Source organism: Gorilla gorilla, chromosome 4, assembly GCF_029281585.2.
Source record: "Gorilla gorilla gorilla isolate KB3781 chromosome 4, NHGRI_mGorGor1-v2.1_pri, whole genome shotgun sequence".
Taxonomy (NCBI): domain Eukaryota; kingdom Metazoa; phylum Chordata; class Mammalia; order Primates; family Hominidae; genus Gorilla; species Gorilla gorilla.
This window is the reverse complement of record NC_073228.2, coordinates 91,170,834-91,242,922: the sequence shown is the minus strand read 5'-3', so window position 1 is coordinate 91,242,922 and position 72,089 is coordinate 91,170,834. Positions and strand designations below refer to the sequence as shown.

The following is a 72,089-nucleotide window of genomic DNA, read 5'->3' as shown; positions in this document are numbered from 1 at the left end:
ACCCACCCCATGATTCAGTTATCTCCTACTGGGTCCTTCCCACAACACGTGGGAATTATGGGAGCTACAAGACGAAATTTGGGTGGGGACGTAGAGCCAAACCATATAAGCTAGTGTCCGTGTTGCCCACCCTTGCCCACCAAGCTCCACCCATGCTCCACTTCCCCACCTAGGATGTCTTTCCCAGCAGGGCCTCCCCTGTGGGGCTTCTCTGCACAACTTGGTGCCCTGCCCTATCCACACTCACCTGCATACTTTGTATCTTAGTCCCTGCCTTCTCAGTCATGTAAGTCAACTGATACTGAGTTTCTAGTAACTGGTATAGACCAAATATATACCCCTATTGAGAGCTTTGCTTAGTTCCCTAGAAATAGAAGATTGTAATTTGTGGAATATTTGAGAGAGGAGAGGGCTTCAGAAAAGCTGCTGTGTCTGATTGTGATCACTGTGTCGTTTGTTTATTGAACATAGGCTGTAAAATGACTTTCTTCTCTTCCCCACGCTTTTCCATGTTCCTCGCTTTCTCTCTTTTTTCTTTCCTATTTCTCACTTTCCCACGCTTGTGTCACTCACATTACATAAAATATAATATATAGTGAAGCCAACTTAAATACCACATCCTCCTCGAAACCACTCCTTCCCCTTCCACTTGAAAGAAATCTCCGTCCTCTGTACCTCTCTGGCCAGTCTTTCCAGTGTTGTCCACTTACTGGTTATCTTTCCCTCATTCCTCTGCATTCACAAACTTCATTCGAGATAAAACCCAAGTGGGAAGCTGGGAACTGAAGCCAGGTCAGGGCCTTTCAGAGGTCCAGCAAAACCTGGATCTCCCTACGCTTTCCTCTTCTCCCTTCTCTCCTTTCTTTTCTGGAACACTTTTTTTTTTTTTTTTTTTTTTTTTAAGCCCAAACCAGGTGTTAATATTATAACATAAGAAAGAGTACTTTTCGAGGTGGGTGGATCACGAGGTCAGGAGATAGAGAACATCCTGGCTAACATGGTGAAACCCCATCTTCACTAAAAATACAAAAAATTAGCTGGGCGCAGTGGCGGTCGCCTGTAGTCCCAGCTACTGGGGAGGCTGAGGCAGGAGAATGGCGTGAACCCGGGAGGCGGAGCTTGCAGTGAGCCGAGATTGCGTCACTGCACTCCAGCCTGGGCGACAGAGCGAGACTCCGTCTCAAAAAAAAACAAAAAAACAAAAAACAAAAACGAGTACTTTTAATACAGTAGTAACCTCTTAATATAGTGGGAACCTGCAGGCGATATGTTCTAAGACTCCCAGTGGATGCCTGAAATCAAAGATAGTACAAAGCTCAATATATATACTGGTTGTTGTTGTTGTTGTTGTTGTTGTTGTTGTTGTTGTTGTTGTTGTTGTTGTTTTTAGACGGAGTCTCGCTCTGTTGCCCAGGTTGGAGTGCAGTGGCGTGATCTCGGCTCACTGCAACCTCTGCCTCCCAGGTTCAAGCAATTATCCTGCCTCAGCCTCCCGAGTAGCTGGGACTACAGGCGTGGGCTACCATGTCCAACTAATTTTTATATTTTTAGTAGAGACAGGGTTTCACCATTTTGGCCAGGATGGTCTCGATCTCTTGACCTTGTGATCTGCCCGCCTCAGCCTCCCAAAGTGCTGGGATTACAGGCATAAGCCACCGAACCCGGCCCGTAGTTTTGATATAATAACCCAGATGGCTACTAAGTAACTAACAGGCAGGTAGCATATACAGTGTGGATACACTGGCTAATGGATGATTCATGTCCTGGGTTGGACAGAACAGGCCGGCATGCGATTTCATCACACTATTCAGAATGGTGTGCAATTTTAAATGTATTAATTGTTTATTTCCGGAATTTTCTATTTAAGACTCTTGGACTGTGATACTGAAACCATGGAAAGCAAAACCATGGCTAACAGAGGTCTATTGTACATAAATTACAATGCAATATAATTGTGTTATTTATAAGATTATATGGGGTTATATTTAAAAAGTAATTTATGATATGCAATACGGTATCTGATAATGAGCTATTAAAGTTTTATTATAAATAAGATCTTAAATGTATACCAGAGACTGCATGTGTAAATTAATATGGAGAGATTATTGGAAGTTTATTTTGCAGTCTATTGAGTAAGATCCAGGGTGAATGGTTCTTTGGCCCCCATTATACATCCTGTGTGGGCAGTAGTATCAGGTACAGATAAAAATCAGTAACCAAAACATTAGATGGATGAAAAATGAGGGTGATCACAGGAGGATGAGAAGCTACCAGGGTAGAATGCTGGAGAAAGACTGAGATGGTTTTCGGAGATGGTGTTCTTGTTAGCTCAAGGCCTGGGCACAAAGCTTGACTTCTTTGGGTTTCGCAGAATCAGGGAGGCAGAGAACCAAGAGACCTAGAAAGATCTTCCCACAGGAAGATTGAATTTTCACCGTGGCAAAGGAAAAGTATCAAAGGAGAGTCCTGCTAAGAACAAAGCAAAGAGATTTAAGAGCTTAACATCTTTGGACGACGTGCTTTGGACCATCCTTGCCCATAATCCTTTTCTTTGAGATCCTATTCCCTATGTAGCACTGGTAATGGGCAGCCCTATGTAACTGGTGACACTCTTACAAGAAAACTGGTCTGCAAAGAGAAGGAAGAGGAAAGAAAAACTGCAGAGAGAAGTAGAAGCTAGAAAGCACATGAATCTTGAGAGGTAACTGAGTTGTCTCAGTTCCTCAATGATTTCAGTTCCCATGACTCATGTTGGTACCGTGCTATGGTTTCTGTGGATCTCTAGCATTGTATGAAGCTTCCTCAGCTTATATCCTATAAGTGGGGTCACTGTTTTTTTTTTTTTTTTTTTTTTTTTTTTTTTTTTTTTTTTTTTTTGTCATGAAGAGAGTCCTGACTAGGACAATAACTGATATGTTGTTGAAAGTTGATGGCCTCTAGTTGTCTTGGGAACTTAAGCTTAGATACAGGGAGAACTATATTGGTTTTCTCACCCCAGTTAATATAGCCAGAGCTAGTTTTCCATTGCCAGTAGGGAGGAGTGTTTGGACACTTTCAGACAGTTGGGTTGGAGCTAAGATAAGGCGGAAGGAGATAATTTTTTTATGAGTCCTGGATAAATATTGGTGGATGTTTTGTTTAGGGTAAAAGCTAAGTTGCTGAAACAATGGGAACCTTTTAGTACAATGACTTAAATAAGATTAATATTTATGTATCTCTTTTGCTACAGACACAGTAATAGATGAGTTCTTCTCCTTAATGTCAGTTGCATCAGTTGTCCTTGTCTACACGGTCACTAGTACCATGATCATGTTCCAACCCATAGGAATGGGGTAAGGGGAATAGAGAGTGTCACCAAAATTGAAGTCCAAAGATTTGTCACACACTACTTACAGTCATATATCAAGGGCTGAAACTCACCATACCTAGCTGCATGGAATGTACTTTCTTAGATTTGTGGCCACACATGCTGCTAAACAACTTTTGGTGTTCGATTATTAAAATAAAGAGTTTCAGGGGACCATTAAGAGAATATCTGTAGCAAGCAGGAGCAGAACTAGAGCAGAGCTCCACAAAGCTTAACACAGTTTGTTTTCTCCTATTCCTCTAGCATTGACTGACTTTTGGGTTTTATCCATTTATTTGTTTACAATTTTAATTTACTTACTTGTTTTATTTGTAATGTGCGTTATTTGTGGTTGAACACTTTGTATTTATAATTCACTAAAAGGTAATCAAAATTTAAAATTAAATGTTTTACTTTTGTATGACCATTAATAGTTTTATTGGGTTTTAGAGCAGTGCCATAAAATTTCTAAAAAAAAAAAAAAAATAGGCCAGTTACTGCTGATCTCGCTCTCTGAATGCACTAGCAAAGAAAGTGTGTTTCACTCTGATAAGCCTCTGTGGACCAAAAATTTCTATTTCAAAGGAGAACGAAATGCCAACTAGTGGCTGCAGGTGGGGGATAAGTGTGGAATATGTGAAACAAATGTTTACAGCTTTTTTAATTCTTCAAAAACAGTTGTGTGATAACTCTGCAGGGGGTCATGCTAGGGCAGGCGTCTATGAAGCACAATAAAGGCAACTAGACAAATCAAAGCATAGGAAGGACTGAGCTGAAAATAATGGAGATATTCATTCCTTTATAAATAATGTGTCCAATAATACCTTAATACTGCATAAAAGCTAGGCATAGTGGCATGTGCCTGTAGTCCCAGCTACTGTGGAGGCTGAGGTAGGAGGATCACCTGAGCCAGGAAGTCAAGGCTGCAGTGAGCCATGATCACACCACTGCACTCCAGCCTGGAGGACAGAGTGAGACCCTGTCTCAAAAAACAAACAAACCAACTAACTAACTACTTAAAAAATAACCTGACTTTAAAACAGCAAAAATCCCTTGCTTTTCTACATTCGTTTTTTCTAGATTAGGTTTGTGAATAAGGAGCAGAAGAATAAAAATATCTCTGCCTCCAGGGGGTTACTGCCCCATTGTGGATATAAGAAGGCCATGGGATGTTCAGTGGCCTCTACTAGGATATGGCTTACATTAAATAGGACTCAGATAAGAAAGGTTCCTTGGGAGAGGTCAAAAGCGAAGATTTTGGGGGCAGATGGGAAAGAGTGAGGCTGCCGAAGTAAAGGAATGGGAGAATTACTTTAGATACACAGTGTCATTTTTCCTTTACACAAATCTGAAAGTTGACTTCTTGGAATTTCTCTGGATCCCCATTCTGTTGCTGCTCAAATATTCAGTACTTTCCTGCCTTCTTGGCCTTGTCTAAGTTGTTGGTTCTGAACTGTTGCTTTGACCTTGGTTTTGACCTTAGCATTTAGCATCAGTATTTTAAAAGTATTTCTTTTGTAGAAGGCTTCATTAGTTCCAGGCTTAACTCTGGCATTACCTGAACCTGAGCTATCACTGTGCCTGGCCCACTCACATGCCTGACCTTTATTTTCTGCCCAGCTTCACCTTAGATTTTCTAAGGCTGTCTTTCAATCTCTTTTTATGAACTGTTGTGTTCCACGTTTATTTAGCAGCACAAATGGTTATACACTCATTTCCATTGTGCAGAACAGACCTGAAAATGACACAGGAAGTCAAAATAGAAAGATCATTAGGAACTTAAGGTAAGGAATCAGGGTGGAGTGTAGTTCTGAGCAGAGCCTTAAAGGATGAGGTATGTTCAAGACTGAATGACACCTTTGTGATGCTATGGAGTGAAAGCAGTGGAACATGCTGGTGACCGACGGAAGCAGTGCTGGGTGAGGAGGAAGGGTTTGGCAGAATGTGTCGAGCTGCCCTAGGTCTGAACCCTGGTTCTTGTCTCCGGATACCTTTGTGAATTTCCTCATTCCAATTTTGGATACCTCCCAGGATGACAGCTTTTCAACTTCCTTGTTGACAGATTTTCAGGGTCTGTCTTGAGAATGATTAGCAGCTTTTAATATGTAGCCCCAAGTCTATTCTTCCATAGCCTGCACCCATCTTTTGCTCATAAAATATTTGGTATTGACTCTGTATTCCTTTGAGTTTCATTTTTGTTCAGTCTTAAGTAGGAATTACTTGGGTTCAAAGGGTGGGGAAGAAGACCTTCTTTCAGTAGAGAAGTCAAAGACAATCCAATACAGCATTCCCTCCTTATCCAAGAAGGGATATGTTCCAAGACCCCCAGTAAATGTCTAAAACTGAGAATAGTATCAAACCCTCTATATACTATGTTTTTTTCCTATACACACATACCCCATGATAAAGTTTAATTTATAATTAGAGTAAGAGATTAACAATAACTAGTAATATAATAGAACAATTATAACAATATGCCAGCATCACTACTCTTGTGGGTTGGGGCCACTATTAAGTAAAATAAGGGTTACATGAACACAAGCACCGTGATAGTGTAATAGTTGATTTGATAACAAAGATGGCTACTAAGTGACTAAGGGGCAAGTAGTATATATAGCATGGATACACTGGACAAAGGATGATTCACATCCCGGGTGAGACAGAGTGGGATGGCACAGGATTTAATCATGCTACTCAGAATGGCACACAATTTAAAACTTGGGAATCATTTATTTCTGGAATTTTCCGTTTAATATTTTCGGACTGTGGTTGACCACAGGTAACTGAAACCATGGAAACTGAAACCACAGATAAGAGGGAACTACTGTACTAAACTTGAAGGGGTCTGAATTCTCGTTGGATAAAGTAAAACAAACACTGAGAAAATAAACTTTAACTGTATAAGACAGCAAAAGAAAAGCAAAGTATGAACCATGAATTGCTTTAAAACACAAATAGCTTTACCATGTAACACCAACCCTCCTTTTCACATTGTGATTTAATTATTAACTAAATCCTGTTCTTTAGAAAGGTACCACACGTTATTTTCGAGCACAACATCCACGTTTTAACCACAGAAGAGCACTAACATGGAACTCTCTGGAAGATGAATATTCCCAAATGTTCAACACATGGCCTGTAAAAGCCAGTCCCATATTTATTTTTCATGTTACATTTGCTGATGGAAGTTATATCTGGAGTTAAAAAATATTTGGCAGATTCATAAGGATCCTTTTTAAACTAAAATTTGACAATGTCATTTTAGCATATAATGTCATTCTCACTGTGTGGAGATGTGGGAATGGAAAATATATCTGGGGAAAACACTGACACCTGGAAGGCTTCTGTCAACTTTCAACAAAAGCCTGCAAAAAACTGCAGATCAGATGATATGCAAATGTGTTTCAATTTCATGTACACCAAGTACACCGTATCCTGTTATTTTGACACACATTGGAAAATCATTTGATTACTTATCTTAGAATATTTCTTTCTACATGAATCTTCTCATTAAATTTTTCTGATAACCTTTTACAATTATCATTTATTAAAATAGCAGTTTAGCTCCGAGATTTCCTGCTCTCAATGTTAGTGCACTTTATGCCTCACTGGTGTTACTTGTCATTTTCAGCTTTATTTACCTTTTTGCTTACTCTCTCCTATTTGATTATGTACTCCTAAAAGACAAGTTTCATGTTCATTTCACTAATTTCCTGTATAAGGTCTTACTTAACATTGGTGCTCAAAGGACCAAATTGTTTTGTGACACAATATATTTTTATTTTGTACTGTGAGCTCCTAGAGGTCAGAAGAGAATATCTCATTCATAACCCCCAGCACCTATTACACTCCTGAGTCTGCAGAGTAACTCAATAAATGATTTTCCTATAAAACAATAGGAATTGCATCCAAATGCTACATTTTGTCTTACAAGCCTATTTGTTTTAGTGCAAGGAATTGTGTTCAGACAAATCATAGGAACCACATGGAATGGTCCCATTGGTTCTCTAATCCCAACAGAGGCAGCTGTATGATGTTGCTAAGGGATCATAAAGCTCCAGAGACAGATCTGGGACAGGTACACAATTTAAATGGAGGCACAGAGGTAGATACATTATACTGTTTCCACATTCATGTTTTGGAGAAAAGTGTGATAAAAACAATTTTGTTAACAATTTTTAACTGCAACTACCGCAATTAACTTTAAGTCCCTTCATCATTGTTAGGTAGGGCAGAAGGAAGAGAGTTAAAGGTAATTATTTTTGTGATATTTTGGAAACTGTATGCGGTGGGTTGAGGGTGCCAACTGCCACACAGTTGAATCCACAGATGAGTGAGAAAATTACGCCAATGAGTTGTTACCGATAGGTCAAATAGCCTAATATGGTGGAAAATTGCAGAAAAGATTGCCAAAAAAAAAAAAAAGTAAAAACAAACTAAAAAACTTTGATAATATAGAAGAAGCTGTTTGAAATAAATAAAGCAATGTAATTCTTAGTTTTGTGTTTAATCAAAACTCCTGCAAGGATCTTGTTGACTTACTACATATATCAAATAAACCTGTCCTGATTTGTGGGCAATTAATTGTTTGGGTCCTAGTTAGAGGTAGAATTAATAGCCATGTAACAGAACTTCTAAACATCTTTGTTAATGTTAAGAGAAAAAAGCACATGATTCTATTTTGCGTAAAACCAGTGGCTGATTTTTAAGAAAGAAGGAGGTGGCTTCTCGAAAATGAATCAGAGAAGTGAGATCTTTATATAAAAGTAAACTAAATTTGGTATAAAAAGAAGATAACTTGTAGAAACAGATGCATGATAAGAAGAGAGCATAATAAGGCATCCCAAGATTTCAAAAGGAAATTATTCTACTTAATTTGTTTTAAAATTAGCTTAAATTTGTTTCAGATTTTGGGGGAGTGGGAGGTTGAGTTAATTTTCAGGATATCTTTTTAAATAATCATAGGTGATTGTTTAGATTCTATGAAGAAACAGACTTTTTTTTTTGAGACGGAGTCTCACCCTGTTGCGCAGGCTGGAGTGCAATGGCACGATCTTGGCTCACTGCAACCTCTGCCTCCCAGGTTCAAACGATTCTCCTGCCTCAGCCTCCCAAGTAGCTGGGAATATGGGTGCCCGCCACCATGCCCAACTATTTTTTTGTATTTTTAGTAGAGACGTGGTTTCACCATGTTGGCCACGATGGTCTCAAACTCTTGACCTTGTGATCTGCCCGCCTCAGCCTCCCAAAGTGCTGGGATTACAAGTGTGAGCCACCATGCCTGGCTGAAGAAACAGTTTTAAAGTTCCATCTGAATTTTGATAGAAGTAATATCTATATTCTTGAGAAAATATCAACATTACATGGCAAAAGAGAGTCAGTAGTATATATAAAATGAGTGTGGTATGATTCTATAGGTGTGTAAGTGATGGCACCCTAATGTATTATCAGTGAGTGGCATACCTGGGTGTAGTGAACAGGTAAGGGTACCTGAACAGCTTCATGTAGAGAACTGCAGTAGGGTGAGGGAAAAGAGAGAGGAGAAGTAATTTTGCTTCTGTTCCTCATATTAGTGTTATAATTTCTTAGTATCTATATAATGTGTAACTATTTTGTGATAAGCTTTACTCCCCTTATTCTCTTTTTATCTTTTTTCAGTTCTGATAAAATATATGACAAAAATGTGAGTAATATTTTTGTGCCTCTATTGCTTAATAATGATGAACTACTAATTCGGTTAATTCTATATCTCATGCCAACTGTCCACTTACTTACTCAGAAGATCAGGAGGCTGGAGCCCTGTCATTGGAGAGTCTGATTCAATCAGGTATGAGTATGCCTATGGAATCCATTATTTGATAAGCTCCTCAGATGGGTGTGACAGCCAGCCAACATTTTGAGTACTAAACGTCTTTCTTTTTAATATCTCCATCACCCTTTCTCTGCAACTCATGCAGGAGGCACAGTAATCCTTCCCCTGAGATTAATTTATCATCTCAACAATGACCTAATCAATGTATTACCTCTTTCACTTTATATTTGAATTTTAAGATAGACTCCAAGGTGTTAAAATATAGCATCAGTTCTCTTTTGAGATCCCATCACTTCCAGAATTATCTAAGAATCCATGTGGAGTAATTCACTCAGTCCAAAAGGTTCAGTCCACTTCCCAAGGCCAGCTGGGGAGAATAGTGGAGAATTTAATCCATTTGCTTCCGGCAGACACTAGTAGTTGATGGATGCTTGCAGTTGTGCTCTTAGTGGCCAGATCCTTGCCTAGGGGCCAAACTTCACACTTAGACTTTCTGGTTAGAACTCCCTTTATTTCACAAGTTTGCCAAAACAATGATGGTCCGGAGGGATTCTAGACTAATTTTTTTGTGCATGTGTATGACATAATCAGTTTTTTCTCGAAAGTCTATAGATCCTTACAATAATCCTATCACTTCAGCTCAGACTACCCTTTCATTACGGTGAGTTGGGGTCCTCACTAGCCAGCACAATTCTCAAACTTTATCTTCCTATTAAAATCACCTGAAGGACGTATTAAACACAGGTTGCTGGGCTCCAACCTCTGAGTTTCTTACTCATAGTTGCTATGAACTGAACTGTGCCACCCACATATATATGTTGAAGTTCTAACCCCCGGTGCCTTAGAATGTATTTGGAGATAGGGCCTTTAAAGAGTAAGGTTAAATGAGGTTACAAGGGTGGTGCCCTAATCCTACATAACTGATGTCCTTATAAGAAGAGGAAGAGACACCACTAGATACATGCACACAGGGCAAAGGCCATGGGAGGACACAGCAGGGCAGAGACTCATCATCTGCAAGCCAAGGAGAAGTCGAATTTGCTGACACTTGATCTTGGGCTTTTAGCTTCCATAATTGTGAGACAATAAATTTATATTGTTTAAGCCAGCCAGTCTGTTGTATTTTGTTATGGCAACCTTAGCAGACTTATACAGTTGGATTGAGGTGGGCTCAAAAATTTTCCTTTCTAACAAGTCCCCAGATGATGCTGATATGGCTGGTCTGGGGAGCACCCTTTGTGAATTACTGGGCTGGGAAATCTTCGTCAGGCCCACTTTGTTTTGTTTTGCGCATGTATATGACAGAATCAGTTTTTTCTCAAAAGTCTATAGACACTTTGTTTCATCCGAAGACCCTTGATGATCAGGAGGTAGGATTTTTATCCTTACGTTGAACTACTCAAAGTTAAAAAAGGCTCGGTTATGCTAGTGTCCATGACCGGGGGTGCATATTCACCTTACATCTGGTAACTAAAAGGCACATTGGAATAACTGCTTCTTGTTTCCACATACACAGAGAAGTTCTGGAAGTAGATTTTCCTATATTTTTTTCTTTAAAGTTATATCTTATCAGCAACTACTTTATATTAAAATACGGGATAACAGAACTGAAATACAAAAAAGAAAAATAAATCTCAATAATCTGACAGTAAGTACAATTCAGTGTAATTCAACAAATTGAATTGCTAGCAGATAATAATAACTGAGTTAACATGTTTCCTCTTCCACTTTATATTGGCATCTTACACTAGACTCCAATGTGTTAAAATACAACAAACTTTATGAATCTTAAGAATCACATGATGTCTTTGTTAAAAATACGGAGTCCTGAGCTACATTCCTACAGATTTTGATTCATTAGTTCGAGTGAATTTGGGAATCTTTATTTGTTATAAGGGCATTTGGAGATTCTAATGCCGGTGGTCTGAATACCACCACTACATGACAAACATGGACTTTGAGGAATAAGTAATGTGGGGATATTAATTTTTTGTATAAACAAATTAGCTGGGCATGGTGGTGCCTGCCTGTAGTCCCAGTTACTCAGGAGGCTGAGGTCGGAGGATCGCTTGAGCCCAGGAGTTCGAGGCTGGAGTGCAGTGGTGCAATCACGGCACACTGCAGCCTCAAACTCCTCGGTTCAAGCAATCCTCCTGCCTCAGCCTCCTGAGTAGATTTTTTTTCCAAAAAAAAAAAAATAGAGGACATATTAGAAGATATGGCTTTAAGTCCTACCCACCAATTATGACAATGCTGAACTGGGACAGCTTCCCTAGGTAAGATTTAGGACATGGAAGTGCAGAACATATCTTTGTTCTCTGATTTCTATGCACATGCTTGCTTCTTGGAGTTTAGTATGAACAGTTATTCTTTCAAAATTTACTAATCAGAGAAATGTTTCCCAAGAGGTAGAGTAGAGTGAGTAGAACATGGAGAGAGGCCAGTACAGGGGATCTCTGGACCCTGAAAAAACCCTCAGTAATGGGCAGATAAGCTTCATCTTCCACTCCCCTCACCCTTTCAAGAAAGCGACCACATTTGCAAAGGTGAACCACCTACTCAGGTTCCCATAGCTGGAAAGGGGTGGAGCCAGGATGGAGCCTGGTCCTGAGTACCTCCAGAATCAACACTCCTGACAACTCTGCCAAAGACTTAGCTATATAGATGCAACCTTGTAGTGTGTGTGTGCGAATCCTTATACTGGCAATGAGGGAAACTAAGTCCAGGTTAAATGCTTGGACGTCAACCGTGATAATCTGCCATCACGGCAGCCACTTCCTTTGGGTATATTTAATTTTAAGGGAAAAAATATATTTCCTGCTTTTTTGATTCCTGAATCCATTTCATCCTGGTATGCCTGCAGATGCTTCAGAATTGCTTGGTATATTCCTGCCCTCAAAGAGTTGTAGTGGTCTTCGGTTTCTCATAAATATAAGACTGCTATATTACTGTATTAAAACTCAGAGTTACTGGGCTGAATAAGCACAGAAGCACATTGTTTCTCAGCATTTACAGTTCTTTTTAGTTAAATGCTACATTCTTTAGAGTTTTGGGAGAACTCATTCCCTTTAAATCTCACCACAACTGTGAATTTGGAAATTAGATGAAAAAAAAAAGCTTATGAAAGTAAAATTCATATTCACTTCATATTCACACATACACACACACAATGCTAGTAACAACAGATGCCTCTGCTTGCAGTAACAGATTTATCCTAAATCTGGATACAATGAACTCTTTTTATTTCCTCAGATAAGCAGATATTTGACCAGATTTGGTGGAATATTTCTCTCTTGTGAGTTAAAAAAATAATTTTAGCATACAATTATGTAAAATTATGAAAATTAAAATTTTCATCATTGTTTTTAGATAGTGTTTCTATATAGTATTCTCCAGTACCTAGCACAAGACTGGCATATAGACCCATTTATTTGGTTATTCTTTCATTAATCTTGGCTTGGTTCTTCAAAAAATATAATGTTTTAATATTTAGATCACCAAACATTTAGAGAATTTCAGGTTTCAAGACATTCATACATTACTATAGTAAGCATTATTGTTGGATAATTAGCTTACTGATCATACCATAGCTAATAAGAAGAGACTGTCACTTTATCCCCAACTATATGCCGATCAATACGTGATACTAGACAATGTTTATATGTATGAAAGGCCATGAGAGTAGGGTGAATGAGAAAAAAGTATATAATCTCATAGAAAACACTAGATCTTTGGCATATTTACATATCTTAAAAGTTCTTATTAAGTGAATTTTGGGTATAATTTGCAGAGACATGTTGAAAATAACTGACAATATCCTTTCCATTCTATATGTTATGCTAATTTGCTTCCACATTAAATCACACTGTTTAAAATGATAGCATTTTATATAAGGGTCTTAACAAGTACTTGATTATCGGATTGTTGGTTGTACTGTTTTCCCCCAGTAATAGCCAATACTTCCTATTACTGAAGAAGCCAGTTAGGCTTTTGTTTTGTTTAGTTTTGCTTTTTCTTTTCCAAATCTGCTCAAAGGTTTAATTTTTAAATGTTTCTATGTCTTTTTCTCAGTGATGTACTATTTTTCAGGAACCATTTCAACTCTTTTAACAATTATACCTTAAGGGAATAAAGTCAGTTTTCTGTTTAAACCTGCTTGCTGAATTTTTTTTTTTTTTTTTTTTTTTTTTAGATGGAGTTTCACTCTTGTTGCCCAGGCTGGAGTACAATGGTGCGATCTTGGCTCACTGCAACGTCTGCCTCTGGGGTTCAAGCGATTCTCCTACCACAACCTCCTGAGTAGCTGGGATTACAGGCATGTACCACCACGCCCGACTAATTTTTTGTATTTTTAGTAGGGATGGGGTTTGTCTATGTTGTTTAGTCTGGTCTTGACCTCCTGACCTCAGGTGATCTGCCCGCCTCGGCCTCCCAAAGTGCTGGGATTACAGGTGTGAGCGGTCACGCCCGGTCGAATATTCTAATATACTTTTTTAGTTATTGAAAGTTACCAATAACTGGAATTTATTCATTTTGATGAAATAAATAAATGAAATTACTGTTCATTCATTTGACAGTTATTGAGCACCTACTATATACAAAGCATTGATATAGCTGTCCTAGAAATTACAATGATATTATCACCAATTACTAACTTTCAGGTGGTCAAGGTGCATGACTAGTACCGTATCCCAGTTGGATCCTCAATACTTGCTATGATGCTTGGCATGTGGCAGTTTCTTTTTTTTTCTTTCTTTATTATTATTTTTTATTATTATACTTTAAGTACTAGGGTACATGTGCACAACGTGCAGGTTTGTTACATATGTATACATGTGCCATGTTGGTTTGCTGCACCCATTAACTCATCATTTACATTAGGTATATCTCCTAATGCTATCCCTCCCCCCTCCCCCCACCCCATGACAGGCCCTGGTGTGTGATATCCCCCTTCCTGTGTCCAAGTGTTCTCATTGTTCAATTCCCACCTGTGAGTGAGAACATGCAGTGTTTGGTTTTCTGTCCTTGTGATAAGTTTGCTCAGAATGATGGTTTCCAGCTTCATCCAGCCTACAAAGGACAAGAACTCATCCTTTTTTATGGCTGCATAGTATTCCATGGTGTATAGGCACATGGCAGATTCTTATGAACTACTTCCTGAAGAAATGAATATATGATATACGATAATTTAAAAGTTCATTTAGTGCTCCCTAAAACTTTTTATAATTAAAACAGATTTTTTTCCTGTTGTTTGGTATGTGTATTGATTACCCCATACATTTGTAAGGAGAAAATGCTATCCATAGTTATTAATGGTGCCTCCAGCACTACCTGTGTTTTCTTCATGCCTCCAGTTCCCACCTTCACTGTGGTTCCACTTCTTCCACTGCACTTCCATTCCACCTGTACTGTGATTCCAGCTTCTTCCAGATGACCCCAAGCCTTAGAAACTGGTAACATGACCTCCTTCCTTTGTTCCTCCAACCTAAGAGTAGTAAGGACATTCTGCTTTTGTTAATCTCTGGGAAGTTTCACTGTCCTAATTGACTTTTAAGCTCTTCCACTAATTCATTATCTTTGTTTCAAATACTTAGATGATTCCCTTGATTGTACATGGTCTAATATAATTTTATTACTGTCTTATTTTCTTTAGGATCTTTATCACTATCTGTAATTATTTTTATTACTGCCTGTACTATCTGTGTTGTGCTGTACTGCTACTGTTTTACCCGAGTAGAATGTAATATCCAAAAGGACAAGACTCGTTGTCTTATTTATGACTATATGCCCAGCTCTAGCACAGTATGTAGCACATGGTAGTTGCTTAATAAATGGTTTCTTAGTAAATATGTCTGGATAAATTTCTGAAGCTTTCAAATACATTAGTAGCAATGGCACACATGGTGTTCTCATACTAATTTGTTATTTTAACACTAAACCTAGTGAAAAGGCCATTATTTTTGTTTTTGTAATCCAGATGGAAATAGGGTATTTTAATTTCTTTTAGAAGAGGGTGAAAAAAAGCATCTAAGAAGTTTGATAATAAGATTCAGAGTTCTAAGCTGGATCAAGACTTACAAATTCAAATGGATTATTCTTATGAAGCTAAGGTGTCCCCATTCTTAACAAAATATTCTTTTATATATTGGTGTGTATATACTTTTAGATTGTAATCTTAATGCCACATGGATGTTCAATTATTTTGCCAATGCTGTGATTTCTTTCAGGTTACCTGCCATCAACCAAAAACGCAGAAAATTTCTTACTTTGCAGGCAAAACTGACATAGCATTTTGTGTCCTAAATGATGTCCTAATAAATATCAGAAATTTTTTTCCTTTGGTGGCACTATTTTTAATGATTTTACTATTCATGGTGTTTTCAGTTGCTAAAAACAATGCTGCTTTTAGAGTCTTGTATAGATTTTGTGGAACAATCAAGACCCAAATATCTTAAAATTAAAATGTACTTTTTGGTAAGTAGCTATAGAAAAGCAAATCTGGCATGTGATATTTATTAGCTCATTTAGGAATCTAGCCTTGCACTTTCCCCTTTTCTGCTTTTGTTTATAGTTTTCTTTTAGCCAGTGGGGATACATTCTTTTCCTTTCCTTTCAAATATTGAAATCCTAGTTACAGAAATTTCCCTTCCTTTATGAAATCTTCCTAAGGCTTCCCAAATCAATTAACTGCATTTTATTTATACTTCACTCTCACTAATTGAATCAAGTTTTTGCATTCATTTGCTTATTTTTTCTTTTGACAGTGACAATCATTGTGTTAATCTGAGTAACAGTGAGAAAAAGGAGAAAAGAAATGTGCCTTCTTGAACTTACCCTTAACTGGGGAAGACATATGAGACAAACTAATATGAAGTAAATGTATAATAACATATTGTGGCAATTGTTATGAAGAAAAACAAAAGTATAAGAGAAATGCTAACAAAGAAGATTCATTTAGATTTAGGAAGAGATGAGCCTTTCTGAAGAAGTAATATTTAACCTGAGAGCTGAAAGTTGCATATCATTTTATTGCAGTTATTTGCATACTTGGGTATTCCCCTGCTAAATCTAGGTTCCTGTCTACACATTCAATTGTATTGCCTCTGCAGGATCTGACATGGGACCTCGCCTGTTAGGCTGGTTCAGTATAAATGTTGCATGCACTGAAAAGGATTTGCACAGTTAGCAAAAATCAAACTTGATACATTCATTTTGGTTCTGAATAAATGTTTCAAACTCCCTTTTGTCTTGAACTAGACACTTTGAACTAAGTCCTTGACTGATTAGGAGGCACTGGGATGGGGGTCAGGGGAGAAGCAATGTTTGCGGCTGGCTGGGTCTTCATCAAAAGATGAAACTCATGAGATATGAACTTTAATTCTGCTTATTTTCATTTTCAGCCCCCAGGAAAACACTGGGAGGGAATTCCATGGGCAATCTTTGTCTTTATGAAGGTCTAGAGGATTCTACCATAAAATTAGGAAAGATAAGTTAGAAATGTTGAAACATAGAAATTATTATAACTAGAACGCATTTAATACTTGTATTTTTAATTTTTGAGACAGTCTCCCTCTGTCACCCAGGCTGGAGTGCAGTAGCACTATCTCTGCTCTCTGTAACCTCTGCCCCCCGAATTCTTGCCTCAGCCTCCCAAGTAGCTGGTATTACAGGTGCATACCACCATGCTGGCTAATTTTTGTATTTTTAGTAGATGGGGTTTCACCATTTTGCCCAGGCTGGTCTTGAACTCTTGACCTCAAGTGATCTGCCTGCCTTGGCCTCCCAAGGTGCTGGCATTACAGGTGTGAGTCACTGTGCCCAGCCCAATACTTGTATTTTTAAAAATGAGAATGGCCATATTTCAATTTATGTGCATGAGTTTTACTACTATTGCCCTGTGATAAATACACAAACTGTGCTATTTAGCAATCCTCACCAAAATTGATTTTCGAGTTAGATACCTTTGATGGGAGAATAAGGCTGTTTTCAAATTAGAATTGGTAAATCCTAAAGCATTGCATTTGAAAATGATTAAATAGAGAGATGTGAAGTGATTTGGCTACAACACTAACCCCTTGTTCATTTCCAGGGTATATTCAACTGGTCTGGCTGGTGAGGTAGATGTTACCATCCTTCTCATTTCTCTTTGCTTCAACTTAAATTTTACATTCAGGATAAGACATTTAGTGTGCCTCTTTTGGGACTGATGAAGATCCCAAACAAGCAATGTGGGGGTAAGAGTCTGAATCTAGACCCTTACAGCAGGAGTCTGTCTGTCGTATAGGACATGCAGGTTGGTGAGTCTAACTGGAGAAAATAGGATTTCTCCAGTTTCCCTCTCCTGCCCAAAGGAAATCAAACCCTCATTCTCCTTCCAAGCAGTGCAGGCCTCATGGCAGTTTTGGAAGAGTGGTTATGATTATATTTAAGTAACGGAGGCAATAAAATAATGTGTTAGAACTGAAGCCAGAGAACTGTATAACAAGAATCTTACTGCAATAGAGAAAGTTTCAGAGTGGCAGCATTTGTGCTACTGCTGGACTGGGGAAAGAAAAATTAAACACATTAACAAAGTACTTAATGGTTTGTTTGGACTGAATAGAAAATTAACATTGTTTTCTTTTATTCCTGTTGTCCAAAACCCATAAGTGGATACTCCATTGTTGCAACACATTGTGATCTTAAGACATTTTCCAATTAATGGTACTGCTTCCTTAGGTGTGAGCTCTACAATTTAAAAAGCAGCCTATGTTCAAAGATGTATTTCGTATTGTGTCACTTTATCAGAAGAGCAATCTGCCATTTTTTGACAGCCAGTGACTTGTGGCTGAATCAGTGATACTTTAAAAAAGAACTCATTATCAGTCTAGTGAACAAAATATGCATTATAAGATTGTGCAGGATTATAATTTTCAGTGTCAGTGAGTTTTGTCTGCATGGGTGTGATAAATTGGGAATCAGCTGAAGCGGTTTCAAATATTTGCTATTTCATGAGATTAGCAAATTTAGACAGCCAAGGATTCCCTCCATTCTTCTTGGCATGAACCAGCTTTTCTTTTCTTATAAATAGTGTCACTCTGAGGAAAAATAAAGAAAAAAATGTAAACCAAGTTTTTATGACTGAGAAGTTGCCTTTTGAAGAAGAAGGAATCATTAATGTAGACATCTTTTATAAATATTAACAGACTTCATTTGAGGATTAAGGATGAATGAAATATGGTCTGTGCTGTACGGTCTTAATTCTACAAAGTTCTTTACGGTTCTGTGACATTGCAGTCAAATTCACATCCTGTGAGAAGTGAGCAAATGACATAAAAACAAAAACCAGAATGGGAAGAGGTTAGAAGAACAGCATCCTGCTAGCTGACCTAAGGACATTTTTAGACAAACAATCCTAATCACTGACGGACTGTGGCAGATTATTTACACATCTCTAGTGTTGGTTATTATATGAATGCCTGAAATTATTGCAGCTATGGAAAGGTGAAATAGTGATGGTGTCAGGTTGAAACCTCATTTGAGAGAAGTCCACATTCCATAGTAACTAATGACTGGAAATTCAGACTTGATGAGGCAAGGGAAGAAGTGAGAACAAAATGAAATATCATTGGCACCAGCATATTTGTTATTTTTCAGAAGAGCCTTTTGAAACTGATCACTTACATTTAACCCCATCCAGGCATATCTAAGTCTCTGTTATGGGATTTTACACAATTGAGCTGGACATATACTATTTATAAGCCTCTAATGTCTCTATCACAAAGTGTTTGCACCCATAGTGAGTTGAGATTTTGGAAATACAGTGAGAAATTTTATGTTAAGATTTTGTCTTCATATAGAACATGCAAAAGTGAAAAAAGTGAATAAGGTGAAACTGTCCTCTCTGTTATTTATCACCAAAGTGCTTTTTCATAATTTTGATATATGGCAATGTCAGTGGTCTGGCATTGGCCGGCAATGCTGACTTATCTGTCAGGCTTTGGAGTCATAGAGGCTTGTGTTCAAATGTCACCTTTTCTACTTATTTGGCATCTGTTAAAATTTTAGGCCAGCCACAGTGTCTCATGCCTGCAATTCCAGCACTTTGGGAGCCTATCAGGAGGATTGTTTGAGCACAGGGGTTGGAGGTCACAGTGAGCTATGATTGTGCCACTGCATTCCAGCCTGGGCAGCAGAGTGAGACCCTGTTTCAAATAAAAAATCAAGCTTTAGTATGGGTAGTTATAAATATTATTATTGGTCGAGTGAGAAGCTTAGGTAGCATTCCCAACTCCTCTGCTTTTATACTTTTCAATCTGGTTGTTTACCAAGTCCTGTCCATCTGATCTCATAAGTATTTCCTAATAATTGCCCCCTTACCAACTATACTGTCATGGTTTCTGCTACTTCTATAGGTTTTGATCACTGTTTACTTGGATTTCTGAGATAAGCCACTTTGTACTAATTGTCTCCTGACTTATCCCTCTGTATTTCTTTCTGCACATTACTGAAAAGTAGAATCTTTCAAAAATGCAAATCTAATCATGTTGTAACATATATTAGAATACTTCATGGTTTTCTTTAAGTTCTGGCATAAAGTTTAAAGTCATAAAATTTTATATAAGACTCCTCCTTTTTCTCTCCTACAACACACTTGTGGGTACACCCTATGGGTCAGTCAGGCTGAAATGTGTTGTTTTCCATGCTTACCATGCCCAGAATTCCCCCCCTGCTGATCTCTTCCTTCTTATGCTTTCCCTGCACACTGCCACTCCCACTGAACAAATAGCTCTCCAGCTTTTATTTGTCCTGATCATTCAACTAAAATGAAAGTTCCTCTGGGAAATCTTCCTTTGCCCACCATAATGAATTTGATATGCCTTTCTTGTGCCTCAATAATACAAGCTAATGCTTCTTTCCAAGCACAGAGACTCTATTTTAATGTTAGCTTTTGAGAATAACTTTATTTTTATTGTATTAATATTTTTTTGAAGCAGGGTCTTGTTCTGTCACCCAGGCTGGAGTGCAGTGGCCAGAATACAGCTCACTGCAGCCTTAACCTCATGAGCTTAACCAATCCACCTGCCTTGGCCTCCCAAAGTGCTGGAATTACAGGTATAAGCCACTGTGTCCGGCCTGGGAATAACTTTATCACTGGAGTATAATCTCCTCAGGGCAGTGACTGTATCTTCTTTACTTTCAGATACATATCAGAGTGCCAGGCAACACAATAAACAAGCTATAAAAGTTTGTGGAAGGATGAATGTCTAAAGTTAAGTGCTACTAATTCAAAGGTCATTCATATTTTGAAGCAGATCAAAGACTAAAATTAAGAAAATGAGTCTCAAGTTGTGGAATTTCAGGCTTTGGCCAACTGATGAATGGGATATGTGTATATGGGTGGGTATATGTGCTGTGCTGTGTCAGTGTGTGTGTTAAGGGAATCCAGTAAGAATGTGGGGAGGTAGGAGTGCAGGTGATAGGAATGTCTCAAAACATTTAAAATAATATTATGTAGTTGGCTATTCTATTAGCTAAGAATATGACTATTGTTAGTCATAGTGACTTAAGCACATCAGGACTTATTTTTCTCCTGTAATGAGAAGTGTAGAGGTAGGTAGTTGCTTGTTCATGGCTTAAAAATGTTAGTGCAGAAGTTCCTGTGATTCTGTTCACCTTTTTCTTAAAGCTCCACAATGGCCACCAGAATTCTAGTCATCAGGACCACATTTCAGGCAAAAAGCCTTGGAAAACATGGAAATGCAAAAAAGGAGAGTGCCAAGGAAAATGCAGGTGAAGACCTACTCTGTCACATTCAGGAGCTGTGCAGAACAGTGGCCAAATCTGAGGTGGCTATGATACTGGCTGGATTAAAGAACTCTCCTTCATTATTCTTATCCTTATTAAGCTTATAGATGATGAGTTTATTGATCCCTTTGGAAGATCAGAAAATATAAGCAAATAAGATATATATAATATATATATATATATTTTTTTGAGACAGAGTTTCGCTCTTGTTGTCCAAGCTGAGTGCAGTGGTGCAATATCAGCTCACTGCAACCTCTGCTTCCTGGGTTCAAGGATTCTCCTGCCTTAACCTCCCAAGTAGCTGTGATTACAGGTGCCTGCCACCACGCCCGGCTAATTTTTGTATTTTTAGTAGAGACGCAGTTTCACCATGTTGGTCAGGCTGGTCTCGAACTCCTGACCTCAGGTGATCACCATCTGCCTCGGCCTTCCAAAGTGCTTGGATTACAGGTGTGAGCCACACGCCTGGTGGCAAATAAGTTATATTCTGAATTAAAACATATGATTTAACCTAATGATCCATTCAATTGTGTATAATTTTTATTCTTTCTACTCACTCCCATTAACAAAACCCTCATCTTGCCAGCATTATTTACCCAAATTTATTAATTAAGGACTTACTCTGTGCCAGGCACTATGCTTCTCTCTGGGCATACAGAATATAAGAACAGAATAACCTTCTGGTCCCCTAGAAGCTCATTAAGTAGTACAGGAAACAAAGAAACCAACAGGTAGTTCCTATAGTAGGTGATACATTCTATGAGCCAGGCAGGCCTTCAGAGCTTTGAACAGGTAGCATGTGGATTCACTCCAGACTCGGGAGAGGAAGACAAAACCCAAGGCCTCCAGAAGGAACTGGCAGCTCATCTATTATTGTAAAGGAAGAGAAGGAGTTGAGAAAATATGACAGTCCTTCTAAACAGATCAAAAATCAAATCAAAAGGCTGAAATTAGTTTCAGGAGGCTCAAATAGAGGAAGATGTGAGTGTATGGCCAAACTACAAGATTAATAAGCCCTCGATATATTTTCAAGAGTTATGTTTGTATCCTTGTATGAATCAATAAATTCTGAAATATTATTCTTGCATTATACTTTCCATTTCAAGCTGTTAATTCTTATAGCAGAGAACCACAAACTACATCATGATAAGAATGCTGGGTGATCACTGTGTCTTACTCACCCACTTTGTGACTGTTATCTGAACACCATAAGGAACATATAGAAGTGTGATGAGGTTGGGCTGAAATATGTACTTGAGACATGTGAGGAACATCTGAATGGAAACAGAAAGCAGGCAATGTGATAACTATCCTGGAGCTTAAAAGTAACATCTGGGATAAAAATATAGATGTAAAATTCCTTCACTCATTCCACAAATATATACTGATCACATAATATGTGCTAGATGCTAAAAATACAATGAGGGATAAGAAAAATTCCCTACCCTCAACATGTTTACATTCTAATGATAGAGACAGAGAACTAAAGGTTTTAACCTGCCTATAGTGGGCATTTACAACTAGGTTAGATAAGAACTGCAGAGAAAGTATTTAAAGTGAGAAGACATGGCTCATAATAAAATCTGGAGCATATTAAGTTTTAAAAAAAGAGTAGTGGTAGAAAAAGAGGGACTCACAACAGATTTTGAAAAGGAGCATCTGGAGAAATAGAAGGAAAATCGGAAAAGAACCATAGCACAGAAAGCAAGCAGGGTGAGGTTTGAAAAGTGAGTCAAAAGTCTTGAAGGCCGAAGTTGGGTTCAGGAGGCTAAAGACTGGAAGGCGTCCAATGGGTTGAGAAATTAGGAGGTTATTAGTGATTTTGACAGGAGCAGATTCAGTGAATTGAAGGGAGGCGAAACATTTCCATTTCAGTAGTAAATAGGAGGTGAAGAGGATAATGAATGTCACTTGCTCCTTTCACAAAGCTTGGCTATGGTGGGATGAAGAGAAACAGGGAAATGTAGAATTAAGAAAGATTTTAACATAATTATCAGACTAAGAAACAGCTTATAGACAGGCTGCGTTTAAATTCAGTAAATGAAGTGATAATTTATGGGAAGGCGTCCTCAAGGAATTCAGAGAAAAGTAGGATCTAGAGAGCATGTAGGAGGAATTAGCCTGCATTTGGGTAAGTCTTCACTGAATCCTGAGAGAAGATGGAGTTCCTGGATTCAGGTACAAGTTTTTCTGGGAGAGAGCAAGAGTTGAAAGAACACTTACCTAATACCCTCTATTTTTCTGTGAAGGGGGGCCTAAGAGTCTTTGAGGGTTTAGGATTAAGATCTTCAAGAGAATGGTGAAAGTTTAAAAGGCTGTTACATGGCATCGGAGATGGAGTTGCTTAGGAGCTCACCAAAAGATTGCCAGCTGATCTTCAGAACCTATCCAAAGTTAGAGACCAAGACCTTGTGTTGGTACCAGTCCCCCTTACCATGTGACTTTTCCCCATAATGCTCAAGAATTTATGTTGAAGAGCAGAAGAAATCCATAGTTGAATATGTTGCTCTAGCACTCAGGGCAGGTTGTTTGGGAGAATAAGGAGGCAAGGGAGTTGAGGGTCCTAGTAAAAAGTAGTTTAAGTCAGAGCTTCCCAAAATTTTCCTCCACAAAAACTCACAATGTCTTTTGTAGCTGTAGCACACTGAGATGCTGAGATAAAGCTCCTCTTAGCCCTCTAAGGGCTCAGCATGGCAAGAGGAGCCAGAACGCTCAGGCTAGTTACTTCCACTGGCATAAGTAGCCTTGAGCATTTAAAATATTAAAATAAAATGTTAAAATTAATTAAAATATTATTTTTTCTATCATGCTATGCAAATGATTCAAAAGCACTGGTTTAAGTGATTTATGAGGTCTATTTAGGTTACGGATAGCAGTGATGCATCAGGGAAGTTTAGACATTGAAGAAATAATTGTATCCATAAGGCAGAAACACTAGTGTAGGGAATGGCAGAGTTATCTGGAAAGGGTGCTGTGGCCAGAGAGAATGATAAGAAAAATAAAGACTTCTGAGATTTTGCCATTCCAGAAAATAAAAAAAGCTTGGTTGCAGCCTCAGGTGTGATTAGCTGGAATGGAGTGGAGAAGTGGAACAAGGAATTGAAAGTGGGGTTTGGGTTAGATTGTCCCCAGAGACATTTAAGATAGCCAGCAACAATGACAATCAAGATTGCCATGACCTCTCTCTTTTTCCTCATGTCATTTTTTTCTTCCACTATTCCGATGAGAATTTTAATTAGGGATTTTAAGGATGCACATGGTCTGAAACTGGAAGATTATCCAACAGTAAGGCAGCTCTAGAGATCAGAGCTAATCTTTTTCATTTGAATAAGTGGCTCCATGGCGAAAAACAAGTTTGAAGGTCATGTATCCTAGAAATAGATAAACAAAATACCCTTCAGGGAACTCTACATAAATTCTAGTTCTTTCAATTGACTTTCAAGCTGTTATAAACATTTTTTTAAAAAAATTTAAATCCTTTCTTACCACTTCATAAACTGCAAGTGCTAAGTCTTAAAAATCTGACTTTTCAGAGCATCTTTCTTGTAGATAATACTGTTGACTCTTAATGATACAGCTTTTCAATATGTTTTTCCTGTCCAAAATAACTGATATCAGCTAACTGGAATTTGCTTATCTTAAACCATCCTGAAGCGATACTGTCTTTCACAGATGTCTCTTAAGACCATTCCATGTCATCTATAGTGTATTTAATAAATGCTTTTTAATGTAATTGAGGCAGTTGGTGATTCTGCAATTGCTTATAGTTTACCTTCATGTGGCTTCTAGTTTTCACTTCATAGCATCAATATAAAAGATGTTTCTATGTAACAGAGTTTTGTTTCTTTGTTCTATGTTAACTCTGGAGACGCTTCAGTTGGAAATTCATTACTGTTCTTACATCGTTAAACCAGGAATGATTTATTTATTTATTTATTTCACTGTTATTTGCTTTTCTTCTTTCCTTTTCTTTTTTCGCTACAATTTCAGCTGATGTCATTAAAGCCACTTTAGGAGAAATTGTGGTCTTTAACTTACATACCAGAGGGCAAGGTGCTAGACTATGGCTAGTGTTATTCAAAATTTTAAAGATACTATCTAACGTTATTATTTCAGAAAACTTCAGCATTTTATGAAATGCTACATTTCATAGTTCCTGCAGAAGCAATGGGTATAATGTGTTACTAAATTGCCAGTAAAACAGAATTTTCAGATTATGTAATTTTTCAGGGTATATGCAAACATGTTTAGTTTTCCTGCTTGCTGTTCCAACAAATTGCAGTCATTCAAAGTGGAATGTAATAAACTTCTTTAAAGGATTTGTGGACATAATTTTCAAATCTGTATTTGTGATGGATGAACTGTTTAAATCTAAATATGGGAGATGAAACTTGGAAATCTGTTTATAGATATTTGGACTGAACTTCCCCAACAGGAGAGAAATAAAATTAACTTATTCAGATTGCGCTCCTGCTTAAGATAAGCGGAAAAAAGTGGTTTCTGCTATTAGATCTAGTGTTAAAGTACAACCACAAGAGGAGAAATAGTTTCAGAATGCTCTGTGAAAGTAGCAAGTATGAAAATCTAAATGTGTGATGAAAAGCGAACTATCTCTCAAGGGCAGAATTTTCAAATGGAACTTTCCCTAAAATCTCTTTAGATGTTCAATCTGTAGTATGAACGTTTAATTTTTTTGCTCGGCTTTGAAGTTGTACCCATTTAAATCTGCTTTGTGACATGTTAGAAAGGAATATATGTTTGAGAAGGTGTCTGCATCATCTCTCAAATTAATGCCAAGGGCAAGAGACTAGGCCTTTGAATTTACCTTTCTGGGACAAAATCAGAAGGTTTGGGAAGTTATAATTTTAGAGAGACAGGAAAATGCATAAGCACCAATCAGTTTCTGTATCTTACAGATTGTTTGAGAAAGATAATTTAGCCTTTATTTTTATTGTTAAGAACCTGAAATGATTGCTACATATATAAGTATTTTTAAACGACTTAATTCAGATTCAGAATTAAGATTCTGAATTAATATTGAGACTTTGAAAGATTCTCTCCCCCTCTCATCTAGAGGCATGAATTTTCAGAACCCTTCCTAATAATCTTGTGATAGGCTTGGATTCTACCCAAAGCATGAAGAAGGATGGAGCAAAAATTCCAAGGAGGAGGAAAGGTGAGAGGTAAAATATCATATTGCGATCAACTGAATGAAATTAATGTTTATGTAGAAACTATCCCTTTGCTCTCCCTTTGAAATAGTTGAGAATTGTCTTTTTCAACTTAGTGCCTCCTGGTTCTTCTTTGTCTTGGATATATTATATTAGTGTAGAAAATTAAATGTACATGAAAGCCTTTAAATTAACATTGGGGAAATAGTTAAAAATTGTTTTCAAAGGTAGATTTTTTTTCTTACTAAAGTGAATAAAGTTCATAAGCCTATAAGCTATTAAGCTAGGTGTTTGTGTGATCCTTTTCTGAACTAATGACACCTCAGCTAGGATAGTGGTTTGAGACTTATTTTAACAAGCCACCTCTTCATTTTTTTCTAGATTTTACTCACTGTATCTGAAACCTCTCAATAGTTCTCTCTACTCTCGAAGTAAAATCCATTTTCTTATTAATTTAATTCATCTAATTTTAGTATCTGTTGATTGTGTAAATATTCAGGAATTTACCCATCACTTTATTAAAATAAATCAAAAGAATATTGAACAACAAATCAAAGTAATGTGTAGCTTTGGGTGCTTGGGGTATTCATTAATGGCTAGCACATAACTCTTTCATTTGGATGGCTTGCAGTCTACCAGAGGGTGTGTGTTTGGAAATACCAATAAGACTAGAAGGAAAATAGTGTTTCAGGAGAAAAGGGGACTCTTATTTAAGGAACTTCAAAAGATGAAATTAGCTACATAGTGGTTTAGTATTTCATTTCCACTAACGTCTCCAACTTGCAACCAGGAATCCTTTCAAAGTGATTATTTCAGGAGTACAACTGGAGCTTGCTTAAAAGAGATTTTGTTTATTAAGTATCTTCTGAATAATTCTTGACTCCAGGCACCTTTGTGTATTTCTAGGTTTTTTTTTTTTTTTTTTGGCAAAGCAGACACATATATTTATTTCTAGCATAAGATGACAGGTTCTACAGTGACTTTATTTATTTTTATTTTTATTTTTTTGGAGACAGAGTTTCACTCTCGTCGCCCAGGCTGGAGTGCAGTGGCACCATCTTGACTCACTGCAACCTCTGCCTCCTGGGTTAAAGTGATTCTCCTGCCTCAACCTCCCCGAGTATCTGGGATTACAGGCACCCACCAACACCATGCCCAGCTAATTTTTGTATTTTTAGTAGAGATGGGGTTTTGCCATGTTGGCCAGGCTGGTCTCAAACTCCTGACCTCAGATGATCCACCAGCCTCAGCCTCCCAAAGTGCTGAGATTACAAGCGTGAGTCACCGCACCTGGCTCTACAGTGACTTTAGAAAGCCCACTGTCTCTGTAGGGGTTGTTAAGAGATAACATCAACAACAAGCAAAGGGTCTGGGGGAAGGAGAGACATAATTTATCTTGAGCCATCACTGTGAGATGCCACAGCCTGCTCCAGTCTTTTTATGTCTCCAAGCAAACACAAGTTATTTATGAAAAAGTACTTATGTATTCTTGGCCGGCTTCATATGCAGATCTTCTCACTCTCTGGAAATCTGATCTGCTAGCATGTCACAGTCTGAAATACTGAAACTGATAATAATGTCAATCCCTACACAAAGTTTGGGGATCAGTTAACTGTGATCTGTCAAAAACAATTGTCCTAGCAGTCAGGGCAGAGTAATTCTGATTTTAATTTTGATGTCAATCTCGACTTTAATTTTGTTATTTCATTACTATTCATACTGTATTAAAGACTAAAGATAGTGAATAAGAAAAAGAGAGAACATTCTAGAGGTTTGATGAGAACCCAATCTACAAAGTTCTATTTATTTTACTAATTAATTTAATTAACTTGATCCCTTTGGTGTGCCATTTTTTTTTATTATTATACTTTAAGTTTTAGGGTACATGTGCACATTGTGCAGGTTAGTTACATATGTATACATGTGCCATGCTGGTGCACTGCACCCACTAACTCGTCATCTAGCAATACAATGAACTCCAACAAATTTACAAGAAAAAAACAACCCCATCAAAAAGTGGGCGAAGGACATGAACAGACACTTTTCAAAAGAAGACATTTATGCAGCCAAAAAACACATGAAAAAATGCTCATCATCGCTGGCCATCAGAGAAATGCAAATCAAAACCACAATGAGATACCATCTCACACCAGTTAGAATGGCAATCATTAAAAAGTCAGGAAACAACAGGTGCTGGAGAGGATGTGGAGAAATAGGAACACGTTTACACTGTTGGTGGGACTGTAAACTAGTTCAACCATTGTGGAAGACAGTGTGGCGATCCCTCAAGGATCTAGAACTAGAAATACCATTTGACCCAGCTATCCCATTACTGGCTATATACCCAAAGGATTATAAATCATGCTGCTATAAAGACACATGCACACGTATGTTCATTGCAGCACTATTCACAATAGCAAATACTTGGAACCAACCCAAATGTCCAACAATGATAGAGTGGATTAAGAAAATGTGGCACATAGACACCATGGAATACTATGCAGCCATAAAAAATGATGAGTTCATGTCGTTTGTAGGGACATGGATGAAATTGGAAATCATCATTCTCAGTAAACTATCGCAAGAACAAAAAACCAAACACCGCATATTCTCACTCATAGGTGGGAATTGAACAATGAGATCACATGGACACAGGAAGGGGAACTTCACGCTCTGGGGACTGTTGTGGGGTGGGGGGAGGGGGGAGGGATAGCATTGGGAGATATATTTCTAGGTTTTGAAACCCGAATATTGTCCTGCTTCTTTTACAAGTCAGCCTCCTCTATTGTTTGGTGGAGGAGGAGTGAAAAGAGTTGTCTAGCTGTCTGTCCTGAATCTTCTTCAGGGACATGCATTATTTTCCAGCTGCTCTTAGCAGTTCTTTCATGGTTATCACACCGTGTTTATAATAATTTCAAAAGGGAATTATAAGGTAGAAGAGTAAATGTTTAAAACCATGTTAAATAGGACTTTTCCCAGAGAACCAGAGAAAATGTACCTAAGTAATTCACAAGGTAAATTTAATGAGAATTTCCCAAGTCCTAGTTGATTCTACTTGCCCTCTTTCCAGCATCTCCTTCAATTCTCTCTGTGATCATCTCCAACCACCTCTCTCATGAATTGCCATCCCACTCGCAGGAAGGCTCCTGTTCTGTGTCCAGTTCCTTCTTCCTACATTTGTGCAGTCTGAGAAGAGCACATCTGGAGAAGAGCTTCTAGGGTCCTTAGGATGGTCAGAGATAGTTGAAACCTAAGCCTATATTGTGGCCACCAGTTTTCTTATTCTTTGGTCCAAGGTGGATGCATTTTCCATGCTGAATTTTCTTCTTTTTTTTTTTTAATTATACTTTAAGTTCTAGGGTACATGTGCACAACGTGCTGGTTTGTTACACATGTATACATGTGCCATGTTGGTGTGCTGCACCCAATAACTCGTCATTTACATTAGGTACATCTCCTAATGCTATCCCTCCCTCTACCTCCACCACACAACAGGCCCCAGTGTGTGATGTTCCCTTTCCTGTGTCCAAGTGTTCTCATTGCTCAATTCCCACCTATGAGTGAGAACATGCAGCATTTGGTTTTTTGTCCTTGCGATAGTTTGCTGAGAATGACGGTTTCCAGCTTGATCCATGTCCCTGCAAAGGACAAGAACTCATCCTTTTTTATGGCTACATAGTATTCCATGGTGTATATGTGCCACATTTTCTTAATCCACTCTATCACTGATGGACATTTGGGTTGGTTCCAAGTCTTTGCTATTGTGAATAGTGCTGCAATGAACATACGTGTGCATGTGTCTTTATAGCAGCATGATTTATAGTCCTTTGGGTATATAGCCAGTAATGGGATGGCTGGGTCAAATGGTATTTCTAGTTCTAGATCCTTGAGGGATCGCCACACTGTCTTCCACAATGGTTGAACTAGTTTACAGTTCCACCAACAGTGTAAACGTGTTCCTATTTCTCCACATCCTCTCCAGCACCTGTTGTTTCCTGACTTTTTAATGATTGCCACTCTAACTGGTGTGAGATGGTATCTCATTGTGGTTTTGATTTGCTTTTCTCTGATGGCCAGCGATGACGAGCATTTTTTCATGTGTCTGTTGGCTGCACGAATGTCTTCTTTCAAGAAGTGTTTGTTCATATCCTTTGCCCACTTTCTGATGGGGTTGTTTGTTTTTTTCTTGTAAGCTTGTTTGAGTTCTTTGTAGATTTTGGATATTAGCCCTTTGTCAGATGACTAGATTGCAAAAATTTTCTCCCATTCTGTAGGCGGCCTGTTCACTCTGATGGTAGTTTCTTTTGCTGTGCAGAAGCTCTTTAGTTTAATTAGATCCCATTTGTCAATTTTGGCTTTTGTTGCCATTGCTTTTGGCATTTTAGATGTAAAGTTCTTGCCCATGCCTATGTCCTGAATGGTAATGCCTAAGTTTTCTTCTAGGGTTTTTATGGTTTTAGGTATGACATTTAAGTCTTTAATCCATCTTGAATTAATTTTTATATAAGGCATAAGGAAGGGATCCAGTTTCAGCTTTCTACATATGGCTAGCCAGTTTTCCCAGCACCATTTATTAAATAGGGAATCCTTTCCCCATTGCTTGTTTTTGTCAGGTTTGTCAAAGATCACATGGTTGTAGATGTGTGGTATTATTTCTGAGGGCTCTGTTCTGTTCCATTGGTCTATATCTCTGTTTTGGTACCAGTACCATGCTGGTTTTGTTACTGTAGCCTTGTAGTATAGTTTGAAGTCAGGTAGTATGATGCCTCCAGCTTTGTTCTTTTGGCTTAGGATCATCTTGGCAATGTCGGCTCTTTTTTGGTTCCATATGAACTTTAAAGTAGTTTTTTCCAATTCTGTGAAGAAAGTCATTGGTAGCTTGATGGGCATGGCATTGAATCTGTAAATTACCTTGGGCAGTATGGTCATTTTTCACAATATTGATTCTTCCTACCCACGAGCATGGAATGTTCTTCCATCTGCTTGTGTCCTCTTTTATTTCGTTGAGCAGTGGTTTGTAATTCTCCTTGAAGAGGTCCTTCATATCCCTTGTAAGTTGGATTCCTAGGTATTTTATTCACTTTGAAGCAATTGTGAATGGGAGTTCACTCATGATTTGGCTCTCTGTTTGTCTGTTATTGGTGTATAAGAATGCTTGTGATTTTTGCACATTGATTTTGTATCCTGAGACTTTGCTGAAGATGCTTATCAGCTTAAGGAGATTTTGGGCTGAGATGATGGGGTTTTCTAAATATACAATCATGTCATCTGCAAACAGGGACAATTTGACTTCCTCTTTTCCTAATTGAATACTCTTTATTTCTTTCTCCTGTCTGATTTCCCTGGCCAGAACTTCCAACACTATGTTAAATAGGAGTGGTGAGAGAGGGCATCCCTGTCTTGTGCCAGTTTTCAAAGGGAATGCTTCCAGTTTTTGCCCATTCAGTATGATATTGGCTGTGGGTTTGTCATAAATAGCTCTTATTATTCTGAGATATGTCCCATCAGTACCTAATTTATTGGGAGTTTTTAGCATGAAGGACTGCTGACTTTTGTCAAAGGCCTTTTCTGTATCTATTGAGATAATCATATGGTTTTTGTCTTTGGGTCTGTTTATATGCTGGATTACGTTTATTGATTTCCGTATGTTGAACCAGCCTCACATCCCAGGGATGAAGCCCACTTGATTCTGGTGGATAAGCTTTTTGATGTGCTGCTGGATTCAGTTTGCCAGTATTTCATTGAGGATTTTTGCATTGACGTTCATCAGGGATACTGGTCTAAAATTCTCTTTTTTTGTTGTGTCTCTGCCAGGCTTTCATATCAGGATGATGCTGGCCTCATAAAATGAGTTAGGGAGGATTCCTTCTTTTTCTATTTATTGGAATAGTTTCAGAAGGAATGGTACCAGCTCCTCCTTGTACCTCTGGTAGAATTCGGCTGTGAATCCATCTGGTCCTGGACTTGTTTTGGTTGGTAGGCTATTAATTATTGCCTCACTTTTAGAGCCTGTTATTGGTCTATTCAGGGATTCAACTTCTTCCTGGTTTAGTCTTGGGAGGGTGTATGTGTCCAGGAATTTATCAATTTCTTCTAGATTTTCTAGTTTATTTGCATAGACATGTTTATAGTATTCTCTGATGGTAGTTTGTATTTCTGTGGGATCAGTGGTGATATCCACTTTATCATTTTTTATTGCATCTATTTGATTCTTCTCTCTTTTCTTCTTTATTAGTCTTGCTCGCGGTCTATCAATTTTGTTCAAGTTTTCAAAAAACCAGCTCCTGGATTCATTGATTTTTTGAAGGGTTTTTTGTGTCTCTATCTCCTTCAGTTCTGCTCTGATCTTAGTTATTTCTTGTCTTCTGCTAGCTTTTGAATGTGTTTGCTCTTGCTTCTCTAGTTCTTTTAATTGTGATGTTAGAGTGTCAATTTTAGATCTTTCCTGCTTTCCCTTGTGGGCATTTAGTGCTATAAATTTCCCTCTACACACTGCTTTAAATGTGTCCCAGCGATTCTGGTATGTTGTGTCTTTGTTCTCACTGGTTTCAAAGAACATCTTTATTTCTGCCTTCATTTTGTTATGTACCCAGTAGTCATTCAGGAGCAGGTTGTTCAGTTTCCATGTAGTTGAGCAGTTTTGAGTGAGTTTCTTAATCCTGAGTTCTAGTTTGATTGCACTGTGGTCTGAGAGACAGTTTGTTATAATTTCTGTTCTTTTACATTAGCTGAGGAGTGCTTTACTTCCAACTATGTGATCAATTTTGGAATAAGTGTGATGTGGTGCTAAGAAGAATGTATATTTTGCTGATTTGGGGTGGAGAGTTCTGTAGATGTCTATTAGGTCCACTTGTTGCAGAGCTGAGTTCAATTCCCGGATATCCTTGTTAACTTTCTGTTTCGTTGATCTGTCTAATGTTGACAGTGGGGTGTTAAAGTCTCCCATTATTATTGTGTGGGAGTCTAAGTCTCTCTGTAGGTCTCTAAGGACTTGCTTTATGAATCTGGGTACTCCTGTATTGGGTGCATATATATTTAGGATAGTTAGCGCTTCTTGTTGAATTGATCCCTTTACCATTATGTAATGGCCTTCTTTGTCAATTTTGATCTTTGTTGGTTTAAAGTCTATTTTATCAGAGACTAGGATCGCAACCCCTGCCTTTTTTGGTTTCCATTTGCTTGGTAGATCTTCCTTCATCCATTTATTTTGAGCCTATGTGTGTCTCTCCACCTGAGATGGGTCTCCTGAATAGAGCACAGTGATGGCTCTTGACTCTTTATCCAATTTGCCAGTCTGTGTCTTTTAATTGGAGCATTTAGCCCATTTACATTTAAGGTTAATATTGTTATGTATGAATTTGATCCTGTCATGATGTTAGCTGGTTATTTTGCTCATTAGTTGATGCAGTTACTTCCTAGCATCGAAGATCTTTACAGTTTGGCATGTTTTTGCAGTGGCTGGTACCAGTTGTTCCTTTCCATGTTTAATGCTTTCTTCAGGAGCTCTTGCAGAGCAGGCCTGGTGGTGACAAAATCTTTCAGCATTTGCTTGTCTGTAAAGGATTTTATTTCTCCTTCACTTACGAAGCTTGGTTTGGCTGGATATGAAATTCTGGGTTGAAAATTCTTTTCTTTAAGCATGTTGAATATTGGCCACCACTCTCTTCTGGCTTGTAGAGTTTCTGCCGAGAGATCCACTGTTATTCTGATGGGCTTCCCTTTGTGGGTAACCCGACCTTTCTCTCTGACTGCCCTTAACACTTTTTCTTTCATTTCAACTTTGGTGAATCTGACAGTTATGTATCTTGGAGTTGCTCTTCTCGGGAATATCTTTGTGGCATTCTCTGTATTTCCTGAATTTGAATGTTGGCCTGCCTTGCTAGGCTGGGGAAGTACTCCTGGATAATATCCTGCAGAGTGTTTTCCAACTTGGTTCCATTCTCCCCGTCACTTTCAGGTACACCAATCAGATGTAGATTTGGTCTTTTCACATAGTCCTATATTTCTTGGAGGCTTTGCTCGTTTCTTTTTCCTCTTTTTTCTCTAAACTTCTCTTCTCACTTCATTTTATTCATTTGATCTTCAATCACTGATACCCTTTCTTCCAGTTGATCGAATCAGCTACTGAAGCTTGTGCATTCATCATGTAGTTCTCACGCCATGGTTTTCAGCTCCATCAGGTCATTTAAGGACTTCTCTACACTGGTTATTCTAGTTAGCCATTCATCTAATCTTTTTTCAAGGTTTTTAGCTTCTTTGTGATGCGTTCAAACTTCCTCCTTTAGCTCAGAGAAGTTTGATAGACTGAAGTCTTCTTCTCTCAACTCGTCAAAGTCATTCTCCATCCAGCTTTGTTCTGTTGCTGGTGAGGAGCTGCATTCCTTTGGAGGGGGAGAGGTGCTCTGATTTTTAGAATTTTCAGCTTTTCTGCTCTGTTTTTTCCCCATCTTTGTGGTTTTATCTACCTTTGGTCTTTGATGATGGTGACGTACAGATGGGGTTTTGGTGTGGATGTCCTTTTTGTTTGTTAGTTTTCCTTCTAACAATCAGGACCCTCAGCTGCAGATCTGTTGGAGTTTGCTGGAGGTCCACTCCAGACACTGTTTGCCTGGGTACCAGCAGTGGAGGCTGCAGAACAGCGAATATTGCTGAACATCAAATGTTGCTGCCTGATTGTTTCTCTGGAAGCTTCGTCTCAGAGGGGTACCCGGCCATGTGAGGTGTCAGTCTGCCCCAACTGGAGGGTGCCTCCCAGTTAAGCTACTTGGGGGTCAGGGACCCACTTGAGGAGGCAGTCTGACTGTTTTCAGATCTCAAACTCCGTGCTGGAAGAACCACTACTCTCCTCAAAGCTGTCAGACACAGACATTTAAGTCCGCAGAGGTTTCTGCTGCCTTTTGTTTGGCTATGCCCTGCCCCCAGAGGTGGAGTCTACTGAGGCAGGCAGTCCTCCTTGAGCTGTGGTGGGCTCCACCCAGTTCAAGCTTCCTGGACGCTTTGTTTACCTACTCAAGCCTCAGCAATGGTGGATGCCCCTCACCCAGCCTTGCTGCTGCCTTGCAGTTTGATATCAGACTGCTGTGCTAGCAATGAGTGAGGATCCGTGGGCATGGGACCCTCTGAGCCAGACGCAGGATATAATCTCCTGGTGTGCTGTTTGCTAAGACTGTTGGAAAAGTGCAATATTAGGGTGGGAGTGACCCGATTTTCCAGGTGCCATCTGTCACAGCTTCCCTTGGCTAGGAAAGGGAATTCCCTGACCCCTTGCACTTCCCAGGTGAGGTGATGCCTCGTCCTGCTTTGGCTCACGCTTGCTGGGCTGCACCCACTGTCCTACACCCACTGTCTGACAAGCCCCAGTGAGATGAACCCGGTACCTCAGTTGGAAATGCAGAAATCACACGTCTTCTGTGCTGCTCAGGCTGGGAGCTTTAGAGTGGAGCTGTTCCTATTTGGCCATCTTGGAACCTCCCTCTTCCATGCTGAATTTTCTTTTAGACAATTAAAGAAATGTGAACTACAGACACTTATTAAACTATAACATCCTGAGAGCAAACATATGTACCTCTCCCAAAGACAAATATTAATGATCAGGAGTAGCAAAGTTCAAACCCATATTGAAAAATAAATTTTCTTTAATAAACAAATCCCAGTTTCCTTCCTGTGGAGTCAGTGTACCAGTAGGCTTTTACTGAATTACAAAGTAAAACAAAACTTAGTGGCTTAAAACAGCTGTTTATTTAGCTTATAATTCTGTGTGTTGGTGATTTGGGCTGGGATTTTCTGGTCACTTTGCTCCTGATTGCAGCTTTTGGGTTCTCACTTCTGTGTCTGATGTCAGTTGTCAGCTTGATTGGGACACAGTTTCACATGTCAGGTAGTTAGCTCCTTGTTATGTGGGGTGATAGGACAGCCTAGGTGACATGTCTCTCATCAGCTAGCACAACTGTTCACATCCCATCCTCCAGCAAGCCTATTCTCAGCCTCCAGCATGCTTATTCAGAAGGACTTATATACATGGCAGCTGATGGGTTCCCAGAACAACCAGAAGGCAAGTCCCAAAGTGCAAGCACTTTTCAACCCTCTCCTTGCGTCACTTGCTGAAGTAAGTATCCTTGAGTAACGCAAGTCAAAAGGCCAACCTAGATTTAAGGGGTGGAGAAAAAGGCTACCTCTATTAATGGGAGGATCTACAAAGTTACGAGAAAAAAACATGGATGTGGGGAGAGGGAAAATTTGTGGCCATTTAAAAAAACAGCAAGACCTGTTTTTGTGCAGAGTAGAAAGTGTTTTCTCTTGCTTAGAATTTACCAGCATGAGAGAGGGAGAACATTATGCTTTAATGGGTGGTCCCTTTTATAGCCCTGGAAGGTGCCCAAGTTGACAGTTCTTTACTTCTCTACAAGTCTCCCTCCAACAACAGGGAAGGAATGAGACTGGGGAAAGAAAAGAATTGCCCAATTTTTCTCATTGCCATTGATATTGATGTAGCCAAGACAATAAAAATGTTAAGACCAAATAAAATAGTCTGATTTTGTCATGTTTTAAATTGTGGAGGGTCACAATTTATGACCCCCTTTATCAGAATGGGAGAGTTGAAGTGGCTGTTTAGCTGCGTAAAACAACCAATTGATTGTTTTTTCTTAACTCTTTTACCTGTATAAAAATACTTAGGCAAGCCATAGACTCATATCTAAAGCCAAATAGATATATCAGTAACAGAAAGCTGACACAGTTTGAAAGATTCCAAAATTTCTTGGGTTAAGAAATTATGCCCTAAAACACCAATTAAAAGACAAATGTATTTCTATAGAGTGAGTACTGAGGAAATTAAATACATAGATAAAAAACCCAATGATTTGATACAATGGAATCCAGTACAGAAAAAATTTTATGAAGAAGATAGAAGGAAAATATGATGATATATTACATTGATATGTCAATAAGAAGTCATGGGTTCTGAATATATATGGAATTTTAAGAAAGGGGAAAATTCAGACTATATACATAATTGACTTCCTATTTCTGCCTAGGCATGTATGTTCTCACATGATCAAATTTTGCATGTACATGTTCTCCTAATTTGGTACTTAAATTTCACCTTTCAAAAATAATTTGTGTGACAGTAATAGAGGAGTAAATAATGTCACCAAATAGTATTCAAACATGTAAGCATCACTAATGAAGACACATTTTGACCACATTTTTTTCTTGTATTTAAAGGATAATAGTACTTATTGCTTTTGACTCTTATATATTTGCAAAAAAAATTTTTAAATTCTATAGAAAAACTGATGGGACACACGCTGTTGGGTGATAATCTCATAAAACCTCTCAGTAAGAGTGAAGGATGGATGGCCAGAGTCTACCCTTTATGTATTTGTATATCCCTCTATTCTTGTCATTATATTAAAAACTACAGTACGTTTATTACATGAAGATACTGTTAGCAAATATACATGTTGAGCTAATGAGGCTTGTGCCCTATACCCTTGCAGTTTATAATATACCAGAGTCCATTGAATATATCCCACAGACGTATAATCAAGTAGATAACCAGTAAGTTGAATAAGTACAAAAATGAAGTTGGGAAGTTATACATGAGTAACAAACTGAATGTACTTTATGGGATTTCTGGTGAGAAGACCACATCCTACATGCATGTTTAGACCTCCTAGGATGGTAATAAATGACTACCTTTCTGAAAGAGTGAAGGGTTTATGGAAGAGATAGTATTTCATGAGTTCTTCCCATGAAAGGAGGGGAGGGTATGGTCCTCTGACAGAAACTCTAGGCTCTTTACTTTTCTGATACTGTGGTGGTTTAAGAGTAGCCTTTCATCTTAGTCTTGAATTCTTAAGTATCTTTATATTGACATTAAATTGAAAATGGGCATAACATTACATAATTGGAAAACACATAAATAGTTACAATTGAAAGTAGTTTTGAGTGCCTCTGTCCCTTCTGTCTGCTTCAATGCAAATACATACATGTTTCTGACTCCTTTCCTTCCATTTGTGACATTCTAAGTCAGAGAAAGCTCTTTTTACTGAAAACTGCCCAGACCACCCTGCCCCTGAGGAATTTTATGTTCTAGGATCTAGTTTCCTTGTACATATGTAGGCAGCTCTTGCTTTTATCTTCTCAGCTAAATTAGTTCCTGCATGTTGAAAAAGGGGAAGTGGTGAACCGCCCCCACGGAAGACTTTATTTGGTTTTTAAAAGCAGGTTTGTTACGATCCTGTTGTGGTTATTATAGAAGACAATTTTAGCACTTTGAGCTGTGTGTTTTCCAGAGGAAGTGTTTAAAGAATTTTGCAAAATGTTGGTTAACATTTCAGCCTTGAAAGTTGTTAAAGGTCAGGATATGTTTTGTTATTAAGTTTGAGAGAATAGTTGGGGAATTTAAGTGACAGGAATAAATAAGGAAATATATCACAGTTCATGCATTTCCACACTTTCTCATTCCTACATCTTACTATCCAATATATACTGAACATTCTTTGCATGTCATTTCTTTTCCAACGGAATTCTTTGTTGGATACAACTGAAAGGGTTTTTCAAACTGTTAGTGGCTGACAATTTTACATGCAAACAATAGCACAATGTTATACTGGTGAAAGGAAGCACTGATAAATGTCTCGATATTTCTTAAATTATGGATCTATGTGGCTTATATTTCCACATATGCGAAATTCCTTGATGCAATACAGTCTTACTGCTTAAGACACATATCACTGTAATAATCTATTTGTTGGTGCTATGATTTTATAACCTGAAATTCCATACATATTATTAAAAGAAATCTAAATAGGTAAATTTGTGTCTTGACAATGAAAGAGATAATAGTTTATCTCTTACAAAGTTTTATAGTTTTTAGTTGCATTCTTTAAACCATTCATTTTAATTTTAAATTAACTTTTTGGTTATTACCAAGGTATTTGTTGTTTTGGTACATGCAGAAAAATTATATGTAAAGCAATATTACTGCTTTAGTTCCTGGAATATGACAGGTGCTCAGTTAAACTTGTGGAATATATTATAGCCAAACAATTCATGGTTTGAAGGAAATGTTAAATCTCTATAAGGCCTAAAAAGTCTTTCTAAGGGATTGAAAGAGGAAATTAGAAAGAACCTCAAAATATCAGTGACTGGCATAGTTAAAATATGATACAAAAGGTTTTTAAAGTGGTCCACCTGTTTAGGGCACTTATCATGAACAGAGCTTGCAGGACTGCAAGTTGCTCTGGATGAGTCACTCCCTGAGTGAGTAGTGAGTGAATGGTGTGAGTGAGTGAGTGAGTGGTGAGTGAATGTGAAGGCCTAGGACATTATTGTACGCTACTGTAAACTTTATAAACAATGTACGTTTAGGTTACTCTAAATTTATTTAAAAAGTTTTCTTTCTTTAATAACCTTAGCTTACTGTAACTTTTTTAGTTTATAAACTTTTAAATGGTTTTAAACCTTTTGACTATTTCATAATAACACTTAAACACAAATACATTGTGCAGCTGTACAAAAATATTTTCTTTATATCCTTTATATCTTGACATCCCTATTCCATGTAACTTTTCTATTTTTAATTTTTTTATTTTAAAACTATTTTGCTAAAAATGAAGACACAAACACACATCTTGGCCTGGGCCTACGCTGGTGGAAAATACCACTGTTTACCACTTCTACCTGTTGTCCTGGGACATATTGCCCCTGAAGCCTTCCAGGACCTTCATGTTGTCCTGGAACATATTGCCCCTGAAGGCCTTCCGGGGGCAATAACCCCTTCATGTAGAAGGTCCTGGAAGGCCTTCAGGGGCAATAGCCCGCATGAAACTGTCATCTCCTATGTTATGACCCATAGATTTTTCTCCTATGACAAAATGCCTTTTCCTGGAAGGCATTCCTAAATAAATGCCTTTTTCTGGAAGGCATTCCTTCTGAAGGATCAGCCTGAGGCTGTTATCCACATAAACTTATTTTTTAATAAGTGGAAGAAATACACTCTAAAGTAATGATAAAAAGTTTAGCATAGTAAATATATAAACCAGTAACACAGTCATTTATTATCAGGTGTTATGTACTGTCCATACTGTATGTGCTATGCTATTACATGACTGGCAGCACAGTAGGTTTGTTTATACCAGCATCATGATGATCTCATGAGTAATGTGTTGTGCTACAACATTTTGACAGCTACAGGGTCACTAGGAGATAGGAATTTTTCAGATCTATAATCTTATGGGGCCACTGTTGTGTATGTAGTCTGTTATTGACTAAAATGTCATTACGCAGTACATGACTGTATGCATGTACACACACACACACGCACGCACGCACACACACACACATAAACACTCAATATTTTTCCCAAATGTCTATGACAAAAATATTTATTCCATAATTTAACTTTTAATTGTTTGTAAATATTCTATTTCTTTGCTTTACTCAACATTGATAGTATTGTCCTTAGTGTTTAGATTAGATGTAATTTTCTTATTGTCTAGGTATTATTAGGTGTTCAATAAGTATTCTGGTTTAAAATGCCATCATGGTCCTCATTATCAACAGTGGCCTCTCTGCATTTTGAGAATAGGAAAAATGTTTAACATCTGAAAGTTTGGGTTTATCCTTGCTAAGTGACAAGGAGAATCTGGGCAGAATGCTAAATCTTTAAGTTGCCTGTCATTTTTTTTTTTTCAGTTTCTAAAATAAATAGCACTGTTAGCAATTACTCATAGATTTCTTTGTTAATATAAGAAAACATTTTGTAAGATTAGACTCATTTTATTTTTAAAAAGAGCTTCAGTATATGAATATGTGATGTTTAATATAAGCTTAAAAGTAAGAAGGCCCTTCCCTTATTTTCTTAGAGTACAACTGTAGGCAATTAGAATACATTGAAGTGGGTTAAAAGGCAGAACCTAACTTGAACTTCCTTTTGACCACCTGTACAGTATATTCTCAACACTGGGGCCATTGGTTTTGTGGCTTTGTTTCCTGCTCACTGGACTGCCTGGAGGATGGGCTTAGGGTGTGACTTTGCTCATTTCCTTTTTGTCACCTCACAAAGCCCTGCTTTGTTTGTTTTATCTAAGACCTCTGTGCTACCTAGCTAAGTTTGGCTTCCTGTCCAATGCTGTTCACTCTGTCTCCATGGATCCAGCTCAATTGGAAGAAAAAGCAGATGAAGGCCTGAATGTCTACTGAGTTTTCAGTGACTTCCTCAAACTTCTCACTTACCTTTCAGTGCTGGCATCGTCCAGGTCATAGGAGAAAGTAGTAGGGGTGACTCAAATATTTAGTATTTGCACAGTAAAAATGTCCAGCTATGCCAGGTGGAGTGGCTCACACCTATAATCCCAGTGCTTTGGGAGGCTGAGCAGGAGGATGGCATGAGGCCAAGAGTATGAGACCAGCCTGGGCAACATAGTGAGACTCTGTGTCTACAAAAAGTTTTTTTTTAAAAAATTAGCTGGGCATGGTGGCATGTGTCTGTAGTTCTAGCTACTTGGGAGGCTGAGGTGGGAGGATCATTTGAGCCCAGGAGTTTGTGGCTGCAGTGAACTATGGTTGCACCACTGCACTCCAGCCTGGATGATAGAGGGAGACCCTGCTTGTAAAAAACAAGCCAAGCTCTTTACTGGCTGAAATTGCATGGAGTAAGGGAGGGAGTCGAAATTCCGGGGCAGAGAACTACCTTTTGTTGTTCATATGTGTTTGTCTTTAATAATGTTCCCCAGTATCTTATGTTAATGAGGAACATTAATGCTTTGACATCGTTTCATGGTGCCACTTCAGGGAATCACTCTTGCTTATTCTAAGGAGGATTTGGAGCTGTACCGAGCTAAAAGTCTGAATTTGGAGATGATAGTGGTGACCTTATAGGCAATATCAGGTACAGATGGAGCTTTAATAGTGAAAAAGTAGACTGCTCAGAGTAAGTATGGAGGATCATACTTCTGCATACACTGACTGTAGTTGTTTCTTTTCCACACAAGGACTCCTTACAAGAGAGGTTTCTTTAGAAAGAATTGGACCTGATGGAGGGTCATTCTATCAGAATGATTTTTTTAGGTTTCTTCCTTACAGTTAACATCTCTGAAAGGTACGGATACAAGTTATCTACAGGGTAACACCTGTAGATATGATGCAACAGGCTTATGCCATTGGAGAGTGAATAGTCAACCTTCTGAAAACAGTGTACACCACTGGAAGGGCAAGAAAAAACTGTGAGTAACCAGTGAGTCTGGGTGCCCTGATTGGGGTCACTTTCAAATAGTGATGTTTTTTATTTTTGCTTTGTCACCACATGGTTTGCATGTGTTGAAGGACAGTGTTATCCAGTAGGATTTGTCTTAGGTTTTTTTTTTTTTTTTTTTGAGACTGAGTCTTGCACTGTCACCCAGGCTGGAGTGCAGTGGCACGACCTCGGCTCACTGCAACCTCCACCTCCCAGGTTCAAGCAATTCTCCTGCCTCAACCTCCTGAGTAGCTGGGACTACAGGCGCCCGCCACCACGCCTGGCTAATTTTTTGTGTTTTGAGTAGAGACAGGGTTTCACCATGTTAGCCAGGATGGTCTTGATCTCTTGACCTCGTGATCCGCCCGCCTTGGCCTCCCAAAGTGTTGGGATTACAGGCGTGAGCCACTGCACCTGACCTTGTCTTAGGTTTTCTAGTGGAGGCTTGAGCCAAAGAAATTTTCATGCTGTACAGAAAGTCAACCTATTTCTTAACCATTTTAAAAAATGACACAAGGGTTAGATTTTTGAGGGGAGGGATCAGTTAAGCACATTGCATTTGCCTTTTCATCAATTTTAATGTTTTTCACTAGTGTAAAATACACAACTGCAGTTACTCATATTCATCCTGGAACTGCAGAGGACACAGAGATTTTCTGACCAAGGCAGTCATGGACAGGTTGCTATCTTACATTATACAAATGCTGTCTTACTTCCATTGCCAGTTATGAACTGCATATAAAGTTTGCACATAATTACTAAGGCTGAATAAAGGATCACTACTATTATTACTGTTGCAGATGTTGGTGCCATCTTCTAGAATATTGGAATTTTTATGTGAAGTTAGGTTTAATCTTTTGGTAGGGTACTGCTTTCATATCATTATTGGACTGAAAATGACTATCCTCTAGATTCATTAATGTGCTTAGTCTAATTTCCTAATTCGCCACCATCAGAAATGTAAATCAAAGCTCCAGAAGTATGGCTTTTCAAAATATGAATTTATTTTGTAGAAGAAAACTTATATTGTATGTTTGTTGGCAAAGTAGAGAGCATGTTCTTGTCTTCCATGAAGGCTGATGGCATTTTCAACTGTTAGATCAAGCTTTTCTGGTAAGAAATTTTACCGCTGCTAGTGTAATAATTCACCTATTTTATATAATTTTAAAATATTTTAAGGTTATTATAGATGTTTATCCTTCCAAAGCATAACCAGATTGCAACATGGATATTGTATTTTAGTTTTTGGCTGTTTTAAAGCATCCAGGCGAGATAATAATAGATAGGAAAATTGTTCGCTATAAATTTACTTTGAAAAATATACCAATATAACATGTGGACATTTTTGTATGATATGTGTGTGTGTGTGTGTGTGTGTGTGTGTGTGTGTGTGTGTGTAGAAAGAGACAGAGAGAGAATATTAAATATGTTACATATATTGCATTACCTCACACAAATGCACACAATTAAATTCCTACTGTAAAATGTAGAGACTAGGCTGGGCGCCCTGGCTCATGACTGTAATCTCAACACTTTGGGAGGCCAAGGAGGGTGGATTACTAGGTCAGGAGTTCAAGACCAGCCTGGCCAAGATGGTGAAACCCCGTCTCTACTAAAAATACAAAAATTAGCTGGGCGTGGTCATTGGCGCCTGTAATCCCAGCTACTCGGGAGGTTGAGGCAGAGAATTGCTTGAACTCGTGAGGCGGAGGTTGCAGTGAGCCAAGATCACACCACTGCACTCCAGTCTGGGCGACAGAGTGAGAAATATGTCTCAAAAAAAATAATAAAAATAAAAAATTGTAGAGACTAGCGTGGCCTGTATAGTATTAAGAAAAGATCAACAGAATTTACTCAGAGCCCTCTATCACAATGATGATCATTTTCATTATATGAGCCACTGTCACTATATATTAAAAGTAATATACTCAATATATGCAAACATTTTAGTCCCCAATTAAATATGTCTCTGAGGCAACGTACTATTATTATACAGTATTTCATATTATCTGAACTTCATGATAAACATATTTGAGATAATGATCTCGATCTCTGTTTTAACAATTTAGGAATGGAAGGAAAATGCCCAGAAATGGTGACGTTAATAGTTATTCTTAGAATTGTTGAAGTCTGACTTGATGACTTTGAGTGCCACGTTGAATGCAGGTTTTAAGACAACTTTCCATTATGCTCTCCTCAAAGGATGATATGGTAATTCCATTTCTCAAAGTAGGTACTAAACTTCCCAGGTGAAACAAATAAATTGAAAGGACTTCCACACATAGTGAGGTGCTAGTAGATCCACACGGTGCATACCAGACAGTTCCACATTTTTCACACAAGGAGTAAGCAGTCTCTAGCCCCTTTGTTTTTCATATATAAATTGACTAATTTTAAATTGATAAGAATATAAAATTAGATAATAAAGTGCAAAATTTTGAAGAGTTAAAGTGTAATATAAGATGAGCTCCTAGTTTTTGAAAAAGGTATTTATGGTCCAGGTGTGATGGCTCACACTTGTAATCCCAGCCCTTTGGGAGGCTAAGGTTGGTAGATAACTTGAGCCCGGAAGTTCGACCAGCCTGGGCAACATGGGGAAACCATGTCTCTACAAAAAAAAAACAAAAATTAGCTGGATGGTTATGCATGCCTGTAGTACCAGCTACTCAGGAGGCTGAGGAAGGAGGACCATCTGAGCCTGGGAGGCAGAGGCTACAGTGAGCCGTGATTGTGCCACTGCACCCCAGCCTGGGCGATGGAGTGAGAGACCCTGTCTCAAAAAAAAAAAAAAAAAAAAGGAAAAAAAAAGAAATGTTTAAACAGTGTGAATTCAATCTTCAAATAAAACTTAGAAGTCATTATTTCAGTCGGCTTCTGGCATCAGTTCAGTATTTTCAATAAGAAAGTTATTCAAAAGCAAAATGACACATGGTAGCTAAAACATAAAAATATATATTTTTTCAAAATGATGTTTTACAGCTAGAAAATAATACATAGTAAGCTTAAGTTTTTCAAAATAACTTCTCTTTCAAATTGGGCCCTTCAGAAACACTGATGGCTCATTAATTTCTCAAAAATTTAAAAAATAATTTCAGAAAAATGTTTACCTGAAATACATCAGTAGGCATAGGGCCAGGGTTAGCTGATTTAGTTCCATAATTGAACAAATATTTATAACTGGCTCTTTGAAGGGGAAATTTTCTTATAGAAACATCTTTGTGTTTGAGAGTATGAATTCTGGAGCGGACTCTGTAGGTTCAAGTCCTACCTCTGACATTTGCCAGCTGTGCCACGTGGGGCAAGCTATAGACTTGTTTGTGCCTCAGTTTACTCATCTTAAATATGGGGATAAAAAGGTCTTATTTCAAGTGGTTATTAGGAGTTTGAAATGAGGTTATATATATAAAATACTTAGAACAACCCCTGGTGCATAGGGAGTTTTGCATAAGGGTTACCTGTTACTACTATTAAAGCACACAGGTTGCAAACTAGCTACCCTCAGGCTGTGAACAACTTTTAAAAAACATTTAAATATCAAGAATATATGAGATATAGATTTTTAACTTCTCTTCATGAATAAAAAATATCTGACCATATGGTAGCAGGGTTAGTGGTCATAACCCTTTCCCATTGCTGGGCCTGTTTCTCTTGTTCTGCCCAAAGTTGACATCCATCCTTGCAGCCCTGGGTGGAGCCACAGACCTTTCAAGGCCAAAAACCTTTGTGGAGCAGGACCTGTGCTGAGGGAGACACCAGGAGTTTGGCATTCCTGCTCTTCCCTCACCTGCTGAAATTAAATAGTTAAAAAAAAGTGTAAAAATGCCAAAGTTTAAGGAAAAGTCAATAAAGACTAAATGGCATTACTTCCACAGGATCTGTAGTAAAATGTCTTGAGAAAGTCCCTTTCCTTTTTTCCCTTTATAGTAAGTTTTTCAGCTCATTGAGTTTCAACTGTCTTCGCCTTTGGCCCCATCCTGTGGTCATTCCTTCTTGTACACCAAGTATGTGCTTCTATGAGAACAATATTTAGTTCTTCAACTTTAAGAGTTAGTTTCAGGTGAACTAACGAACACAAGAATGTTCCTGAGTGACATCCCTCCCCACCCCTCTATCCATTTTGAATGCTCCCTTTGTTTCTCTACCTTTGCTGTGCTTAATTACAGTGACAGTTATTTTTTTCAGGTTCTTTTTCCACAGACAAGAATCATAAGCCAGCTAGTCCAACAGAAAAAGAATAACTGTAAAAATAAGTCCTCTCTGGGAAATGAATCTTTTTGATGTTGAAGTATTTCATTTCCACACCATTACAAATGTTGTTTTAGCCCATGATACACTGAACATCTAGATTCTATAATGATAAGCACATCATTCATTGATCTGACATCATTTAATTTACCTGAACAAATAAGACAATTTTCAGGCACCTTTCTTGTCATCTGATATAATGGAAGAAATAGTTCTAATACTTGTGGTTACATATGCATTAACACCCTGATGTTAAGGTGATAACAAAATTCTCAAATTTGTCTAACCTTATTCTGTGCGTTTCTTTATTATATATATATTATAAGATCTTAACAGAGACAGGATTTTCCTTTAAATCTGTGACAAAATGTCACTCAGCCTTATAAGGCTGACTCATTTTAAAACTTGCTTTAGAAATGTGTTACAGTGTTATGCGTTAAATTACAGATTTGGAAGATATCCTTTATGGTTTTTCTGAATTGCAAGAAATAGATGTGATAATAAAATGTTATGCATTTCACTATATTCTGCTTCATGTTGTCGGTTGATCATTTAGTGGTAAAGTTGTTTTCTTCCCTTTATATGTGATCTTCAGACTAATTTGAAGTTGACATTTTTGTATTGCATGGAATATCTTCACTGCTTCAGCTTACCATAAATTGTTTCATCCCTTTATAGTATCCTTTAGAAAAAACATTTTGAATTTATAATTCCTGTCCTGAAACATCATAGGAAACTTAATTTGTTTTGACACATAAAAATAGCATCATACTAGAACTTTAATCAGAAGACCACCTCTCCACTGAATCTCTACAATTTTTCAAACTCTGAGACAGGGAGAAAGATAGCCAAAGGTATCACCTTTATTGTTTGGCTTCTATTTTTTGAACTAAATTAATATTATTGAGTTTAGTTGTTTTAAAATAAATTAATTTTTAAATTAAATCAATTGAATAGGCAATACAATGTTTCAGATTTTTTTTTTTTTTTTGAGACAGAGTCTTGCTCTGTTGCCCAGGTTGGAGTGCAGTGGCATGATCTCGACTCACTTCAAGCTCTGCCTCCCGGGTTCAGGCCATTCTCCTGCCTCAGTCTCCCAAGTAGCTGGGACTACAGGCACCCACCACCACGCCTGACTAATGTTTTGTATTTTCAGTAGAGATGGAGTTTCACCGTGTTAGCCAGGGTGGTCTTGATCTTGTGACCTCATGATCCGCCCGCCTCAGCTTCCCAAAGTGCTGGGATTACAGGTGTGAGCCACCACGCCCGGCCTAAAAAATTTTTAAAAATGTAAATATGTGTAGTCTGCAAAGTCTCCCATTCCTTGTTCTCTTTTTCCTCATTTACCTCCTGTCCCTTTTTCACACATTGGTAACCACTGTAATTAGCTCATTTTGAGTTCTCCAAGTGTTTCTTCAGGCAAATACAAACCAATAAATGATATATTCTTTCCCTGCCTAGCACAAAACTCTGTCTCCTACCCATTTCTTCCACAAGTTGCTTTGTTAAATTAACAATACAGGTCCCATATACAATATTATTATTAACTAGAGCCATCATGCTGTATAGTAGGCCTTCAGAATATATTCATCCTATACAACTGAAACTTTGTGCCCCTTGACAAGGGCCTCCCCATTCCCCCCACTTCTCCATCCCTGGTAACCACCATTCAACTCTCTGTTTCTATAAATTCAACTTTTTAAGATTCCACCTATAAGTGAGATCATGCAGCATTTTTTTGTGTGGGCTTATTTCACTTAGCGTAATATTCCACAGGTTCATCCACATTGTTGCAAATGGCAGGCTATCTTTCTTTTTTAAGGCTGAATAATATTCCACGTGTGTGTGTGTATAATAATTTATTCATATCTTGGTAATCGTGAATAATGCTGCAGTGCACAACATAATAGTTACTACTGTATTGTACACTTGAAATTTGCTAACAGAGTAGATCTTAAGTGTTCTTACCACTCTCCCACACACAGAGAAAAGACAACTATACTAAAAGATGGATATATTAATTAGCTTGACTGTAGTAATCAGCTCAGTATGTATATCAAAACACCACACTGTACATCTTAATTTTCATTCAAAAACCCCAAACAAAAAACATACAATGCATTTCACAGATCTTTATGTATCAGTATATGGAAAGCTTCCTCATTCTTTTTTTACAGCAGCATAGGATGCTGTTGTACAGATATAATTTTTCTAATCGGACCCCTGTTGATAATTTAAAATAGTCCAATTTTTTGCTCTCACAGTGCTGCAATGCATATTGTTTATTTTCATATATGTAAGTTTAATATACATTGTCAGAAATAGAACTGCTGAATAAACAGTTGTATATATTTGTAATTTAGAAAAAGTTTTCAAATTGCCTTCCATAGGCCTCGTGCCAATTTATATTCTCATCAGCAATAATTGAAAGTATCTGTTTTTCCATTGCCTTGTCAATGGGCTGTTGTCAAAATTTAAGGGTTTTTGTTAATCTATTAGGTGAAACATAGCTTATTCTAAATTAGTATTTCTTCTATTATCCAATTAAAGTTTTTTGTATTTCATTTTCTATCAACAGTTCTATCATTATCAACTGATAATGTATTTTGACAATTGTCTTTTGTGTTGCTATATATTCTTGTGGCTTTCCAGTATTGTTTTTATATTATAAAGATTGGGGCTGGGAAAGGTGGCTCACGCCTGTAATCCCAGCCCTTTGGGAGGCTGAGGCTGGTGGATGACCTAAGGTCAAGAGTTCGAGATCAGCCTGGCCAACATGGTGAAATCCTGTCTCTACTAAAAATACAGAAATCAGCCAGGTGTGGTAGCACCTACAATCCCAGCTACTTAGGAGGTTGAGACAGGAGAATGGCTTAACAGCTACAGTGAGCCAACATCGCACCAGCCTGGGCAACAAGAGGGAAACTCTGTCTCAAAAAAAAAAAAAAAAAAAGATTGGCCTGTGATATACATTACAGATATCATCCTTAGTTTGTCATTTGCCTTTTATTTTTCTTATATGCTTTGCTATACTATAGGAATCAAATATATACTATAAAAATTAAATATTTTCTTTTCCTTTCTCTTTCTCCTCTCTGTTTCCTTCTCATTCTTTGTAGACAATACAGAACATCTTTCTGACCTTGAGGTCAGGAAGTCCTCCTCGACAAGACACAAAAAAGAAAAATCACAAAGGAAAAGAATGACAACTTGACTCCATCAAAATTAAAAACAGGTGCACATCAGAATATACCATATATACAATTAAAAGATAAGTAATGATAAAGAAGAAACTAATTGCCTCACACAAAGCAAACTTGGACTGCTTTCTAGAAAGTAAAAAGGAATCCTAAAATAATCAATATGAAAAAGACAAACAACCAAATAAAACCAAATAAAAAAGCAGACAAAGATTCAAACAGGCAAATTCACAAAAGAGGGAATTCAAATGGTCAATAAACACATTAAAATATATTTAAACTGCAGTAACCAGAGAAATGCAAATGTAAAACAAGGTGTCATATTTCTACTCATTTGATTTGCAATTATTAAAAGTGTTGAAAATATCAATTGCTGGGGCATCAAATATCCTCATAGATGGCCAATGATGGAAGTATGTACACGTTATTAAGTTTTGTTTCTAGCAGTGTTTGGTAAGAATTGAAACTTTTGCTCTATTTGAAATTTATCTTGGTATATGGTGTGAAGTATGGATTTGATGTAAACATTTTTTGGATGTTTTCCTAGCTGCTTTAACACCATTTATTAAACAGTACCTCTTTTTCATGCTGACTTGAGATGACATCTTTGCCATATACTAAATTCACATATGTCTTTGGGTCAGCTTCTGAATTTACTAATCTGTTCATCTATCTGTCTACTCGTGTCACTACCTCCTGTTTTAATTATTACAGCTTCACAATATGATTTAATGAATGTATTATTGTTTGATTTTTTTTCTCCTTAGTCACATTTTTCTGCTGTGTTCTTTTTGTTTTTGATATCTTTTCTTTATATTGCCTTGTACTGATTTTGTACAGACATGCCTCATTTTATTGTGCTTTGCTTTACTGTGCTTTGCAGATATTGCATTTTTTTCCAGATTGAAGGTTTGTGGCAACCCTGCATCAAGCAAGTCTATAGGCATCATTTTTCCAACAGTATGTGCTCACTTATTGTCTGGGTGACATTTTAGTAATTTGCACAATATTTCAAGCTTTTTCATTATTTGTATATCTGTTATGGTGATCTGTGATCAGTAATCTTTAATATTACTATTATATTTCAAATGTTTTGGGACACCATGAACTGGATCCACCTTAACAGAACTTAATCTATAAATGTTCTCTATAGAACTTAATCTATAAAAGTTCTTTATCAAACTAATCTATAAACGTGCATGTTCTGATGGTTCCACTAATCAGCTGTTTCCCATCTCTCTCTCTCTCCTCAGGCCTCCCTATTCCCTGAGACACAACAATATTAAATTAGGCCAATTAATAATGCCACAATGGCCTCTAAGAGTTTGAGTGAAATGAAGAGTTGTCTATCTATCTATCTATCTATCTATCTATCTATCTATCTATCTATCTATAATCCATCTATTTATTTTTGAGACAGATTCTTGCTCTGTCGCCCAGGCTGGAGTGCAGTGGCACTATCTCGGCTCACTGCAACCTCCACCTCCTGGGTTCAAGCAATTTTCCTGCCTCAGCCTCCCTAGTAGCTGAGATTACAGGTGCCCAACAATATGCCCAGCTTTTTTTTTTTTTTTTTGTATTTTTAGTAGAGACGGGGTTTCACCATGTTGGTCCAGCTGATCTCGAACTCCTGACCTCAAGTGATCCACTGGTCCTTGGCCTCCCAAAGTTCTGAGATTACAGGAGTGAGCCACTGCGCCCAACCATATCTCTCATTTTAAATGAAAAGCTATAAATGACTAACATTAGTGAGGAAGGCATGTGGAAAGGTGAGACAGGTTTGAAAGCTAGGCCTCTTGCACCAATTGGTTAGCCAAGTAGTGAATACAAAGGAATAGTTCTTGGAGGAAATTAAAGTGCTACTCCAGTGAACATATGAATAATAAGAAAGTGATACATGCTTATTACTGATATGAAGAAAAGTTTTTGTGTCTGAATAGAAGATCAAATCAGCCACAACATTTCCTTAAACCAAAGCCTAATCCAGAGAAAGTCTCCAACTCTCTTCAATTCCATGAAGGCTGATAGGGGTGAGGAAGCTAGCAAAGATGAAAACCTAGTATAGGCTAAGGAAGAAGCTGTCTCCATAACCTAGAAGTGCAAGGTGAAGCAGCAACTGCTGCTGTGGAAGCTGTAGCAAGCTGTCCAGAAGAGTTAGCTAAGATCATTGATGAAGGTGGCTACACTAAACAGCAGATTTTCAATGTAAACAAAGCAGCCTTCTATTGCAAGAAGATGCCATCTAGGACTTTCAAAGCTAGAGAGAAGTCAATGACTGGCTTCAAAGGATGGGCCGACTCTGTTGTTAGGAGCTAATGCAACTGGTGACTTTAAGTTGAAGCCAATGCTCATTGACCATTCTGAAAATCCTAGGGCCTTAAGAATTATGCTGTTTCTACTCTTCCTGTGCTCTATAAATGAAAAAACAAACTCTAGATGAGAGCCCATCTGTTTACAGTATGGTTTACTGAATATTTTAAGCCCACCATTGAGACCTATTTCTCAGAATAAGAGTCTTTTCAAAATATTACTGCTCATTGACAATGCACTTGATTACCCAAGAGGTCTGATGGAGATGTGCAGAAGATTAATGTTGCTTTCATGGATGCTAATTCAGCATCCATTCTACAGCTCATGGATCAAGGAGTAATTTTGACTTTCAGATTTGCTATTTAAGAAATACATTACATAGTGCTCAGCTGCCCTAGTGATTCCTTTGATGAATCTGGACAAAGTCAATTGAAAGTCTTTTCAAAAGAGTCCACCATTCTAGATGCCATTAACAACATTCACAATTCATGGGAGGAGGTCAAAATATCAACATTAACAGAAGTTTGGAAGAAGACGGTTCCAACCCTAACAGATGATTTTGAGGGGTTCAAGACATCAGTGCGATGAAGTAACTGCAGATGTGGTGGAGATGTAAAGAGGACTAGAATTAGAAGCAGAGCCTGAAGTTGGGACTAAATTGGTGCAATCTCAGGATAAAACTTAAACAAACCAGGAGTGGTTTTTATGGATGTGTAAAGAAAGGTTTCTTGGGATGGAATCTACTTCTGGTGAAGATGCTGTGAGCATTGTTGAAACGACAACAAAGGACATAGAATAGTACATAAACTTAGTTGATAGAGCAGTGAGATAGGGCTTGAGAGGATTGACTCCAATTTTGAAGGAAGTTCTACTGTGGGTAAAATGCTATCAAACAGCATTGCATACTAGAGAAATATTGCATGAAATGAACAATCAATTGATGCAGCAAACTTCATTGTTTTCTTATTTTAAGAAATTGCCATGGATGCTTCAACTTTAGGCAACAACCACTGTAGTCAGTCAGCAGCCATCAAAGTAGAGAAGACCCTCCACCAGCACAAAGCTTACAACTTACTCAAGGCCAAGATGATTATTAGCTTTTTTAGCAATAAATTATTTTTAAATTATGGCATGTACATTGTTTTTTATACATAATGCTACTGGACACTTAATGGTCTACAGTATAGTATAAACATAACTTTTATATGCACTGGGATGCCAAAAAAATTCATGTGACTTGCTTTATTGTGATGATCTGGAACCAAACCTGCAATATCTCTGAGTTATGCCTGTACTTGTTTCTTTTTTGTTAATTTAGTTATTATTAAATGTGTGTATTTCACTAGACCAGCTATTTTCTGTAGAGCTCATTACAGTTAGATAGAGAGAGTCATCACCACACAGAATAATTCTCTATGTAAAATATTTCTCCACAAGTTTCTGCCACAGAAGCAGACAGCTTCCTGCAAATATGGCTTGTTTATGTGATTGTTTTTAGAGCCCCTCATATTTTGCTACTCTAAATCAAGCCATTTCCTGCCTTGCTCAACACAGCTCCTACATCCTTGTAAACAAGAATTACAGTTTTTAGATTTCAGAATAGGTCTTCAATTTTTAGAAAGCTGTGTTTTTGCTGGTGCTTTTTGAGACTCAAGACAACAGTGGACAGGTTCCACTTTCTGTGATTTGACTCCTTTTTAACTCCCTTATTAACTTCTTGCCAATCTTAATTGTTTTTAGCAACTCATAGTTATATTTAGGGATCTACAGATGATGTGTTTTTTAGCTTCATTGAAAATGTTTTTATTTAATTCCAATTTTTCATTCTTCTTGGTTTTGTATACTTTTTGGAAGAGTAGGTTTGGGAGTAGGGAGAATTCCTGACTGATAGCAGTCACATTCTCATTAGAAGTTAAGGGCTTCTAATGAAATTTTTCATAATTTTTTTTAATATGATGTTTTCGTGTGATTCCTCCAGCTAATGTAGATGTGACTGCCATTCTGACCATGACATGCTACTGTGCATAGTAAGCTCCTTTGGGCTTTGCGCATACCTGAAAAGTCTTTCTGAAAACCTCACCACTGACTTCTTTTCACTTAACTTACTCAGATGTGTCCTTGGAGATCTGTATTGAGTATCTCTTCTCTCTAGAAGCTTTCCCTTACATCCCCTGTACTTGCATCCCACCTTTGCATTGTGAAAACAGTGTGGTGTGATCAAATATTTGGGAAATGCTGCATATTATATTCTTAGTCTTAGAGTGTCACAATTTATATATTAGAATTTGCAAAAGGTTTTAAAAAAAGAAGTCTGTTAATATTGATATAACCAATAGCATACCAAAAGTAGTTGTTTATGAAACCCCCATTTATGCGTGACACAGTGTTAATACATGCTGGGAAGCTACACAAGAAACGCCTCCTTGATGGGACTATGGTAAGATCCTCAGCTCCTAGTCCAGTGCCTGGTACATTGGTGCTACTTAATATATGCCTGTTGAATGACTTAATCTACCTTATACACTATCCCAGATGCTTAGTTGTTTACAGAAACGTGTTATAAGTTGGTTTTACATACAAGGGATCACAATGGCATAAACTCTGGAGAGCTGTGTAGGTCTGCTTCAGATAAATAGATTTGGCTCCAATGTTGAATGTTATTTTTGAGTCATGGGGACATTTACTAAGCAAAAAGCATTCAGGGGAGGGTGGCCAGGTTATTTAGGGGATTTGGAAAACCTTTACACATGGAGTGATGAGAAGTAGTGGATACATTTAGTTTGGAGAAATAAGAAAATTTTATCTTTAAATATTGAACAGTGACTAAGATATCATTTTACCAGTCAAAAATTTCACAGTATAGTAAAAAAACAAACAAACAAACTGATTACAACATAATGAAATAAGTGTCCTGGCAAAACATCTTCAGCATCAGAGAAAAGAGTGAATATTTTGCTTGGAGGATTGGGTGTGTGGGTAGTCAGGAATACTTCTCTGAGGGGGCAGCATCTGAGCATATTTTAAGGGTGAGCATGTGTGGAGTGCTCCATATCACAACACAGTCTACCTCTGAAGAAAGATCTAGGTGAAAGTTTAGAGTTTATTTATCTTTAATGGAAAACTGTTATGTTTGGATGAGAGAGCTGTTTCTGTCAATTGTTCTACATTGAACACTTTCAAGTTGTGGCATAATGCAGCATGCAGTGGCTGAAAATATATGAAGCACTTTTTGAGTTGCTGACTTAAAGGTGAATCATTGAATAATATTTTTCTTATTTAGGTTTAAGATTATTGTTTTTGTTGTTGTTGTTGTTTTGTTTGTTTGTTTTGTTTTTTTTTTTTTGAGACAGAATCTCACTCTGTTGCCCAGGCTGGAGTGCAGTGGTGTGATCTTGGCTGACTGTAGCCTCTGCCTCTTGGGTTCAAGCGACTCTCATGCCTCAGCCTCCCAAGTAGCTGGGACTGCATGTGTGTGCCACCATGCCCAGCTAATTTTTGTATTTTTAGTAGAGATGGGGTTTCATTACATTGGCCAGGCTGGTCTCAAACTCCTGGCCTCAAGTGATCCACCTGCCTCGGCCTCCCTAAGTGCTGGGATTACAGGCATGAGCCATCTTTCCCAGCCTAAGATGATTCTATTTATGATGACCTGTTCTTGGTAATGCACTTCTTTTTTTTAAAGGAGGTGAGAAATTCTGTGGGCTTCAAAGGAGTGTTGATTTTAGGTGGCTCAGCATACGGCTGAAATGCTTGTAGTTTACATTGTAAAATATTGACTTTATAAGTAGATCATTCTGTAAGATACATGAATTCAATACTTATCTTTCTACTCATTGTAGATTTCCAGAGTTCTATATCATCAGAAGGGCTGAAACATATTCAGAAAATAGACAGTTTGGGCCAGGCACAGTGGCTCGTGCCTGTAATCCCAGCACTTTGGGAGGCCGAGGTGAGCGGATCACAAGGTCAAGAGATCAAGATCATCCTGGCCAACATGGTGAAACCCTGTCTCTACTAAAAATACAAAAATTAGCTGGGCATGATGGCACGTGCTTGTAGTTCCAGCTACTTGGGAGGCTGAGGCAGGAGAATTGCCTGAACCCAGGAGGCGGAGATTGCAGTGAGCCAAGATCGCATCACTGCACTCCAGCCTGGTGTCAGGGCGAGACTCCATCTCAAAAGAAAAAAAAAAAAAACAAAAACAGAAACAAAATAGACAGTTCGTTTCACAACCTTGGAGGAAGAGATAATTTCATTAATCCAAATGAAAATACAATGACTTAATAGATTTTTTTATTTTTATTTTTTTGAGATGGAGTTTCACTCTTGTTGCCCAGGCTGGAGTGCAGTGGCATCATCCCAGCTCACTGCAAACTCCGCCTCCCAGGTTCAAGTGATTCTCCTGCCTCAGCCTCCCAAGTAGCTTGGATTACAGGCACGCACCACCACAGACGACTAATTTTGTATTTTTAGTAGAGACAGGATTTTACCATGTTGGCCAGGCTGCTCTGGAACTCCTAACCTCAGGTGATCCACTCACCTCAGCCTCCCAAAATGTTGGGATTACAGGCATGAGCCACCACACCTGGCCTAAGTTAGATTTTTATTCGAAAAAGGAATCAACGTTAAATTTTATATTTCTAAGAAAGGTTTTCATTTATCCAACTCCGTGTTTTACTTGTTTGCTTATAAGAATAAAAGAAATGATTTCACTGCTTTATTTCATACTGAACTGACAGGCTTCACTTGTTTCATAATTTTAGTGTATAAAGCTATTAATGTTAGTTTTGTAGACACTGAAAATTATTTTTTAAAATGAAAATAGTTGATTGCCAAGTGAAATTGTGGATTATGCTTCCCTAAAGATGTTTTAAAAATACATATTTCTATTTATTTGAAATAGAAATATGTATTTTATATAAAATATGAAAATCATTATTTTATTTTATTTTATTATTATTATACTTTAAGTTTTAGGGTACATGTGCACAACATGCAGGTTAGTTACATATGTATACATGTGCCATGCTGGTGTGCTGCACCCATTAACTCTTCATTTAGCATTAGGTATATCTCCTAATGCTATCTCTTCCTCCTCCCCCCACCCCACAACAGTTCCCAGTGTGATGTTCCCCTTCCTGTGTCCATGTGTTCTCAATGTTCAATTCCCACCTATGAGTGAGAATATGCGGTGTTTGGTTTTTTGTTCTTGTGATAGTTTACTGAGAATGATGGTTTCCAATTTCATCCATGTCCCTACAAACGACATGAACTCATCATTTTTTATGGCTGCATAGTATTCCATGGTGTATATGTGCCACATTTTCTTAATCCAGTCTATCATTGTTGGACATTTGGGTTGGTTCCAAGTCTTTGCTATTGTGAATAGTGCCACAATAAACATACGTGTGCATGTGTCTTTACAGCAGCATGATTTGTAATCCTTTGGGTATATACCCAGTAATGGGATGGCTGGGTCAAATGGTATTTCTAGTTCTAGACCCCTGAGAAATCGCCACACTGACTTCCACAATGGTTGAACTAGTTTACAGTCCCACCAATAGTGTAAAAGTGTTCCTATTTCTCCACATCCTCTCCAGCACCTGTTGTTTCCTGACTTTTTAATGATTGCCATTCTAACTGGTATGAGATGGTATCTCATTGTGGTTTTGATTTGCTTTTCTCTGATGGCCAGCGATGACGAGCATTTTTTCATGTGTCTGTTGGCTGCATGAATGTCTTCTTTTGAGAAGTGTCTGTTCATGTACCTCACCCACTTTTTGATGGGGTTGTTTGTTTTTTTCTTGTAAATTTGTTTGAGTTTATTGTAGATTCTGGATATTAGCCCTTTGTCAGATGAGTAGGTTGCAAAAATTTTCTCCCATTTTGTAGGTTGCCTGTTCACTGTGATGGTAGTTTCTTTTGCTGTGCAGAAGCTCTTTAGTCACATGATTATCTTAATAGATGCAGAAAAGGCCTTTGACAAAATTCAACAACGCTTCATGCTAAAAACTCTCAATAAATTAGGTATTGATGGGACGTATTCAAAATAATAAGAGCTATCTATGAAAAACCCACAGCCAATATCATACTGAATGGGCAAAAACTGGAAGCATTCCCTTTGAAAACTGGCACAAGACAGGATGCCCTCTCTCACCACTCCTATTCAACATAGTGTTGGAAGTTCTGGCCAGGGCAATTAGGCAGGAGAAGGAAATAAAGGGTATTTGATTAGGAAAAGAGGAAGTCAAATTGTCCCTGTTTGCAGATGACATGATGGTATATCTAGAAAACCCCATTGTCTCAGCCCAAAATCTCCTTAAGCTGATAAGCAACTTCAGTAAAGTCTCAGGATACAAAATCAATGTACAAAAATCACAAGCATTCTTATACACCAATAACAGACAAACAGAGAGCCAAATCATGAGTGAATTCCCATTCACAATTGCTTCAAAGAGAATAAAATGCCTGGGAATCCAACTTACAAAGGACATGAAGGACCTCTTCAAGGAACTACAAACCACTGCTCAATGAAATAAAAGAGGATACAAAGTAATGGAAGAACATTCCATGCTCATGGGTAGGAAGAATCAATATTGTGAAAATGGCCATACGGCCCAAGGGAATTTATAGATTCAATGCCATCCCCATCAAGCTACCAATAACTTTCTTCACAGAATTGGAAAAAACTACTTTAAAGTTCATATGGAACCAAAAAAGAGCCCACATCGCCAAGTCAACCCTAAGCCAAAAGAACAAAGCTGGAGGCATCACGCTACCTGACTTCAAACTATACTACAAGGCTACAGTAACAAAAACAGCATGGTACTGGTACCAAAACAGAGATATAGATCAATGGAACAGAACACAGCCCTCAGAAATAACGCCGCATATCTACAACTATCTGATCTTTGACAAACCTGAGAAAAACAAGCAATGGGGAAAGGATTCCGTATTTAATAAATGGTGCTGGGAAAACTGGCTAGCCATATGTATAAAGCTGAAACTGGATCCCTTCCTCATACCTTATACAAAAATTAATTCAAGATGGATTAAAGACTTAAACGTTAGACCTAAAACCATAAAAACCCTAGAAGAAAACCTAGGCATTACCATTCAGGACATAGGCATGGGCAAGGACTTCATGTCTAAAACACCAAAAGCAATGGCAACAAAAGCCAAAATTGACAAATGGGATCTAATTAAACTAAAGAAAATCATATTTTTTAAGTTGAGAATGACCTGCCTGATTGTGGAGATGAGTTAGTTGGCCATTCATTCATTCATTCATTCAGGGAATGTTTTTTGAGTGACTGTTAGTAACAAGACACTGGGGGTTCTCATTATCTATAAGATGCTATCAATATGTATACAGAAAAGGGACTAGTTCTTTCAGCATTTGTTAAACAAATTACCTTAGAAGGCAACCCAATTTAGGAGACAGGGTGTAGGCTTTAGAGGCAGACTGATCTGAGTTTGAATCTAGGTTCTGCTACATACTAGCTGTGTTATTTTTGACAAGTTAATTGGTGTTCCAATTTTCAGTATTAAATGAGATATTTATAGCATTAAAACAATGTACCTAAAACAATGTCTGATACAAGTAGGCATTTAACAAATAGTCAACATCATGGCCATGCAAATAGGCACAATCAACTTAAGTATCAGCTCAGTTTGCTCCTGTTCTAATAATGATAGGTCTCAGCCCACCTGGTTATTTACAAGACTATTTTGGAAACATTATAGAATCTTGATTGATAAACAATACAATAGAATAATGATGGTTCATAAGTATTCATATTTAAACAGTTTGAATAAATGTTCATAATTATTTTGCAGTTTAAAATGGCAGTTTTTCTGGGTACAAGGAAAGAAGACTGCTTTTTGACATTATGGAAGGAAGCTGTGAATAGTATTAAATCCCATTTACATTTGTATGCTTTAAAAATTTCTTGTATATAAGCCAGTTCTAATAATTTTTTTTTTTTTTTTGAGATGGAGTCTTGTTCTTTTCGCCCAGGCTGGACTGCAGTAGTGTGATCTTGGCTCACTGCAACCCCCGCTTCCACCTCCGCCTCCACCTCCGTGGTTCAAGCGATTCTCCTGCCTCAGCCTCCTGAGTAGCTGGGATTACAGGTGCCCGCCACCTCACCTGGCTAATTTTTGTTCTTTTAGTAGAGACGGGGTTTCACTATGTTGGCCAGGTTGTGAACTCCTGACCTCAGGTGATCCACCCGCCTCGGCCTCCCACATTGCTGGGATTACAGGCGTGAGCCACCGCGCCCAGCCCAGTTCTAATAATTCTTTATTTTCCACTCGTTTAATGTAAGAAGTAAAGAAATACAAGTAAGTATAATAGATTTTTAAACTTTCTTTCCTGTTTCCCGAACTTTAAAACTCATCACTCAATTTGAAGACAATGCATTTTTATATGTGTTAGGAATTCACTTCTTCATACTTTTCAGATGCTCAGAGATTGTGGACATTATGCCTTTCATCCTTTACCTTTGGAACCAACTTGTATGGGAGAACAACTTATCAAGTATAATTGTACTATGGTCACACATGTCCTTTACTCTCCATGTTGAAAATAGAGCTATGACAAGGAAGCAATTACTAGACCAATGTTTTTTTGGCCCAGAGGAGGCTACTGCAGAATCAGACGAGGTTTTGAAGTGGTCTAAAGATCTTGGATCACCTGGGTCCTGGTGATTTCAAGGCTATAGAATCTTAATGTAAATTGGAGAGATATAATTATTGAAAATAAATCTGGTCAATTAATATTAGAGTATTGACTTAGACTCATTTCAAAGTCCTAACATGATCTTCAGCCTTCCTTTCAGAGAAACTAATTCTCTAAATATGTATTCCTAGACCCACTATCATTGTCTTTGTACTGAATGATTATTGACAGTTTTTTGGATTTCTAGAGACCTCTCCTGACAGAGAAATATCCTGATCCCTAGGAAGCATTCTCTGTGATTTTGGTTGGTAAGTATGGGGTGTTTCAGTTTCACATTTTCCATTGGTAACATCTGCTTTTCTCATATGCATTAGTTATATAGAAAAGATCTCTAGAGGATGTCAAAGGCCCTTATTCCTTTCCTGTATATTCTTTAAAGTATATTTTCAAACTTCCCTACTAATTAAATTCTTCCTTTTCCCTTTCCTGTTTAAAAGTCTCATTGTGTTATGCAAAATGGAGGCCTTGATTTTAGGGAAATGGGTCACATTATCATTTACTTCTTGAATTGTCAAAATAGGAAGTGATTCCACCAAATAAGAAAAGAAACATGCACAAAAGTTGTGATCTTTTTGAAAATATCAGCAAAATTTAGTACTCAGTAGGGGTTGGAGGTGGTAGAGAGGTGGGAAGGAGACCAGAACACAGAAGGCTGTTACTTACATGGAGATGCTTGATCTTTGCCTACTAATTGAAAAAATCATGATCCATGTAACCCAAAATGAAGATGACAACCTAGATATTTTATCAGTTTCATGGTCCACTCAATTCATTTACAGTTGAAATGTTTTGAAAACCTCCTAAAAGTGGAGCTGGATCATTTTTCCCTCCCACATTTGCTGCCTAATGTGCTGTCTACAGTTCTGATGGGTTTTCACAACTGTCCAAATTTAGGGTGTTCAGCCATGTTTCCCCAAATAGTCTAAGGGTTCATGTTCACTGGTCAGGACTGTGTTTTCTTATAATCTTTATCAGGCATTTAAAAGGAAGATCCTCCATTAAAAGGCCATGACAAAATTTTAAGTTTCAGGATCTGAATAAAATTGTTGTTGCATATGAATGAATGTTCTTTAGAAATAATTCAACCACATGTCAATCAGAATATGCCTAAAGGGCAACTTCTTTAAATTTAGTTTTGAGAAACAGAACTGACATGATGTCATTTTAATAACAGATTGCATTTTAGCCTTAACAATCGTGTAAGGAATTAGCAAAATCCTAGTTAATTTCATTTTGATATATATAATACATCAATGATATCTGGTTAGAAAGCCAGCTGAGTATACAAACATGCCATCATTCCAAGTATTTATAATAATAATGATATGCTTCTAAATTATTTTTAAATTTTTTATTTTAAACTATAAATTTTTGCCAGGCACAGTGGCTCATGACTATAATCCCAGCACTTTGGGAGGCCAAGGCAGGTGGATCACCTGAGGTTAGGAGTTCGAGACCAGCCTGGCCAATATGGTGAAACCCTGTTTCTACAAAAAATACAAAAATTAGCCGGGTGTGGTGGTGCGCACCTGTAATCCCAGCTACTCGGGAGGCTGAGGTGGGAGAATTGCTTGATCCTGGGAGGTAGAGGTTGCAGTGATCCAAGGCTGCATCACTGCACTCCAGGCTGGGTGACAGAGTGCGACTCCATCTCAAAAATAATACAATAAAATAAATAAGCTACACATTTGTACTAAATGATAAATGACATTTATCATTTCTAGCAACAATAACAGTGTTTTTGAGAACTTACTATTGGCCAAACTATGCTAATTTAGAGGTTACATAGGCCATCTCATTTAAACATCACTAAAATTCTATAAAGCACGTTAATATACTACTACCATTTTACATTTGAGAGGAACCAAAATATAGAGAAATAATTTAGTTAAAGTTATATGGACAGTGGTAAGTCTAGGATTCAAACATAAAACAGTCTGAATTTTAAGTCAGCATTCTTATCCATGATCCTAAAATTTGCCAAATAAATACAGCAGTCTATGTTTATGTGTCAGAGGTATTTTCCTAGACACCCAGTGTATGTCTGAACCCCCAGATAATACTGAACCCTATATGGACTATGTTCAATATGATAACTGAGAGGCTACTCAGTGACTAAAGGGCAGTTCATGTATATAGTATGAATACACTGAATAAAGAGATGATTCATGTCCTGGGTGGGTTGGAGTGGGACAGTGTGAGATTTCATCATGTTTCTCAGAACGGTGTGCAATTTAAAACTTATGAATTATTTCTGAAAATTTTCATTCAATATATTTAGACTATGGTTGACCATGAGTAACTGAAACCACAGAAAGTGAAACTGCACATAAGGATAAACTTCTATACTGGGGTTCATATTTCTTTTTTTTTGGGGGGGGAACCTAAGTTAATCATAATTTTTATTTTTATAGAATACATGAACTAAACTGCAGTAAACACATTAGAGAGATCTGAGGCTCTGAATGAACAAAAGAGCCCAATAGGTTCCCAGTAATTCTATAGAATTGCACCTTTTTTGGTCACTGGAAAATGGTTTTTTTTAATCTAAAAAATTGGCAAATAATAATTGTACATATTTATGGGGTACAAAGTGATACTTCATCATATATAATGTTTAGTGATCAGAACAGAGTAATTAGCATATCCATAATCTCAAACATATATCATTCTTTGTGTAGGGAATGTTCAATATCGTTTTTCTATCTATTTGAAACTATATATTATTATTAACTACAGTTATGCTACAGTGGTCTAGAATACTAAAACTAATTCCTCCTATCTAACTGTAATTTTGTATTCCTTAACAAATCTTTCCCTATCCCTCCCTTCCCCCTACCCTTTTTAGCCTCTATTAATCTTTGTTCTACTTTGTGCTTCTATGAGATCAACTTTTTTTAGTTTCCACATATGAGTGAGAACACGCAGTATTTAACTTTCTGGTTCTTGGCTTATTTCATTTAGTATAATGCCCTCTAGTTCCATCTATGTTGTCATAATGATAGGATTTCATTCTTTTTTTTTATGGCTGAATAGTATTCTATTGTGTATGCATATGTTAGATTGTTTAAAAATCCTTTCATCGGCCGGGCGCAGTGGCTCATGCCTGTAATCCCAGCACTTTGGGAGGCCAAGGTGGGCAGATCACGAAGTCAGGAGATGGAGACCATCCTGGCTAACACTAAAAATACAAAAAATTAACCAGGCGTGGTGGCGGGCGCCTGTAGTCCCAGCTGCTCGGGAGGCTGAGGCAGGAGAATGGCGTGAATCCAGGAGGCGGAGCTTGCAGTGAGCCGAGATTGCGCCACTGCACTCCAGCCTGGGTGACAGAGCGAGACTTCGTCTCAAAAAACTCCTTTCATCTGCTGGGCGCGGTGGCTCACGCCTGTAATCCTAGCACTTTAGGAGGTCAAGGTGGGTGGATCACGAGGTCAGGAGATCAAGACCATCTTGGCTAACATGATGAAACCCCGTCTCTACTAAAAAATACAAAAAATTAGCCGGGCGTGGTGGTGGGCGCCTATAGTCCCAGCTACTCGGGAGGCTGAGGCAGGAGAATGGCCTGAACCCAGGAGGCAGAGCTTGCAGTGAGCCGAGATCACACCACTGCACTCCAGCCTGGGCGACAGAGCGAGACTCTGTCTCAAAAAAAATAAAAAATCCTTTCATCTGTTGCTTGACACCTATGATGGTATCTTATCTTGGCTATTGTAAATAGTGCTGTAATAAACACGGGGGTGCAGATGTCTCTTGTGATACAGTAATTTCCTTTTCTTTAGATAAATGCACAGTAGTGGGATTGCTATATCATATGGAAATTCTATTTGTAGTTTTTTGAGGAACCTCCTTACTATTCTCCATAGTAGCTGTACTAGTTTACTTCACACCAGCAGTGTGTTGAGTTCCCTTTTCCCCACATTCTCGCCAGCATTTGTTATTTTTTGTTTTTGATAACAGCCATTCTAACTGGGGTGAGATGATACACCACAACATTATTGTGGTTTTGATTTGCATTTTCCTGATTAGTGATGTTAAGCATTTTATCAAACATTTGTTCCCCATTTGCATGTCTTCTTTTGAGAAATGTCTGTTCAGATTAATTGGTCATTCTTTTTCTGCCATTGAGATGTCTGAGTTCCTTGTATATTTTGTATATTAATTCCCTGTTGGATGAGTAGTTTGCAAATATTTTCTCCCATTCCATGGGTTGTCTTTTCACTCTACTGATTTTCTTCTTCTGTGCAGAAGCCTCTTAGTTTAATATAATCACATTTGTTTATTTCTTGCTTTTGTTGCCCGTGCTCTAATAAAATCTTTTTTCAGACTCATGTCTTGAAGCATTTCATTTATGTTTTCTTCTAGTAGTTTTACTGTTTTAAGTCTTACATTTAGGTCTTTGATCAATTTAGGGTTTATTTTTGCATATGGGGAGAAGTAGGGGACTAGTTTCATTCATCTGTATATAGATAGTTTTCCCAGCACCATTTATTTAAGAGAACGTCCTTTCCCCAGTGAGTATTCTTGGCACCTCTGTCAAAAATCAGTCGGCTGTAGATATATGGTTTAATTAATTTTGGGGTTCCTTATTCTGTTCTATTGGTCTCTGTGTTTTTCTGCCAGTGCCATGCTGGTTTTGTTACTTCAGCATTGTAGTATATTTTGAGGTCTGGTAGTGTGATATCTCCTTCTTTGTTCTGTTTGCTCAGGGTTGCTTTGGCTATTCAGAGTCTTTTGTGTACAGGTTTTAGGGATTTTTTTCTATTTCTATGAAGAATGTCATTGACATTTTGATAGGAATTGAATTAAATCTATAGATTGTTTTGGTTAGTATTGTCATTTAACAATATTAGTCCTTCTGATCCATGAGTGTGGGATGCCTTTCTATTTGTTTGTATCCTCTTCAATTTCTCTCATCAGTGTTTTTCAGTTTTCCTTGTAGAGGGCTTTCACCTCCTTGGTTAAATTTATTCCTAGGTATTTTATTTTATTTTTTGGTAGCTATTGTAAATGGCACTGCCTTCTTGATTTCTTTTTCAGCTAGTTCTTTATTTACGTATAGAAAGATTTCTTTGAATATTAATTTTGAATTTTGTTTTTTGAATATTAATTTTGTATCCTGCAAATTTATTGAATTTGCTTATCAGTTCTAAGAGGGTTTTTTTGTAGAGTCTTTAGGTTTTGCTATATATATATGATTACGTTGCCTGCAAACAGGAAGAATTTGACTTCCTCCTTTCAAATTCGATGCTCTTTATTTCTCTCTCTTGCCTAATTGCTCTGGCTAGGACTTCCAGTATATGCTAAGAGTGATAAGAGTAGGCATCATTGTCTACTCCCATTTCTTAGGGGAAAAGCTTTTAGCTTTTTGTCATTGAATAATATGTTGCTGTACCAGATGTGGTTTCATTGCTTGAGCAAATTAACACATCTCCTGGTACCTGGTATGCAGCCATCGACTTGCAAATGCCTTTTTCTCCATTCCTGTCCATAAGGCCCACCAGAAGCAATTTGCCTTCAGCTGGCAAGGCCAGCAATATACCTTTACTATCCTACCTCAGGGGTATATCAACTCTCTGGCTTTGTGTCATAATCTTATTTGGAGAGATGTTGATGGCTTTTTGCTTCCTCAAGATATCACACTGGTCCATTAGATTGATGGCATTATGCTGATTGGATTCAGTGACCAACAAGTAGCAAACACACTAGACTTATTGGTGAGACATCTGGCTGCCAGAGGATGCGAAATAAATCCAACTAAAATACAGGGATTTACCTCAGTAAAATGTCTAGGGGTCCAGTGGTGTGGGGCCTGTCAAAATATTCCTTCTAAGGTGAAGGATAAGTTGCTGCATTTGGCCCTTCCTAAAACTAAGAAAGAGGCACAATGTCTAGTGGGTCTATTTGGATTTTGGAGGCAACACATTCCTCATCTGGGTGTGTTACTCCGGCCCATTTATCAAGTGACCCAAAAGGCTGCCAGTTTTGAGTGGGGTCCGGAACAGGAGAAGGCTCTGCAACAGGTCCATGCTGCTGTGTAAGCTGCTTTGCTACTTGGGCCATATGACCCAGCAGACCCAATGGTGCTTGAGGTGTCAGTGGCAGATAGGGATGCTGTTTGGAGCCTTTGGCAGGCCTCCATAGGTGAATTACAGGGGAGGCCTCTAAAATTTTGGAGGAAGGCCCTGCCATCTTCTGCAGATAACTACTCTCCTTTTGACACACAGCTATTGGTCTGTTACTGGGCTTTGGTGGAAACCGAATGTTTGACTATGGATCATCAAGTCACCATGCAACCTGAACTACCTATCATGAACTGGGTGCTTTCTGACCTATCTAGCCATAAAGTGGGTCATGCACAGCAGCATTCCATCATCAAATGAAAGTATACTTGATCGGGCTTGAGAAGGTCCTGAAGTCACAAATAAGTTACATGAAGAAGTGGCTCAAATGCCCATGGTCTCCACTCCTGCCACCCTGCCTCCTCTCCCCTAGCCTGCACCAGTGGCCTCATGGGGAGTCCCCTATGATTAGTTGACAGAGGAAGAGAAAACTAAGGCCTGGTTCACAGATGATTCTGCATGATATGCAGGCACTACCCGAAAGTAGACCACTGCATTACAACCCTTTTCTAGGACATCCCTGAAGGACGGCAGTGAAGGGAAATCTTCCCAGTGGGCAGAATTTCGAGCAGTGCACCTGGTTGTGTACTTTGCCTGGAAGGAGAAATGTCCAGATGTGCGATTATATACTGATTCATTGGCTGTAGCCAATGGTTTGGCTGTATGGTCAGGGACTTGGAAGAAGTATGATTGGAAAATTGGTGACAAAGAAATTTGGGGAAGAGGTAAGTGGATGGACCTTTCTGAGTGATTGAAAACTGAAGATAACATCACTCAGCCTCTTTCCCCAGCCACCTCTCTTATTCCCCAATGGACCCATGAACTATGTGGTCATGGTGGCAAGGATGGAGGTTACACATGGGCTCAGCAACATGGACTTCCACTCACCAAGGCTGACCTGGCTACTGCCACTGCTGAGTGCCCAATTTGCCAGCAGCAGATACCAACACTGAACCCTCGATATGGCACCATTCCTCAGAGTGATCAGCCAGCTACCTGGTGGCAGGTTGATTATATTGGATCTCTTCCATCATGGCAAGGGCAGAGGTTTGTCCTCACTGGAACAGACAGTTACTCTGGATATGGGTTTGCCTATCCTGCATGCAATGTTTCTGCCAAGACTCCATCCATGGACTCATGGAATGCGTTATCTGTTGTGGGAAGTCAGGGACCCTGAATGGAGGGACCGGCTGAAGCCACAGCAGAAGAACATAAATTGTGAAGATTTCATGGACATTTATTAATTCTCTAAATTAATACTTTTATAATTTCTTACGCCTGTCTTTACTGCAGTCTCTGAACATAAATTGTGAAGATTTCATGGACATTTCTGACTTCTCAATCAATACTCTTATAATTTCCTATGCCTGTCTTTACTTTAATCTCTTAATCCCATCATCTTTGTAAAGTAAGGATGTATGTCACCTCAGGACCCTGTGATGATTGTGTTATCTGTATAAATTGTTTGTAAAACATGTGTGTTTGAACAATATGAAATCTGGGCATCCTAAAAGAACAGGATAACAGTGATTTTCAGGGAACAAGGGAAATAACCATAAAGTCTGACTGCCTGCGGGGCGAGGCGGGGCAGAACAGAGTCATATTTCTATTCTTGCAAAAGCGAATAAGAGAAATATCACTGAATTATTTTTCTCAGCAAGGAACAGTCCTGGGAAAAGAATGCACTCCCAGGGAGAGTCCCCTAAAATGGCCGCTCTGGGAGTGTCTGTCTTATGCAGTTGTAGATAAGGAATGAAATATACCCTGGTCTCCTACAGCACCCCCAGGCTTGTTAGGATTGGGAAATTCCAGCCTGGCGAAATTCTAGTCAGACTGGTTCTCTGCTCTTGAACCCTGTTTCCTGTTAAGATGTTTATCAATGACAATGCATGCACAGTGGGACAGGGAACCTTATCAGTAATTCTAATTTTGCCCTGGCCTTGTGACCTTGCCCTGCCCATTTGCCTTGTGATATTTTGTTGCCCTTGAAGCATGTGATTTCTGTGACCCACACCCTATTTGTACACCCCTCCCCTTTTGAAATCCATAACAAAAACTTGCTGGTTTTGTGGCTCAGGGGGCATCACAGAACCTGCCAACATGTGACGTCTCCCCCGGACACTCAGCTTTAAAATTTCTCTCTTTTTACTCTTTCCCTTTATTTCTCAGACTGGCTGACACTTAGGGAAAATAGAAAAGAACTTACATTGAAATATTGGGGGCTGGTTCCCCCGATACTTATCCACTATCATGGTATTCCACACAGCATTGCCTCTGACCAAGGCACTCACTTTACAGCTAAAGAAGTGCAGCAGTGGGCTCATGCTCATGGAATTCACTGGTTTTACCATGTTCCTCATCATCCTGAAACAGCTGGATTGACAGAACAGTGGAATGGCCTTTTGAAGTCACAATTACAGTGCCAACAGTGTACAGTGACATTACTTTGCAGGGCTGGGGCAAAGTTCTCCAGAAGGCCATGTATGCTCTGAATTAGTGTCCAATATATGGTACTGTTTCTCCCATAGACAGGATTCATGGGTCCAGGAATCAAGGGGTGCAAGTGGAAGTGGCACCATTCACCATCACCCCTAGTGTTCCAATAGCAAAATTTTTGTTTCATGTTCCTGTGACATTACATTCTGCTGGCCTGTAGGTCTTAGTTCCAGATGGAGGAATAGTGCCACCAGGAGACAAAACAATGATTCCATCAAACTGGTAGTTAAAGATTGCCACCTGGACACTTTGGGATCCTCCTACCTTTAAGTCAACAGGCTAAAAAGGGAGTTACACTGTTGGCTGGGGTGACTGACCCAGATCATCAAGATGAAATCAGTCTACTGCTCCAAAACAGAGGTAAGGAAGAGTATGCATGGAATACAGGAGATCCATTAGGGCATCTCTTAGTATTACCATGCCCTGTGACTAAGGTCAATGGGAAACTACAATAGCTCAATCCAGGAAGGACTACAAATGGTCCAGACCCCTCAGGAATGAAGGTTTGGGTCACTACACCAGGAAAAAAACATGACCTGCTGAGGTGCTTGCTGAAGGCAAAGGGAATGCAGAATGGGTAGTAGAAGAAGATAGTTATCAATACCTGCTAGAACCACATGACCAGCTGCAGAAATGAGGACTGTAACTGTCATGAGTATTTCCTCCTTTTGTTAAAATCATGTTTGTAGATGTATACAGCTGTACTAAGAAAATATCTTCATTTTATTTCCTTTGACTTCATCATGTGACATAAGGTTTATTGACTTCATTTCAGAATTGAAGTATTGTTAACTTTACGTAATAGTATTTGAGTTGGGGGATTGGTGTGTTTCTGGTTGTACTAAAGATAGTTGTATTATGTTAGGCCTAATTATGACCTTATTATTTTCTTTATTTGAAGATTATGTATGATCTCAGGAGATGTGTATGAGATGTGTATGAGTGTCAACTTGATTGGATTGAAGGATGCAAAGTATTGATCCTGGGTGTGTCTGTGAGGGTGTTGTCAAAGGAGATTAACATTTGAGTCAGTGGGCTGGGGAAGACAGACCCACCCTTAATCTTGTGAGCACAATGTAATCAGCTGCCAGTGAATATAAAGCAGGCAGAAAAATATGAAAAAGTGAGACTGGCCTAGCTTCCCAGCCTACATCTTTCTCCTGTGCTGGATGCTTCCTGCCCTTGAATACAGGAATCCAGGCACCCGGCTGACTTACTCTTTTAATATCTGCATGATATTCGGTTTTGTGGAAGCACAAGCCTTCTGCTGATGATATTCATAGTGGTTCTAAAGTATTGCCACCACAACTAATGTGCAGTAGGGCATTTTCAGAGTAATTATTTTAATTTTTAAGATATATGGTACTAAAATGGCTGTCATAAAAGGATAAAATTTATTTAAAAAATGATTTTCCTGTGGGACTGTTCTTCAGACACTTATTTCTCTCTGTTGATGAGCATGTTTGCTTAAATATTATTATAAGTCCTTCTGAAAACATAAATGCAAGATGCTTATTCTTTATTAACTATCATTTATGAAAGAATAATATTAGAAAACATTTCTAAGATTGAGTTCCTAAAAAAAGTTTTGTTGAGCATGGCTTAGTGTTTTGTAAATGCAACTATTTGGAATTCTTATTTTTATTTTTCATGATTTATCCCACTATTTTTCTCACTTTAGAAATTATGTTAAGGCTACTATTAGAGAAGAAAGAAAAACCTGAAGAGAAGTTAGATTTTCAGGAACAAAAATGTGGAATGCTAAACAGTTTAGTAGCATTTAGTCTACATCTTTCAAATTTTAAATAGCTCTTCATATTTTATTTAACCACATGACACGTATTCAAGTTGGATGAATGTGCCAGATGCTAAATTTATACTTAACTGAAAAATTACCCAGTAGCAATTTAGAATTCAGCAGACTTCATCATATTAGTAACTTTTTATTATTTGTATGAATTAGCTCATGCTTCTCTTCCTAAGTGTCATGGCTTCTCTACCATTGAGGCTCAGTCTGTAACTATTCTCTGTTTTCAATTGGTCATTTAATCAAAATTTACGCTTTTATTCCTAATCTTTCATGGATTATTTTAGTGACTATAAATAATGCTATTTTATCTTTTCCTTTTAAAAATCATATCAATTTAAGGCACTTAGTCTTAAATTAAATTAAGGGAGACATATTTGGATTGATATAAATGGACTAGACATTTATACATGCAAATTGGCTAACTATACTTCTAACATTCATTTATTTCTGTATCTGGCCTAGAATGTGGAGAAAGATGTAGGAGTAATTATCCCAAATGTTTTAAAAAGTTGGATTATATTGGAACAGTGTCTGACAAACCTGGAGAAGACAATGCAATTGACATTGATTGACACAATCTCCACTTTGAAAATAACCAGCCAATCTGCTTAACAGAAATTACAGAGGAATACTGTTTAAATCCCATATTTTTTCAAGGACATCCAATTTTATTATTGTAAACTTTAAAAATAAATGTTCTTTTAGAAAATGGAAAACAAGCATAATAAAATATGGCAATTTCACCAGAGGAAAACTATAGTCACCAAATTTGGACATGTACTGGAACATTTTTCTGAACAAAATGAACTC

The 72,089-nt window shown here is 38.0% G+C and overlaps 1 long non-coding RNA gene across 2 annotated transcripts; it reads left to right on the top strand.

Annotated features, from left to right (window-relative positions):
* Positions 1 to 42,238: 42,238 nt before the first annotated feature.
* Positions 42,239 to 60,354, top strand: LOC129533860 (uncharacterized). Of its 2 annotated transcripts, XR_008680236.1 has the most exons (4): positions 42,239 to 42,345; positions 49,721 to 49,836; positions 50,685 to 50,761; positions 51,055 to 51,094. It is a non-coding gene; the product is annotated as an uncharacterized lncRNA (long non-coding RNA). The 2 variants fall into 2 exon arrangements; XR_008680238.2 differs by lacking the exons at positions 50,685 to 50,761; positions 51,055 to 51,094 and adding an exon at positions 60,107 to 60,354.
* Positions 60,355 to 72,089: the final 11,735 nt, after the last annotated feature.